The 72,089-nt window shown below is 38.6% G+C and overlaps 1 protein-coding gene across 1 annotated transcript; it reads right to left on the reverse strand.

Moving 5' to 3' along the window:
- Window positions 1-43,106: 43,106 nt before the first annotated feature.
- LOC149257134 (delta(24)-sterol reductase-like) lies at window positions 43,107-47,224 on the reverse strand. The gene is made up of 5 exons (XM_089413635.1): window positions 46,143-47,224; window positions 45,563-45,871; window positions 44,192-44,323; window positions 43,720-44,039; window positions 43,107-43,629 (listed from the first exon to the last, which is right to left on the reverse strand). Exons 1-5 carry the CDS (start codon window positions 46,944-46,946, stop codon window positions 43,524-43,526), a joined length of 1,671 nt encoding a protein of 556 aa, XP_089269761.1. The 5' UTR covers window positions 46,947-47,224; the 3' UTR covers window positions 43,107-43,523.
- Window positions 47,225-72,089: the final 24,865 nt, after the last annotated feature.

The raw sequence follows: 72,089 nt of genomic DNA on the forward strand, positions 1-72,089 counted from the left end.
CTCTTCGAGGGGGCAACCTCCAATAGAGCAGAGCTCGATTACAAAATAAGACACGATGCTCCTCACAGGGAGTCTCTATCCTTTATATATGACTCATACATGTAATACCATGGAGAAATACCATGGTTCTTATTAATACCATCTATATAATACCATGGCCCATTTGCAACTAATTGTGGTCCCATCATTAAATGCGGGTTAACCAATTAAAATTATTAATATGGGCTTTATTGACTCTTTACTTAACTATAACTATGACTCGATCCTATTATATAAATAAGAGGGTTAGGGTGGGACCCTAACATGCCCTCCCCCTTAAGAATAGCCTTGTCCTCAAGGCTGAAGCTGCGGAAACTGCTGAAGAATAGTGGATGGTTCCTAGGTTGCATCTTCTGGAGAGGTGTCTTTCCACTTGATGAGGACTTCCTTGATCATGCGGCCACGTAGGTGTCGTTCTCGTGTGTCGAGGACCTGTTCAGGTTGGAGCCAGATTGACCCTTTGTCATCCAATTCAGGTAGACTGGTTTGAATTCTGCAATTATTCCCAATCACTTTCTTGAGGCATGAGACATGGAAAACTGGATGGACTTTTGCAGTGGGTGGCAAAGCTAGCTTGTAGGCCACTTCTCTAATGCGCTGAAGTACTTGATATGGGTCGTAGAATTTTGGAGATAGTTTCTGACAACCCTTGTCTTTGAGTGATGTTTGCTTATATGGTTGCAGCCTCAAAAATACCTGATCCCCTTCTTGAAATTGGCGTTTCGAGCAATGTTGATCCACCTATTGGTTCATGCGGTTTTGAGCTTGATGAAGATTCTCTCTAAGATGGGCAAGCATGGTTGTGCAGTTTTGTAGGAGTTGATCCACTGCTTGTACCTTTGAGCACCCCTTGATATAAGAAGTAGGGGAAGGAGGGAGTTGACCATAAACTGCTTCATAGGGAGTCACTTTGGTGGTGGCATGATAGTTGGTGTTATACCACCATTCAGCTAGAGGTAACCACTGTACCCAAAGATGTTGCTTTTCTGAAGTGAAACACCTAAGGTAGGTTTCCAGACATTTGTTGACTGCTTTAGTTTGACCATCCATTTTTGGATGATAGGAAGTACTGAGTTTTAGTTGGGTACCTTGTAGCCAGAAGAGTTCCTGCCAAAAATTACTGGTGAAGATCGGGTCACGATCAGACACAATAGAAGTGGGCATGCCATGCAATTTGAAGATCTGATCCATGAAAGATTGAGCGACCAAAGTCGGTGTAAAAGGGTGGGGTAGGGCGCAAAAATGAGCATACTTAGAAAGTCGGTCCACGACCACCATGATGACTGACTTGTTCCCTAACTTTGGAAGACCTGTAATGAAATCCATAGAAACCTCTGTCCATATTGATGCCAGGATGGGCAATGGTTGTAATGTGCCTGGTGCTTTGACTGTCTCCCCTTTGTGGCGCTGACAGACATCGCATTCCGCTACAAAAGTAAGAATGTCCTTTTTCATGCCTATCCAAAAAAATGATCTTCTAGTGCGAGCATACGTCTTTTGAAAGCCTGAATGTCCTGCAGTGGGGGATGAGTGCAACTCCGCCAAAATGCGACTTTTGAGGGTGGATGTTGGTGATATTATGACTCTGTCCTTGTAGCAAATAATCTCATCCTACCACGAGTATCCCTTTGTGGAATTTGGATCCGCCTGCAATTGAGTAATGAGTTGGGAGAGCCAAGGATGTGAAAACCATTCCCTGCAAGCCTCTTCAATCCATTCTAGAATGGGAAGGGAAATTGCGAGCATGGTACTTCCCTCCTCAAATTGGCGAGATAATGCATCTGCTAAAATATTTTCACGCCCTTTCTTGTAAATGATCTCATAATCATATCCCAGCATTTTGGCGAGCCATTTATTTTGTTGTGGTGAGGATAGGCGTTGCTCCAAAAAATATTTAAGACTATGATGGTTTGTGCAGATTTGGAAACATTGCCCCAATAAGTAAGGTTTCCAAGTATCTACTGCATGTAAGATGGCCATCATTTCCTTCTCATAGGTAGATTGTCCCAGATTCTTCCCACTTAATTGTTGGCTTGTGAAGGCCAAGGGTCGACCTTCCTACATTAAGACCGCCCCAATACTCATACCTGAAGCATCACATTTAATGACAAAAGATTTGGTGAAGTCGGGTAGTGCTAAGACTAGAGTGGAACACATGGCATTTTTGAGAGCTGTAAAGGCCTATTGTGCTTCATCATTCCATAGGAATGAATTTTTCTTAAGGAGTTGAGTGAGGGGTTTTGCAATGCGACCATAATTGCGGATAAATTTGGGATAGTAGCCCGTGAGACCCAAAAATCCTCTCATGCTCTTCAAGGTCTTATGTTGAGGCAAATCTTGCATGGTATGGATCTTTTTGGGGTCCACCCTGACACCTTTACGCCCCACAATGTGGCCCAAAGACTCAACTTCTTCCATGACAAAAGGACACTTGGACATCTTCACAAATAATTTATGTGTGCAGAGCAGTTGCAAGAGCAGATCTACATGTTGAATATGTACAGCCCGAGTGCAACTGTAGATGAGGATGTCATCAAAGAAAACAAGGACAAATTTTTTGAGATATGGTTTAAGGAGGTGGTTCATAAGGCTCTAAAAATTAGATGGGGCGTTACAAATACTGAATGGCATGACCAAGAACTCATAATGGCCTTCATGAGTTCTGAATGCAGTCTTTGGAATGTCGACTTCTTTCATGCGAATTTGGTGATAACCTGACCGAAGATCTAGCTTAGTGAAGAATTGAGCCCCATTTAGTTCATCCAGCAAATCATCAACAACCAGGATGGGAAATTTATCTTTGACGGTCAACTTATTGAGGGCCCTGAAGTCTGGACACATATGCCATTCCCCATCTTTCTTGAGCACCATGACCACCGGTGATGAATAAGGACTAATGCTGGGACGAATGATTCCTGCTTCCAAAAGTTCCTTGATTATTTTTTCTATTTCATTCTTTTGGGCGAATGGATATTGATATGGGTGCACATTTGGTGGTTGGGCCCCTGGGACCAAAGTGATGCTATGATCATGTTCCCCTCTCGAGGGTGGAAGCTCATGAGGCTTGTCAAAGACTGGCAGATGGTTATTTAAAATCTGTTGCATCTCAGGATGAATCGGAAGCGAATTGGGTTCGACGGCCTAGATGGCATTAAATTGAGCTATAACTCCATGATGGCCCTTTTTTAACAACTTTTCCATCCTATGTGAGTTGATGATAGAGGGATATCCCGCCTGGAGTTCGCAGAGGGTATCTGTGGAGTTGTTCTGCTTAAAGCTCATATATAACTCCTGAAAATCCATTGTTATTGGCCCAAGTGTGCGAAGCCATTCAGCACCGAGGACAATGTCACACCCTCCCATGTGTATGGCAAACATGTGGATCTTCAACTAATAACCGCCCATTTGAAGTTTGACATTTCCATAGCGGCCTTCACATTTCATTGTTCCCCCATCCGCAATTTTGACTTGGAAGTTAGAAACGACTCGTACAAAACAATGCACTGCTTCTGCGACTCTTTGATGGACAAAATTATGTGTGCTTCCACTATCAATCAAGACTACTACTGGGCGGTGCTTAATAAAACCTCTGTTTTTGAGAGTTTAAGATGAAGAAATCCCTGCCAAAGCATGCAACGAAATAACTGGTTCGTCAAGGACATTGTCCTTCTGGTTGTCTTCTTCATCCTCCTCAGGTTCCTCAAGTGGTGGGGCTTCCTCCGATGAGCTGTAATCAGTAGCATCAATTTGAAAAAATTTGGGCTCCTTGCATTTATGACCTAGGGAGTATTTTTCATCACAGTAGTAACATAATCCCTGCTTTCTTCTTTCTGCCATTTCTGCAGGTGACACCTTTTGAACCTTAAGTGTTTGAGTAGTGTTGTGAGCCTATGGGGGGTGACCCTTGGCGGTGAAGTTTGGGCAATTGGACTTGGCCGCTAACGCACGTTCAACTTCATGAGCTACCCTGCAAGCCTCCAACCATGTGGGAGGGTGGTGCAGTCTGATGTGAGCTTGTATGGCCTATTTAAGACCAATGATAAAACATTCCGTGTAGAACGCATCTTGGAGACCCGTAGTGCGGAAAGATAAGGCTTCAAAGGATGAAATATATTCATCCACTGTGCCAGTCTGTCGGAGCTTAGTGAGACGACCCAAAAAAGAAGAGTCATGATCAAAGTGCTCTATAAGGGCTTTTTTGAAGGTGTCCCCAGTCAAGAACCTTCCATTGCAACGTTGATGCCATTGCCACCATTGCCATCTTTCATTGTCCAAGTACATGCTCCCCACCATAAGCTGAGTCTCATTATCTAAGATGTAATTCAGATTGAAATACTGCTCCATGTGTGCTACCCATGCTGCCAGCTGAGAACCATCAAATTTATGCATATCCAACATGGGTGGTCGCAGACGGGATTGTTGGTGGGTGCCCCAGAGGTGAAGAGAGTGGCTAGACTCACCCTCACTGTGTTCATTGCCAATATACGCCTCCTCACGGGCTTCCGCCTTGCCCTTTGACAGTGCGTTAGTTAGTGTCGTCAGCTGATCTTGGAGTTCTTTCAAGGATTGTTCAAGTTTGTCGATCTTGTCATTGGCCATAGCTTGAGCTCTAGTTTCTACCATGCACCGATCCGATGTACTTGAAATTTGGGACCGCCAAAAAAAAATTTTCACTAACAATTGAATGGTACCACCTTGCTCAGCTCGTCGTTCTGATTCTTATGGGCTAGATCACCAATAAGCACCCAAGGGGGTTTCTTTCAAGGATTGTTCAAGTTTGTCATTCTTCTCATTGGCCATAGCTTGAGATCTAGTTTCTACCATGCACCGATCCGATGTACTTGAAATTTGGGACCGCCAAAAAAAATTTTGCACTAACAATTGAATGGTACCACCTTGCTTAGCTCGTCGTCCTAATTCTTATGGGCTAGATCACCAATAAGCGCCCCGGGGGGTCTCAGTCTTTTTTTCTTTTTTCTTTTTTCTGAAAACTCCTAACGGAGTTTTACTGCTTGCTTAGGAATATTGTAGTAGCTGAATCCCCAAATGTCAATGCTCCCAAAACTCCTACGAAAATCATGCCCTGGTATAGGAACCCACACAACTACTCAGATCTGGATGGCAACTTTGGTGGATCTGAGAGATCGGAATGGCTTATCGGATAAATCTGAGTGGCAGAACAGATTGTTGCCATGGATCTAATGGATCTGAGCTATGGGACTGATTTCTACTGCTGCTGCAAACCCCACTTGCGAGATCTAATCTGGTAGAGATTATGCATGCTCCAGAGATAGAAAAGGGAACTATGGTCTCGAGGAGTGTCAGGTGCTACAGATTGCAATATACATAAGGGTCTGACAGTAGTACTCGGCCCAATTTTTCAGGGCACTAACCAAGGAGGATCAACGGTACCCTTAGCCATACAACCCGACTACCCCATCGTACGGGCGAGTAATCTCTCTGAGTGTTGTTCTCAGTGTACTATAGCAGCCAGACAGCCGACGTTTTATCTATGGCGAGGTTTCAAGGGAGCTAGGGGGCTTCCAATATACCAGAGGGTACTTGGAAGACAGTCTGTGCGTGGTTCTGTCTAATGCACTACTACTCGAAGGGGTATCCACAGGGGTTACAAGGGAGTCCAACAAGCGTGGCCACCTCTTGTATTTCCTGCGTGAATGCCTCCCCAAATCCGTAGGTTTATGCGCTCAACAACAGATCCCGTGGTTTAAAGACTCTGGAACACGTCTCTAGCCAAAAAAAAAAAATTCTTAAAAATGGAGATCCCACCGGCCCTGGAAAGCGCTCTGATACAATTGTTATGCTCTTAACCTACAAGATGATACAAGAATACCAAATATGTGCTGAGATATGCCTAGAACATACAACATTGAGAAATAACAGCAGGTATTTTATTATTCAGAAAGTAATGTTCACTTGCCTCTTCGAGGGGGAAACCTCCAATAGAGCAGAGCTCAATTACAAAATAAGACATGATGCTCCTCGCAGGGAGTCTCTATCCTTTATATATGACTCATACATGTAATACCATGGAGCAATACCATGGTTCTTATTAATACCATCTATCTAATACCATGGCCCATTTGCAACTAACTGTGGTCCCGTCATTAAATGCGGGTTAACCACTTACAATTATTAATATGGGCTTTATTGACTCTTTACTTAACTATAGCTATGACTCGATCCTATTACATAAATAAGGGGGTTAGTGTGGGACCCTAAAAATTTCCTTTCCTGAGTAAGTAAAGTTGATGCAGGGATACGCCCGCACACACCCATAGTATGCATAAATACAACTGTCCCAGATATTTGACTCTCAAAGGAGTCAAAATCTTCAACCATCAATGGTTTAAGGCCCCATTAATAAATCGTCATTGTTGTCCACCTTGGATCCACGACAGTCACATTTGTACACCGGAATCCTGCGACGATGTCGCGTTCAAAACCTTTTGTTCAAATCCTTAAGCCCGTATATATATATAACTTCCCCTCTTAACATTGGTTACATATATATTTACACATAAAACCTTTATTCGGCGTTGTTTCCTTGTAAAACCATTTACAAAGGAAATAATCGTGAAACATACTTTTCTGCTTTTGTACGGCTTCTGCACATTTTCTGATGCTACTTCCATCATTGATCGGGTATCGCTCCTCCACGGCACACCACATACATGCCTCATCACCCTCTGACTATGATATGCGACTATCGGAATCATTCCCATAATACTTAAGTCTTAAAAAGGCTTAGGAAACACTTATGCGAATACAAAGGAAATATGGGAATACAAAGGAAATCTCGCTCTGAAACATAAAAGCGGATTTCAAATATTATATGCCTACACTCACAAATATCATCGGGTCTGGTTCATGGCTGGACTCTCCACTGCGCCACTCCACCGATCTTCGATTCACCGACACTTATGAACTCTGATCAGATATTGCTATATCGGAGTTTGGCAATATCACTATCATCCCTTCGCTATGCACCATCGCCAACCTTTTACCTCCTCCAAAATGCGATTGCAATTTAAATCGTGACCGTTGATCTGGTTCTGATCCAACGATCCACGATCAATCGGTAGTTTCTCTATGATTATGATGCCTCCAAAAGGATTTCACCGATGCGATATGATCTAGACTGTTGATCTCACAGATCTAATGGCTCTTAAGTGACTAACACTTCACTTCTCCACGCAGCCCTTTTTACTTGGTTTTTATGCATTTCTTCAAGTTTTTTTCTGTGGTTCAGGATTTCTAAAGGTCCTGGTCTTCTGCTCTTTCGTTGCTCGCTCTTCCTCCTGGGCTTATCTTCACATGCTCCTTGATTTATATCACTTCAAAGTAATTCTTGATCCTTCAAGTGGATACAATGATCCATTACGATTCCTCTAAATTGTTCTTCTCCTCTGCACGTCCTTCATAATTCTGTCTGCAATCCTGTTACAGAACCTACGAATTCATACATAATCCAACACTCAAACCACGCATTCCACTCAGAATTGAGATGATTATATTAATGATATAAACAATGATTACATAATGAGGTCTCTATGCCTCACACGGGTCTGTTCTTTAATATCGTGGCCTCTCCCCCCTTGACTCTGCCCGTAAGCTTACATTTATGCTAGGAGTTCTGTTGAACTAAGCCTGGTTTGACTCCTAAATCCTCTGAACTAACTCCTAGATATACTTTGTCCTCTACGTCCACTTATAATCCCTAATTAATTCCTAAAATTTCTCCTTAGTTCCTTGAATCATGGAACTATTAAAAGAGTCATGATTTGACTTCTAACTCTTTTTCATTACCAACCACTCATGTCCTCCTTATTCGAGAGCATTACAAGACTTCTCTCATTATCTAATTAATTCACTTAAAGCCTAAATGCATTGACTTATCACTTAGGAATCCAAATTCCTAAAAATACATGACCCCCTATGTCTACTTAATTACAATGATTTTCTCTTGGGTTGAATGCTCCTGCATCAAATTCACAAAGTAGAAAATATTCATGATCTCCTGATCATGTGTCTTCTAAGATTTGTCTTCCTGGATCCCATACTTTGTTATGTAACTGCCCAAATGTCTTGCTCCTTTGCTGTTGCTGCACTTCTGTTGTCTTTAGCTCCATCTTCTTCTCTTTGTCAATCAGGTTCATACTCTGATTGATCATCCTTCCTGTTGCTACCATTTTCCTCCATTTGGACTGCTTCATCATCAGTTGCCACATTTCTTCAATTTCTTTTTCCAGCACACTTTTGGGCTGGTCCATACTCTACTGCTTACTTTTTCCTCCTTCTCTTTGTTTCAGGTTTTTGTTGTTGTCCACTAATTCTTTAAACTGATGTTGGTTACTTTCTCTTTGTAGTTGTTGGTTTACTTTTTCTTCTTATTTTGCTCTTGTTCCAACTTTTACTCTACTTACTCCAACTTTTGCTTTGCTTGCTATGCTGACTTTTGCTATGACTCCTATGTTGACTTCTATACTGGCTTCCTCCCTATCATCCTTACCCTCTTTCATGATTGAATCATGAATGTCCAACACTCTCTCCAGCAATTTAACATCTTTGTTCCATGGATTGAATTCTTCCACAAAATCTTCTTCTTTCCTCTTTAAGTAGCTCAGCTATGCCAAATTTCCTCCAGCATCTACAACGAAACCTGCATTCACAAAACACTTGTTAAAATCTAAAACATAAGGCTTTTGTGCCTTATATTTCTTTGGCAACAATTCAGTTTGTTGCTTTGTTTCTTTCTCCTCTGTCAACACATCAGCATGTTGTTTTGAATTCTCAAAAGAACTCATGAGACTGTCCACTAGCCTTTCTTCCACATCATCTTCTCTAATGATGTCTTCCTGCTCTTGTCCACTGTAGTGAACTTCTTCCTCTGCAATCACACTGTCATACTCTGGATTTTCCAGCAAATATTCCAGCAATGCAATTTCTATGTGACACTTCGCAAGTACTTCATCATCACTTATGGTTTTTGCATTAATTTGAAAATCACAAGGTTCAACAGTCTCAACTGTGTTGTTACATAGTAATTTGTTACTGCCTTCATCCCAGTCCTTCTACTGTGTCATGTGTCCCAGTGAAACATTCTCATACTGAACAAATGCTCTCTTATGTTTCCAAGTGACCCACTTTTCCTAAGTGTTTTGCCTCATCGCGATAATGGATTTAATATACGTGATAAATAGTGGTTGTAAATAGTCTAGCCATGCTTCTAGCGTGGAAGTACATCCGTTTCCAGTGACGGTCTGATTTCATGCTCCGACGCGAGGCTACTTTCTATCTTTAGCGATGGTCTGACTAGCTACATTGCCTACTAGCGATGTCAGCTCTAAAGCTTAGTTATAAACTCGCGATGATCCAGATTGGGCGAATTCATTTCAACAGTCGGTCTTCCGGATATCTCTAGACCTGATTGTTGGCATAGTATTTGTCGCCCTTCCTCCTTTGGTATGGAAATTCCGTCATTTGTGCTACCTTCCTTGGGGATAAGTTCTCTCTTCCACCTTTCATGGAGACTCCTTCTCCTATTTAAACACTCACCATTGCTATGATCAGCTAGTTGGTAAATTCTTGGATTGAGCAGTGCTGTTAGTACTTTTGAGTCTGATAGATAGCTGGTATGGGTGTGACAAGTGTGGGATTTTTTATAGCTTGTGGAAGGTTGTGAAGTGCCCTTAACTTTGTGCTAAAACTTATGAGTGAGAAAGAAGCTTTGTATGTTGGGAGATCCATCTTAAAAGAGTGAATGCTTGAGAAATACACTGGTCGGACCCTCTGAGAAGGCTTGTGACGTCAAGACTTTGGTTGTAAGCTTGCTCTTATTTCATTATTAATACAATCAATGATGTTTTCCTATGTCTTGTATGTAATTTACTTTATATCTCATGACTTCTTGACTTTGTGAGTAAATAGATCATTGTTGTTTTCTGGTTACGTGCTTTGTTGTATTTCCTTTGCATTGTTTCAGTTTGATCACTCATTAAGGAGAAGGAAGCGAAAGCTGGAGCAGCGCAACGGAACTCCATCGACCACTGGTTAAGGTAGGCCTCCAACTATGACTATTTAAGGAAATCTATTGTTGATCTGTCCTTGCTAGGACTAGACCCACTCTAGGGCTAGAGGGATTGCCTCTGTCTGCAGAGGGAACACTTTCCCGCATCACAAGTTGGCGACTCCGCTGGGGCGTTTGTTCTATGTTCTTCTCTTGTTTGCTCTTGTTTTGATTTTGATTTGGTCTCTTTTGAATTTCTGGGATTAACTATCAGTCTTTTGGGTCACCTAGATCGATCTGGCAAATCCCTCTATTGTCTGTTGGATTGACTAGTTTTTGTTTGGGAGTCTTTTGTTCATTTGTCATTGTTTTTAACATCATTGCAGAAAATAGTTTAACAGTAGCGCTAATGTGCTCACTCTTTTATAAAGTACTGTGCATCGCTGAATACTGTCGCACAGTTGCGACAACTCGTGCAGTCGGTACGTCGCAGGAAAGACGTGTACTTCCGTGATGACGTCGCTCTGTTGCTACAGCTAGTTGTTGATCAGCACTAGTTGCTTGTGTTGTCCTCGCGACGATTCCTTTAGAATTGATTATTTCAATTCTGCCTCCTTTCACCAGTCCTGTTGATCCTTTACTTTTTTTCCTCCTGCTCAATAGCTTGTTTTTCACTGTTTATAGTTAAGGCACTCTTTCTTTGGCTTTATTGAATGAATCTTTCATTTTTGCCCATGTGACCTATTTCGTTCTTTCAAGTTCTTGAATCAATTGGCTTGGTTGCTGGTTTGCCCAAGGTTCATTGGCAACTTTCTTGTTAGTTTGATTGAACTTTCCCCATTACTTGTTTCTGGTTGATTTTTAGCGACAATTATTGAACCAATCTTTGGTATTGATTCGATTTCTTTTCACTACCGAACATAGATCACAATTGTTTGGATCAACCAGTTTTTCCACGCTTGCTCGTTTGTTTCTTTTAGATTTAAAGACATCAAAATCAAAAGATTGCATTCATTTAGTATACAAAAGTGAAAGTGAATTTGCATTTCAAGTTTGCATATTGGAAAGCGAATGATAAAATCTCTCATTAGTAGTACTTGTGCACTTTAGGAATTGATGTCTGTATGCATTGAGTGACTGCATTTGTTTATCTTGGTTTTCTTGGTTTGGGAATGATCTCTCTACCCTCCTGTAGGTAGGTGTTCATTGAAGTAAAAGGATATTTTGCTCATTCTAGTTGCATCCTAGGATTTGTTGTATACATACGGTAAGGCCTGAAAACTAAAACATAATTCAAGATCAACTCTAAAATGAACTGAATAAACCTAACAACGCATTGGAACATAACGCACACTATTTAGAGGTCTAGGCTAGAGATGTGCTCTGAAATCATTAAACCTAGTTACTATTATTTTCACTCAAGGTTGGGTGATTCCTCCTTCTGTGACTCAATAGTGGTCTAGTACGGAATTGTGCTCCCATGTACCGTCAAGTATATGTTGGGAGACCCCACTAGGTTATCATCCTATATCCTTAGGAAGTCATGTCTGCCGCCTTGCAAAACGTAACGCATCGAACACATCATTCGGGAAGATTGACTACCGTACAGAAAGTCCTTGGTTTTCATATGACTGCCAAGGTGTATATGCAGTTTTACGGGTTGTTTGGTAAACCTTTTGCCTAGTTCTCCAGAGTAGTCACTTTCGTTCCTTTTCAGACTCCCTAAAAGAAAAGGTCCATCTGAGCACTTGTCACTTCAGGCTCATTAAATATTCGAAGGTGACTAGAGTCATCTTTTTGTCCTTTTCTCGACTCTTTAAAGATGAAAAGGTCAAGTTTTGTTCCTGTGTCTTAAAATTTATTTGGCCACGTTCACATTTACCCTGCTAGATCTTGTTTGTGTTTTAGCTTGTGTAGGGTTCTTTCTCATTAGTTTTCCTAGGATTTTGAATTGAATCATCCTGGCAGAATCACCGATCCCATCTCCCGTTCCAAGTGACCAAGGGTCTCCATCCTCTGTAGCTTCCGAAGTACCGGTTGTTAGTGATACTCTTCCTGTCATCCCGAGTATCCAACCGCTTAACTCTCGCTCTCCAGAGGACGAGTCTTACAATATTCATTGGAACCCCGTTTGGGAGCCTTCCGAAGAGGATATTCCCGTTACTCCTCCTAGTGTCTCAATCCCAATGTATTCTTCTGACATGGATGAGACAAACCCCATCCCAGGCGAAGAAACCCTCATGACCAGTGGTGAAATCCTTATGTCAACAAAAACTTCACCCTTCCGTGTCACCCCTCTTGGTGTCACGTTGCCTTTACACTATAAGGCTTTGGCGAATATTATGGGTTCTAGATCTCCCCTCACGAGTTCCATGTGGTCTCGTAACGTCACTCTGACTTCGGAGCCTTTTACCCCTCAAATTCACAATGTGTCTGTCACCTCAGTCTTCTGGTTCCATTCCAACAGGGGGGGCATATGATCAGTATTTACAAGCTCTTCAAAATCCGGATCCCCAAAATCCGTTTCATTATTATGATTCTCGAGGAGCTCATATTTATTACCTCGGACCTTTGCCATCTCAACCTGTGGTTGAGGTCTCGGTTCTGTTGTTCGTTGCTTGGGGTACCACCGCTTATCATGGTGGCCAAGCACCGCCCGCAAATTTTCAAGGACCACCCTATCAAGGTCAGTCGTCTTACAAATAACCTTATCCAGGGCAACCTGGAGGCCCACAAGGACAACCCTTCCAAGGACAGCCTTCAGCCTTTGGTGGTCCCTCCTTTACCTATTTCGGGCAACCTTATGGTAATCTGGGACAACCTTACATACAATAAGGCCAACCTGGTGTCTAGCAAGGCTACCCTTCTGGGCAAGTCGGTCAGCCTTACGTTCAGCAAGGCCAACCCACTGTCCAACTTAGTCAACCATCTAGACAAATTGGTTAGCCTCAAAACTAGTCGGGCCAACCAAATGTCCAGTCTGCTCAGCCATCTGGCTAATCAGGACAACCCAGTACCCAGCCAACTCAACCTTCTAGGAAAATGGGTCAACCTCAATCTCAACTAGGTCAACCTTCTAGCCAGATGGCTCAGCCTCAGTTCTCTCAAGGACATTCATCTGGGCCTGCTCAACCGGGCACTCAAATGATTGTTGCTTCTCAAGCTCCACCCAGTTTTCAGTCCTAGTCTGGGCTCCATACCCAATCCAGTCCTCAAATTCAGGTTGGATCCCAATCTCAACCTGCTTATCAAATGCAGCCTGGTTCCTAGGCTCATTTTGGAGCCCAACCACCTTATGGTTTTCAGCAATCCCAAGGGAAAACCCAATTTGACCCATACCAAAATTATCAACAACTACAAGTGAGTCCTTACCAGAATTACTAGCAACCATATGTTGCTCCTGCAGGCCAAGTTGGTAATCAGTGGAATGTTGGGGAGTAGATCCAGGGTCAACTGTCTAGTTACAGCTATAACCCCTATGGACAAAATTCCTACGGACAAAACCCTTCTAGACCGAATCCGTCTGGACAAAATCAGTGGGGGCAACAAGCAGCTGGGTGGAACTCTGGTGCTACCTCCTACCCGCGACCTCAGATGTCCTTTAACCCTCAATTACCCTTTTTAGCAATGTTGGAGTTACCAGATGTGTCCAAACTGATAAATGATCCTATTCTTCATAATCTGTATTGGTCGCCGGTTCCAACTAAGATTCCCGGTGATTGTCCCAAGTTTGACGGTAAAGCTGGAGAAGATCCTCAAGCCCACGTCATGACTTATCATCTATGGTTTTCGTCAAACTCGTGGCTTGACGATTCATTCCAACTCCACCTTTTTCAATGGACCCTCACTGGCTCTGCTGCTAAATGGTATATTGAGTTAGCTCGCAGATATTATCAAGACTTTAACTCGTTGGCTATGGCATTTTTAACTCATTTTCAGTTGCCGATTCGATATGAGATGGGCACACATCTCCTAACATCCTTAAAACAAACAACGATCACTCATATCTCTGATCACATCCATGAATGAAGACGGCGTCGCCATTTGATTAAGTTTTGGATTCCCGATTAGCTTCTGACCGACTGGTTCACAACCTCATTTGTCGGTCTGATAGCCCAGGACATTGCTATGGGGGCATGTGTAACTGAAGAGCAGGCTATTGCGCGTGCTCAGTACCTGGACTTGGTTTACTCCCAGTCCGGTACACTATATGATTATTTGCCTGATGCCCCGAGGCCCAGAACTTCCAATGCCCCGCCAACACCATCTGTTGACGGCGTTGTTGGTTCTGTTAATTTGTCCTCTAAGAAATCTTCCACGAAACCTGGGAAGAAAAATTTGAATGCTTCGAATGAAAATACTTCTCAGACTATATCTAATTCTAATGACACTTCCGAGGTTAACGTCGTTCAGTGCACCATGGTGAATAAAGCCTCGAAAGGGAAAAAGAAGGGAAAAGGAAAGAATAAGGTTGATCAACCCAAGCAGGATTCCCCTAAACCTCCACCCGAGGAAGGTGCCAAACGCAAACCTAAGTATCCTTGCCATATCTATGACGAGGATCACTATACCAAAGACTACCCTAGGCAGTTTGAAGTTAGTCGTTTGTTGAAAGGTGCCCCCGGGACTCCTGCCGTACTCAAAGAGACTTTTCCCTCGCAGCAAACTCAAATGGTGGTCGATCCATCTCAATCCTCTTCTCCCTTTGGTTCTCAAGTATTTATGGCTAGGACGATTCTTGTCAACATTAGTACTCGGGCAAAAGAGTATCTATCGCCTGCCAAGAAGGAGCCTAAGGTCCCCTCTAATGCTCCTTTGTCCAGTTCTGGTCCCCTTCATATTGAGCGACCTAGCATTGAAGCGGTCATCTGACCTCCTCCTAAAGGTGTGCTCCGAAAATCTTCATACAACTCTAATTCTCATGCTACTCAGCACTATAGCATCATTGAGGACTTAGCCCAGGCTCCGTCAGCTATGTCCGTATTAGAAGTCCTTCAGAGCTGCCCCTCTTAGAGGAATTCCTTGCTAGCGGTTATCGGTGGCATTGACCCGGCTGACTTGAACCTGATCACTTTTGACCTAAACAGTCATATACCGAAACTACCTCACCAAATTTCCTTCCTTATCCAGGTCATCATCAATTCTAAAATGATTCATCGTACCGTCATTGATGAAGGCGCTTCTACTTGCATAATGTATGTCTGTTGCTTGTTGGAAGGCTATTGGTTCTTCGACTCTGAGCCAGTCCCCTACGACCTTGGAAGCCTTTGATGGGAGAGAGTCTCGTCCTTATGGTATAATCCAACGCTTGCCTATTACTTTGGAAGGGAAGACGGTCGAAGTGGAGGTTGAAGTTGTTGATGCCAATTTAACTTACAACCTCCTTTTAGGATGAAGCTAGACATATGCCATGCGAGCCATGGCTTCATCTCTATTTCGTGTCATTTGTTTTCCTCATCAGGGGAAGATCGTCACAGTAGACCAGTTGTCCTTCTTCACCTCCTCCTCCTCTGATGGCAATGTGCCTTTTGTGGAGCATACCTCTGTTTCGTGTGAGAGTGTGGTTGCTGGGATCTTTAAAGATCCTGCCCTTATGGGTGTTTTTTTGCTCCCACCTCCCAACATCGCTCCCGTTAATATGATTTTTGTTCGCTCTAATCCTTGGGTTCTTCCCCCCGCTGATCAGATAGAATCCTGGGGCAATGAGATGCCATTGAGTCCTGCCGAGCTCAACCATGTCGAAATTGTTTCTGCATCAGCTTCATCTTCTCAATCTGCTCCTTCGAGCAGAGCTCTCGACTCGTACGTTCAATCCCCTTGGCTTGAAGATGGCACTTCTTCAGATCCTTTAAAGGAAATTTTTCCTTCTGATGAAGCGATTATTGAGACCATGTCTTTTGAGGAACCCCCTTGGTCTGATCATCACCATCATTCCTCGTTTCTCCCTACCCATCAAGAAATTCTTACTTGTCTCGAGTAGTTTATTCCTTGTCTCCCATCCCAACCCCTTCAGACACCCATCCAAGTGCATCAAGTGTCTTATAAAGGGAATATGGGAAACATTATGCAAACTCAACCAATCGACATCTCTGTTCAACCAGGGATTGTCAAGCATATCTATGTTGGAGTAACTTGTACTCCGGAGGAGATTCAGCTTTATACTGCTCTTTTTCGCGAATTCTGTGATGTATTTGCTTGGTCTTATGAAGAGATGACCGACATTGATCCTAGCATCATGGTGCATGAGATACCTACATATCCTGGTGCCAAACTTGTTCGATAGCGTCTACACCCCATGCACCCCAAAAAGGCTGCAACTATTAAAGCGGAAGTTGAAAAGCTTCTTAAAGCTGGTTTTATTTACCCCATCCCACTCATAGATTAGGTCTCTAATATTGTCCCTGTGACTAAAAAATAGGGCACTATTAGGGTATGTGTTGATTATCGTGATATTAATCATGCCTGACCCAAAGATAACTACCCTACACCCTTCATTGACCAGCTCATTTATGAGTGTGCCGGGAGTGAAATATACTCATTCATGGATCGTTTTTCTGGTTATAACCAGATTAATATTGCACCTACAGATCAACACAAGACCGCCTTTATCTGTCTATGGGGTACTTTCACTTATAAAAAGCTCCCCTTTGGTTTAAAAAATGTCGGTGCCACCTTCTAGTGCGCCATGTCTTATGCATTTCATGACATTCAACACATTGTGCAGCCCTACCTGGATGATCTTCGGGCTCATTCAGTAAAGTGCTAGGACCATCCAACCCACCTTCGTGAAATTTTTCTCCGTTGTCGACACTATCGTATCTGCTGAATCCGCATAAATGTGTCTTTTGCGTTGATTCAGGCAGAATTCTCGAATTTATCATCTCCCGAGAGGGTATCTGTCTCGATCCCCTTAAAGTCGAAGCCATCCTGAATCTCCCTCCCCTTGCTCCTTTGCAGTAATTGCAGAGTTTGCAAGGTAAAGCAAATTTTTTACGACGATTCATTCTGAATTATGCCGAAGTGGCTAAAGGCTATACGCGGTTATTAAAGCGGGATACACCTTTCCTTTGGGATGCCACTGCACAAGAGTCATTCGAGCACCTCAAGGCCCTCCTTGTTTCTGCTCCATTGTTACGTCCCCCTGATTATCACTGTGACTACACTCTGTATTTAGCCACTGCCGATACCACTATTGGCATGGTTCTAGTTCAAGATGATGATGATGACACTGAGCATGTTGTTTACTATCTCAGCCGCAATTTACTAGATACGGAAACTCGATACGCTTATGTCGAGAAGTTGGCATTGGCCACCGTTTGTGTCGTCCAACGTTTCTGCCATTATATATTATTGTGCACCATGACGGTGGTTTCTCATTGCAACCCAATGACGTACATCTTGTCACGTCAGTTACTGGGGGGAAAATAATCAAAGTGGATTGTCATCCTCCAAGAGTTCGACTTGGAGTTCACCACTTCCAAGTCTAAGAAGTCCCTTGTCTTTGTTGAGTTGCTTTGCTCTCTGCCATCTGTTAGCACGCCCTCTCAATTAGAGGACCATATTCCGAATGAAACTTTGTTCTTGATTAGTACCCTCGATCCTTAGTATGGGGATATTATTGTCTATCTTCAAACGTTCTCTTTTTGTCTTGATTTGTCCAAGGATGCTTGGCAACAGATTTTCCATCATTCTCAACCCTATCATATTATTGGGGACACCCTGTACCATCTCAGCGCCGACTCTGTTCTCCACCGATGCTTAACATTCGAGGAAGCCGAACGAGTTCTAAATGACTGCCATTCTGACACTTGTGGTGGTCACATGTCCAGGTATGCTACTGCTCAGAAGATCCTCCGTGCTGGTTATTTTTGGCCCTCCATCTTCAAGGATTGCATTATTTTCATCCGCACTTGTCATGAGTGTTGTTAGCACCTTTAGCACCTAAATCTGCCCTAGGCTGAAGGAAGGCAAAATTCAGGGTAACCACAAACCACACTCAGTCTGGTAGCTAGCCCTACCAGAACAGGACAGGGCTCTCTCCGAGTCACGCTCAGTGAATGGATAAATGAAACAGTCTGAGATGACTTACAGTGAAATATTTATCTTAGGCTAGTAAGTGAATATGGATACAAGAAGCAATTTTTATGAATGACTGAGCTTCTGGGATGTTATGGGACCAATGGACAGCAATGAACAGAGAATTTAATACAAAGGCACAGATTACTCCGTGAGGCAAGACAGGCGGAAAGTGTAGCAATTTAGTTCGAAATAACACGAAATGGAGATATTTCTTAGGAGAGTGAAAAGGGCATAAGTACATGAATCCTTTTCAACAGAAGAAGAACACTGAACATGAAATTTTCCCACAGGCAGAGCAATAAAATTGAATTCTACCTTATCTAACTCAGAAAATTTCAATGGAAATGAATATGAATTGAAACTATGAACATCAAAAAATACATATGAAACATAAGAGACACATTTACTACACTCACAACCACATGAATCTCATGAAATAGAGCCGCTACCTTTCATTAATTCTCTATCAAAAATATACAGTCAAGAAACAGAGTTTCTTTCCCACAGTCTCCCAGAAGTTACAAGCCAACCAACCCTTTGCAAATAGCTTGCATACAATATATAGAATGTGCCATGAAGAGATAGAACACCCAAGGGTTGGTGAGTTACTCGAATCATTACAAAATGGAGGTGAAGAGCCAACCATCAGCTATAGGTGCAGCGTTACAAACATGACAAATGGCTTGGGTGACCGTTTTCCTTCCTTCACCACTTGGATAGAAGCCAATCTGGAGAGAAAATAATTTAAATTCTGCCTTAGGTGCCAAAAAACCGAAATGTATATGAGCGGGCCACTTGGAGAAGTCGCGAACCGAAATTTCGCGAAATGAAAGCAAATTTGGCAATTTTTCATGTGTGCGCCGCGCCATTTTATTTGTGCCCGCGCTACTTTGGAGCCTGATTTGAGGCACTTGTAGGGGTCCAAAATGTGCCCAAGTTTTCTTGTTGGAAAGCCTGTCCTGTCTACTTTCTAACCCAACTAGAATTTCTGAATTTGGTGCTCATTTGCCCTTCCAAATCTTCATTCTCCCAAGACTGCTTCCTATGTGTCAAAAAAGGGGCAGAGAGGCCATTTTTTGGGTGTTTTTGACCTCCTGGAGACTCAGATCTTACCCAAATTTCTTGTCCAAGCACCAGTAGTCATGATTTTCCATGATGAATCCAAAAATTCAAACCATTCTTCATTTGGAGCTCCAACTTTTTAGCGTCGCGCCACACAAGGAGAAAAAACCTGTGTTTTGCCCAAAAATTTGTCATGTGACGAAAACTTCTCCAAATCCCTTGAAATTTGGGCTAGAGGTTCTCTATGGTGTGCTATGCTATGCCAAAGAAATGTCAGCCAAGATTCGAAGCCGATCTTTCTCTTTTGCCTCTTTTTCCTTTTCCTTTGCTTTGCTCAATTTTGCCTTTAAGCTCCTTATCCGGGCCTTTGCACTCATGTTTCGTACTCTGTAATGGAAATCCATGTGTCTCAGTAATGCAAAGTCCTTGTCGGCCTTGTCCAGCAGCCTCTCCAAGTGCATGTTCACTCTCTTGAGATTGGCCTCCCGATCCTCATTGATTTCTTGCTCCAATGATGTGAGCTCAACTCTTCTCCTTTGCACAGCTTGGTGATGCTCACGAATGTTTTGTAGCTCCATAATCGCCTGCTGATCCTCTAGCTGTTTGTTTATCTGCTCCAGGTACTTCATGTTCCACTTGGCCCTATCCAAGTCAAGGGATAAGGCCTCAATCTCTTATTGTTGCTCCTGTATGATCTCTCTAAGCTCTGCATTTGTTGGTTCTGTATCTATCTCATCATCATGGAGGAGAACGAATTTGGTTCTCGTTCACCTGATGGCCCTTCCTCTTGCGCTGGCTCCTTACCTCTGCCCTGCTCCTGTGATGCTGATGTTGGAAACGAGGCCCCTTCCACCCCGGGTGGAGATAACACTCGCTTTGCCGCTGCAAATAAATGTCTACTGCCTCTCTAATAGGTGATGAATACTGGCATAGTAGCAGTTTCATGGCGCTCATACTGATGTGAAGGACTACCTATCTCATGCTCTTCCTCTGATACTACCTGTGGAGTGCTGAAGAAGTCACGGAAGTCCTCCCAAGAAATTCCCTGCAATCCCAACTGATGATCCACCAAAATCCGTATAAGAGCAAAGTGATAAACATTGTTGAGTTGCTGCTGAGGGGTCTTATGCTGCATGAAATTTTTCATCCTCTCTATGTTCCCGCAAATGAAAAATGGGAGGTTCACCATCCACACCTTGGTCAAGTGCATGAGCAACTTGATGTGATAGGCATATAGGCAAGAAAACCTCCCCTCACAACTGAAGTACTTCATGATCAATTTCATGAGGGGAGCATACTCATCTTTCAAAAATCTGAATAGGAAGACTCTTGTGAGATGCCTCAAACAACTGGCCTTAATGTAAGGCTCATAATGATGCCTATCCACCTTCTTTTTCTTATGCCACTCTTCTTCAACATTTGGTATGCCTGTTGCCACTAAGATAGTTTCGGGTGTCAATGTGAAGGTGACCCCGGCCAAGATATAATGACCTCCATGTAGGTGAAGCACAAACAGACGGGCCAACTCATGATGAAATCTAACATTTGCCACCCTTTGACAAAATTCAAAACATGCTAGGTGCTGGAAACATGACATAGCAAGAGGGCATGCCTGCAATTTAATGAGGGTGTTTGGCTCATCCCTAACATGTTTTCCACTCCTGTGATGTCTCCTGGGGGCTTGTTCTCCTGAAGATGTATCACTGTGAGTTTCCACCTCATACTCTGATGAAACCTCAAATGCCATGACTGCTGTTTATAAACTGTATTTAGGCTGCCCCTTTGATGATGGTGAAGCTGGGTGTTGTTTGTGATATCTGCCACCAAGGGGAACAATGAAACAAAGGGAGTACTAGGAGGGGAGTAATGTAATGGGAATAGGGGTTATAGGGAGAATTTTGTTTAGGGATATGTAGGGGTTTTGGGTATTTTGACAGGTTAGGGTTTGGGGTTTTAATTGAGCAATAGGAGGAATGGAAAGGGAATATGAGTTTGGTAGTGTTAGGGTAGTGATAATAGGAAAAATGGCATAGGGGAATAAGGAAAAGGGGTAAGGTAGGGAAAATAAAGCCTTGGCAACAACAACACAATGGCATAACCCTAGCAAAATGGTTTTTTGGTGTCTTCTTGTGGTTAACTTTATGAAATTTTTTGCATTGAATCATAGGCAATAAACCACCATATCTCTATCAAATTGGATTCACAAGTGATTTTATGGAGCCTACCTTGCGTGCTTCACAAAAAAATTTGAGGGAGTTTGGCAAATTCTGGGTGCTTTGTCTCTGTGCACCGCGCACAAAACCCGGTGCGCCACGCTCTGGGTGTGCACTGCGCTAGTTATAACTTTGCACTGTGGGCAGGCTCTGTGTGTGCCACGCCCTGTATGTGCGCTGCGCCCCTGCCTGTGTGCGTCGCGCCCCTGAAACTTCCTCCAAACTGCTCCAAGTTACACGCTTGCACACCCACGACTTTGCAATGCTTTCCTTCTGCCTTTGATTGCACAATGACTTGGATTTAGGTTGGAGTTTGTATATAAAGATTTGGAAGTGATGGGTTACATTTTTGCTTTTTCAAAAAACCCATTTTCTAATGTTTATGTTTGACACTTTTTCACTGACTTTAAAACAACCCTGATTTTCACTTTTCCTCTGAATTTTGGCTCAGGTGATGAAATTTTCGGCACTCTTTGCAGGGATTGCTTGACATGACATTTGGCCACGAAAACCATGACTGCACTTAAAGAAATCAACTGAAGACCTTTTTGAAAATTTTGTCACCAATAACACTGTTTGACTTTTCTTCAAAACAGAGTTTTGAAGAACAGTCGAAGTTTATCAATATTACGATGAAACTCTGTGAATCATTACTTTACAAGGGCATCACTCTGGCCTGCATGGCTTTACTGGACATATTTAAATACCAAATTGATTTAATCCCTACCTAATGACTGAAAATGACTTTTGTCCATTAAAGGACCAGACCTTGATTGTCATGGACTTTGGTGATCATTGACAAAATACCTAAGCCAGCAGGAGCCAGACATGAGGGGAAATGACTAGCATGACCTTCTCCGTCAGATCATGGCATGCCCCTAGTGGAATGCAGCTGAGTGAATGGAGCGGGACACCTAGAAATGAAATGCAAAAAGAGTTTTGATCTCTGACGAAGGACTGACCAGACCGACTCTAAAAAGTGCCAGATCTACCAACGGAAGATGTGCGCACCTCTTGCTCCATTGCACCCTGTCGTTACCATCGGACCTTTCACCAAATGGGGCATTGATTATATGACCTGTAATCCTCGCTTGGCTGGGGGGCATGGGTATATCATCTTTTCCGTTGATTATTTCACAAAATGGGCCGAGGCGATGCCTACACTATCCGAGGACGGTCACATAGCGGCGCAATTTTTATTTAATCATGTCATCTCATGGTTTGGAGTCCCTCAGGCTATTGTTACTGATCACAGAAAAAAATTCCGTAATTATGTGATGACTGAGTTAACTACCCAACCAGGCTTGCGACATGATAGCTCGACACTGTACTATCCTCAAGACAATGGCCAAGTAGAAGCCATCAAAAAAGTTCTAGTTACGATGCTTCAACGCACCATCGGCATGCACAAGTCCAACTGGCACTTGATGTTGTTCTTCGCCGTATGGGCCTACCGAACTTCAGTGAAGGATGCCACTGGGTTCACCCCGTTCCAACTGGTTTACGATCTGGAGGCTACCCTTCCCAATGAGTGTGAGATCCCTTCTTTGAAATTAGCCGTCGAATTACTCCCCAACACTACTCCGATAGAAGAACATCTTCTCTATCTAGAGCGACTAGACAAGACCCATCGACTAGCCTCTCTAGCCATTAAAGCACAGAAGAAGAGAGTGAAAGCTCACTTCGATCATACTATCCATCCTCGTTCTTTCATTGAAGGAGATTTAGTCCCGCTTTATGATCAAGCAAATGATAAGATGAGGGTAGGCAAATTCGAGCCTATGTGGCACAGGCCTTATATTGTAAAGAGAGTTTTGCAAAAAGGGGCCTATGAGCTGATTGATTATGAAGGGAACCCTCTAGATAAGCCCCGAAATGGGCTTTATCTAAAAAAATATTATGCATGAACCTTGTGCATTCTGATTTGTACATACTTGTGTTTTCAGCAGGTGTGTTGTATGTGTGTTTTCTTGTTTGGCTTGTTGTGTAGGCATAATTGCCACTCATTGTGTCTTTTGCTTCTTGTGCAGATGTCTGGTACACCTTACGTTGGTTTTTTTGATGGTGCCTGTCGCAGTACCCGCAACCTTTCTTCTGCAGCATGGGTGATCTACGATCCTCACGGTGAGTTAGTAGACCTCCAAGGTGTTTGTCTAGATTGTACCACAAACAACGTCGCTGAATATAGTGCTTTTATTGAATTACTAACCGAGGCAATTAACCTCCGCATTCCTTCATTGGTTGTGAATCTAGATTCTCGGCTTGTTGTCCACCAGCTTAATGGGCATTATTCCATCACAAATCATCATATTTTAAGGTTGTATTTACGTGTTAAATTGTTAGAAAGGAAATTTGATTTTATTACATATCAACACATTCTAAGAAGGTTAAACACGTTAACTGATGCATTAGCAAACCATGTATTAGACAGACATTTGCGTAACATGTAATCAAAACAGTATATAGAAGCATTAAAAACACAATAATGAACCATAGGAATATGTATCTATATATATATATATATATATATATATATATATATATATATATATATATATATATATATATCTATATATATATATATATATATATATATATATATATATATATCATGTGGTGCACCGAGGTGCTCAAAAAATAAGTGTATATGTCCAAATAGAGTCTGTGTTCTCCGTACATCCAAGACACATGTCTCTCAAAAAAATCAGCAGGAAATAAAACCTAGGCATCTACTGCGGTGGGTTATGCTCCCTATAGCACACCACCACTCGTGTGACTCGCCTCAACAGGCAGTGCACCCTGGGTATCACCCCTACTGTATGTATCTGGAACTCTATGGGGACCTCCTCGATCCCCATGTAATCAGGGATCCTCGCCGTCAAGCCCTCAAGATTTTGGGCCACTGTCTCCACCGAATCACCAGCTGGGGGAGCCAAGGCCAATGCTCTGACACCCTATGGATCCCTCTGTGCCTCTGGAGCTAGTCCCACAGGTCTCACTGGTCCCACATCTGCAAATACCATAGAGTACATCATTAGGACATATGCATGGAAAAATCTAAAAAACATCATAAAAGACAAAATACAAAATAATGTGATCAAGTGTTTTACCACCATCATCCCACTGCTCGCCAGCAGGCAGCTGCATGTCAGGGTCTCCACAAAAGTCCATGCTAGCATATGGCCAGTCCTTGACGAAGATCGTCTGGCAATCCAGCCACTCACAGAATAGTGTCCCCCATGACACTAGTCGTCTGCCACCCCCTCGTGGCATAACATGCGCCCACCATGTGATCCTGGTCTCCCGCAGTCTGGGCCTGTCCAAGTCCATATCCTGCAACTGTAGTATTGGCACCCGCTCCAGCATGAGCGGGACCAAGATAGACCCATAGCCAAACTACTTCGCCTCCCCGCGGCGACAGTTGGTAAGCTGTCTTTTCATGTTGGCCGTCACTGCTTCTGCCCAGTTGAACATGGTCAGATTGAGGCAGTCAAGAGCCAACCGGAGTTGGGTCTTCGTTGCCTCGTGTTGGGCTTGGGAGCCCGCTGCCCTCATCACCATAAATAAAACTGCATGAAGAACCAAGTCTTCCACCATCGAAATTTCCACCTTCTCGCTTTTTGATTTGCGTGCCCGTGGGCACACTCGTGCCATCAGCATATCTAATGATTCACCCACGACCCGTTGGCCCTCTAGAATCGGCCTCTCACCACGATGGGATAATCCAATCAGGAAATATATGTCTGTAGCATCGAACTCAATGTCTCTGCCACGGATGATGAATTTTTCGTCTGTTGGGTTCTAGGCACGAATCAGCAGCTCTAACAAATCAGGTTGGGCCCAAAGGTGCGGAGTAAGGAAGAATTTTAGCAACCCGCACGCACGTAAAGCATTTTGGCACCCAACATCAGCAAAGGCTTCCTCATCGTTGACATCGTGAGTTCGTTCCTGCCAAACAAATGCCATGATGCCCTGCATGACAAGAAAAAATGAATTAGAACTCCTTTTGTAAATTTAAATTCATAATTTACACAAAAAATTAATTTTACGTCGCCATCGTGACTGTTTTTAAAACAGCCGCGATGGCGCTCAGTTCACAGTTCATTTTTCTCGCGATCATCGCGAGAATACATCAGATTCTTGCGACGATCCGAAGGTGCTACGTGTAAATCACGCTCGGTCATCGCAGACCCGAGCAATTTTCCTGTGATGACCGAGAGGCGGACTCCGATTCAAAAATCCGTCTAAATTCACCTACCCAAAGCCAAATTACATGAAAAAACTACTAAAATGCAGCGCAGGATGAAATGTACTTACTTGGCGAAGGTTTCAGGATGAACCGTGGATGGATGAGGCTGAAATCAACTTGAGAACTTTGCTCAGGTCGGTGCTCCAAAATTCTCCAAGGTAAAATGAAAAATGCAAATGGTAAAAACAAATGAATTACCCCACCCCTTTTTTGTAATTTTTGAAAATTAAAAAATTATACTTTAAAATGTGGGTTTTTCTCATTTTTATCACATGGTTAATTAGAGTTTTGGATTTTTACCTATGTTTCAGCATATATTAATCATTTTATGTCAAATGAGTTTTACGTTTGACGTGTTTTGTGCAGAACTACAGGTAGTGGGGTTATGTCATACTTCGTGTGCACTTGATCCATAAAGTCTTCTTTAACGCTCTTTTCCGACTTAAAAGACAAAAAGAGAGTCGAGGTACCCCTTTTGGCTCGTTAAACGAAATAAGAGACGGTCTACTTTAAGCTCTTTTCTGACCGTGTAAACACGAAAAGATTGCCGGGACTTTGTCGTTTCGGGTTCGTTATTGGTTACGAAATGAGGTGGTTTCGATCGCTTTTTTATTTTTTTGGGTCGAGGTCACTAATCACGAAAAGTACTCCTTGATCGTAATGGTCAAGCGGTTCTTTCGAGTATCATATTATACTTTTTCAAGCTCGAGAGACACAAATCTACGAAAAAGGACCCCCCTAGAGTTTTCTTTTCCGTGTCTTTTTCAAACTCTCTAAATATGAAAATGACTCCAAGTTTTACCTATGTCAGACTCATTAAACCCTGACGACATTGGACTCGTCATCATGACGAGACTCGAGCTTCTCCTCCCTAGGGCTTGTTAAACTATTACTAGGTTGGAATCGACTGAAGGTCGAACTTATATTACAAGCACATGTTATCCCCTTCAAGCTTGTTTTCAAAAATAATTGGGGTACTCGCCAGCAATGGTGGGGGAAAATTTGGAAATCATCATTATCTATGGCATCTAGTCACTCTTGAACATCGACACTTTTGCTTCTTGTCGGGTTGGGACATCCACACATCATCATTTGGCCTTCCGCGGGTTTGGGTTGCCATTTAGCCTCATTCCATCTGATCCATGTTGTCTCCATCCAGCCTCTGATCCCTTGGTACCTGAATGCTGCCACCCTCCAGAGTCATGTTTCTAACATGTTCAATAGTATAATCCTTCTGTAGTTTACATCCTTGCCTCCTCTTCTAATGCTCTATTTCACTGCCTACCACTTTTTCCTTATCTCGTGTCGTTGATGGGGGAAACATTATGGCCCTCCTGCAACAAATCATCTCTTGTCGACATCAACTCATTATCCAGGAGACTGATCTAGAGATCCCCTTTGGTACCTTAGAGCTTGCATGCCTCAATAGCAAGTTCTTTGCGCCTGACGGTCGACTTGCATCATTGGTCATCGATTGGGTGATTCCACGAGTGTTCGACTTCAGCTCATTTTTTCACACTTCGTGGATTGTACTAGACAGTACCTTGAGAGCCATTGGCATTATCGGTGGTTTCTCTCGCACTTGTTAACGGTTTTCATCATTGACCGGTACTCAAGCGACTTTCTATCATGCTCAACCTCAACACATTTATTCGCATGCTAGAATTTGTACTATGATCGATAGGTTCAAGACCCCAAACTCAGATTACACATGTTCGAGCTACGTGGATTGGTTCGTGATTGCATGACTCATTGATGGATGGCTACGACCATACCTGAGTCTTCATGGATGGTTGCAACCATACCTTTATCATTATCATGGTCTTACTAGCTGGATGGCTACGTCCATACCACATACCTAGCTCGTATTTCTTTTGGATGGTTGCGCCCATGCCTAGACTACATGTATTTCACTATCAGAGATATCAGTTGCACTTGCGCTTGCAGGTTCTTCCAGATGGTGTTCCGGCTCAATCAGTTTCGTAAAGCATTTCACCCCTCCCACTCTCTTGGGCTTCATACTTTAGGGGGCATCTGTTACACAGTAATTTGTCACTGCCTTCACCCCAGTCCTTCTACTGTGTCATGTGTCCCAGTGAAACATGCTCATACTGAACAAATGCTCTCTTATGTTGCCAAGTGACCCACTTTTCCTAAGTTTTCTGCCTCATCGCGATAATGGACTTAATATACGTGATGGACAGTGGTTGTAAATAGTCCAGACGTGCTTCCAGCACAGAAGTACATCTGTTTCCTGCGACGGTCTGATTTCATGCTCCGGCGCGAGCCTACTTGCTATCTTTAACGAGCCTACTTGGAATCCTGCGACGATGTTGCGTTCAAAACCTTATGTTCAAATCCTTAAGTCCATATATATATATATATATATATATATATATATATATATATACTTTCCCCTCTTAACATTGGTTACATATATATTTACACATAAAACCTTTATTCGGCGCTATTTCCTTGTAAAACCATTTACAAAGGAAATAATCGTGAAACATACTTTTCCGGTTTTGTACGGCTTCTGCACATTTTCCGAGGCTACCTCCATTGTTGATTGGGTATCGCCCCTCGACGGCACACCACATATATGCCTCATCAACCCTCCGACTCTGATATGCGACTATCGGAATTGTTCCCATAATACTTAAGTCTTAAAAAGGCTCGGGCAACACTTATGCGAATACAAAGGAAATATGGGAATACGAAGGAAATCTCACTCTGAAACATAAAATCGGATTTCAAATATTATATTTCTGCACTCACAAATATCATTGGGTCCGGTTCATTACTAGACTCTCCACCGTGCCACTCCTCCGATCTCCGATTCACCGACACTTCCGAACTCCGATTGGCTATTGCTATATCGCGGTTTGGCAATATCACAATATCACTATCAGCCCTTCGCTATGCACCATCGCCAACCTTTTACCTCCTCCGAAATGCAATTGCGATTTAAATCGTGACTGTTGATCTGGTTCCAATCCAATGGTCCACGATCAATCGATAGTCTCTCGTCGATTTCGATGCCTCCAAAAGGATTTTGCCGATGTGATATGATATGGACCGTTGATCTCATAGATCTAACGGCTCCTGAGCAACTAACACTTCACTTCTCCGTGCGACCGTTTTTACTTGGTTTTTACGCATTTCTTTAAGTTTTTCTCTGTGGTTCAGATTTTCTAAAGGTCCTGGTCTTCTGCTCTTTCACTGCTCGCTCTTCCTCCTGGGCTTAACTTCACATACTCCCTTGATTTCTATCACTTCAAATCAATTCTTGATCCTTCAAGTGGATACAATGATCCATTACGATTCCTCCTAATCGTTCTTCTCCTATGCGCATCCTTCAGAATTCTATCTGCAATCCTATTATAGAGCTTATGAATTCATGCATAATCCAACACTCAAACCACACATTCCACTCACAATTTAGATGATTATATTAATGATATAAACAATGATTACAGAATGAGGTCTCTGTGCCTCACACAGGCCTGTTCTTCAATATCGTGGCCTCTCCCCCTTTGACTTTGCCCGTAGGTTTACATTTATGCTAGGAGTTCTGTTGAACTAAGCCTGGTTTGACTCCTGAATCCTCTGAACTGACTCCTAGATATACTCTTTCCTCTACGTCCACTTCTAATCCCCAATTAATTCCTAAAAGCTCTCCTTAGTTCCTCGAATCATGGAACTGTTAAAAGAGCACTAATTTGACTTCTAACTCTTTGTCATTACCAACCACTCATATCCTCCTTATTCAAGAGCATTACAAGACTTCTCTCATTATCTAATTAAATCACTTCAAGCTTAAATACATTGATTTATCATTTAGGAATCCAACTTCCTAAAAGTACATGACCCCCTATGTCTACTTAATTACAATGATTTTCTCTTGGGTTGAATGTTCCTGCATCAAAAGGTGATTGCATTATCAATCTGTTCTTATCATTTTTTAATCTAAGTTTGGGACTAGGGTTTCTCATTTGAGTACAAGCATTATACGGGGTACAGGAATCACACTGAGTGCAGAGATTCAAGTATAACAGAGCATTATTTTCAATTACTTTGCTAAGAAGACGAAATCGTGGTTTGTATTTGATGTTGTGTGTTGCATTATATTTATTGAGAATTCTGAGAGAATTGGTGTAAGTGTGAATTATTTCATGAAGGGTGTGATGACATTTGATTGATTGGTGCTTTTCTAGGATATTAAACAACAGTGTTGATTTTATTTATTGGGATTTTCACATAGACATTTGCAGACATAATGCATGTATGGTTTGAAGGTTGAAGAGATGTGTATTTGAAGTGAAACTTTCCATTAATACATGTGATGTTTTGAATTGTAGAATTAGTTAATTCATCTTGCTTGGTTGGTGAGGTTGTGATTTTGAAAGTTTTTTCCAGATTTGAATGTTAACGGTAGTTTAGTTTTTTTAATAAGCTGCCCTATTTTCTATAGACAAAGATTGATTAAAGGAGTTAAACTTCAAGTAGAGATCTTGTTTTAAGTTTGTAGGGTGAAAGAAATGTTTATGATTTGATTTGATTCAGTGAAATTAGATAGGGTTTACAGAGTCTCTGTGGTACATATAATATTATGCCTCGATTCTGGATTGAAAAAAATAAATGTTAGAGTCAGATATAAACCAATATTGCAACCAACGGGGTCATATCAAATTGTTGGATGCAAATGAGATATGAGGACAAACTTAGTGCATCTCTATTGTTGATGGCTAAGAGAGGGCCAATGTTTTTCTTTTCTTTCCAAACCACGGTGAATGGCCAACAATCATTTTTTTAATCATTTTCATGTATTAGTATGGGTATATCAAGTGTCAATTAAGGGTACAGGGGATTGTTTGGATCTTTTTTGCACTTATTGTAAAGCAATTTCTAGTGAGTGGAACAATGATTTTTGGAATGTTGAGATTAAAGATCCTCCAACACTGTATTCATCTTCTGTGGAATAATATTAAACTAATGGTGATCATGTGCTACCTTGGGGTCTTGTCTAGAATCGATCTCTCCATTATGGCCATGTGGGATTGGTGCCTTTATGAGCTTCAAGTAAATTTCCACTTCTAACAATTCAAAGACATTCTTTTTGCAAACAATTTGACCATGGTTTCAAGGATTTTACGAGATTCTCACATTTGTTATGTCTCTTGTTTGCTCCCTAGCAAGACCTGGTTCAAAAAATTGAGGGAGATTTTGAAGTCATTTATATGATCTAAATATGGTAGTCCATTTAGATCTATGTATTATACTCAATAAAGAGGGGGAGTTAGCCCTTAGTTATATTGTGTCCCAAGGGAGAATTATTACAACTAAATAGGTTTTGTGTTGTCTTCAATGTTCCTATGGCTTTTGGTTTATGTGATATTATGCCATTCACTTATTTTACATTTATGGGTCCCATCTATAAGAGCACTGGGACTGAAAATTTGTTGCCACACTAATCAAGTGGAACTCCCAAGTAGTCATGCTAGACAAGATTAGCTTGGTATTCTCTTGGGAATTGGAATCATTAGGATCATTGCATTGTTAACCTACCATAATTCCAATCTTGTGGATTTAGCAAGAAGCATTCTTTTCCTAAAGGGATCTTTGGAACTTTCAAGCTAAGGTATAGAAGCATTAGGGATTGTTAGCTCACTAGGAATCCCTTGTGTCTTCTAATAAATTTTTTATCAAAGATTTTATGGGGTTGATAACTTCTAAAATGTTTTGCAAATTGATTATAGATACGCAAGGGTAGGACTAAGAATGGAAGTTTGGGAAGTAAACTAAACAACACAGTTCCAAAAAGTTTTCATCCTATTTACATCTAAAGATGCCATATATTGTTCCCTATTTTGAATGCTCATTCAATTTCTGATCCAAAGGATAAGTGGATTCATATATTACAAGTTTATGGTTTCTCTATCGCAACTACAAATGACAATTCTTTGCATGGTTCACTATTTATCAAGCATTACCTACTAAACCTTTATCACTACAAGTGGGATCGCATATGGAATTTTCTTAGTTTATGGTTGACTCATAATTAAATTTCATTCAATCTAAAGGACATTTGGATTTGTAGATTACATTGTTTAGTCTTCCCACATCAATGAAAAAATACAAGTGTTGTTAGTTATTTGTAATGCACTACTTAGTAAAGTTTATTTGGCTAAAAGTGGATTCACAAATAGGCTTTTCTTAGTCTATGATGACACAAGATAGAAACACATTATTTCGAATTGCAACTGTGTGATGTATTATTAGGCTCATTTATGTAGCAAGCCATGTTTTCTTTTTCTCGTTCAAAATGACTTTCATTAGATTTTCAAAATAGCATAGCATACAAAAATGATCTCAACAGTCCCTGCTCTCTCATTCTGATTGGACTTTTTGAGATTGGGGGCTGGAGAATACCAGGGAAAACAGTTTGCATACATTATTTCTGGAGGGCGTTGTGGCCTTAGCATACTAGAAGTAACACAAAAAGAGACCTGAATTGACAGAAACATATCAAGGAGGGGGATGGGGGCGAATTACGGGGGGATTTGAAAAGTAACCAACACATTCATGAATATGGAAGTCAATTTGTTCCACCTGCACTTCCAAGCTGCGAAGGTGGTCATTTGTGCAGCGACGACTGCACCGCAGGTTATCCAAATGTTTCAAAATTTCATTTTGGCTATATTGAATATCAGTGAGATAGGCCACTATCTCATTACGGTCTTTGTACCTATGGTCCCTAAGAATGTCAATGTCAAGTTGAATGTGTCACAACTGCTCTGCAATGGATTCCATGGACGCAGGGGCCACAAGGTTACTTGGCGAACTAGCTCGAGAGATAGCATCAACATCCTATGTTTCCCGGCTGGCCGAGTTGGTAGAGCACGAATTGTGACATGGCTCGAGACACCCAACCCGGGCATGTTGGTCCCTCCCTCGGCGAGGACGACCCCGTTGGCGGGGCATGTTGAAATGGACAGAGGTTGACGGCCAACTACAAGAAGAGTCCACAGAGATTCCTTTGTTTGGCGTGCAAAAAACACAGCAATGCCCAATACCATGAAGCCTCTGCCTTGAAAGAATATGAACCACCAAACTGACACCACAACCAAAGGAGTAAGATAGGAAAGATTTCACCCAAACTAGAGAGAGAACAGGAGCAGCCCCTGTATACAACCCCAAAGCTTGATGCAAACAGAGAACACGACCCCAATTACAGAAGAGGAAAATATTGTTGCCTTCGAACCAGAGAGGAGACCCAAGCCAATAACACAATTTACCAGAGACTAAAATAATACCCACGTACCTGTCAAGACCAGAAAGAGCGGGTGGAACCAAAAGCTGCCGCAAGTGCGAAGAGGGCTTGTAGTCAGTGAAGGTGTTATCACAAAATCAGTACTAAGGGCTGCAGCCAAGCAAGATTTCATGTAACTCTTTCAACCAGACTTTAGACCAAAGATTAGCCTCTTTGGTCAGAGAGGGCTCTCTCACAGACTTTTGATAAAAATCAATCACAACAACAGATGGCTAACTCTTCACACATTCATGAAAACAAAGCTGGTTGGACACATATCAAATTAGTCTTCATTGGGCTATGGAGTCTCACACCTTTAGTAAACAAAAGCACAGTCATTTCATGGAAGTCAAGGCTCTTTGCATTAAATGTTCAAACATACTTCACAAAAACCACAGCTTGCCAAACACACAGGAAGTCAGAGCATAAGATATGAATTCTGAGTGATTGTGCTATAACAAGGCTGTAAAAGAACATTAAGAAAATAAACCACTATCACATTTGAACAATATAATCCATTGAGAATCTTGAGAAGAAACAACCACTGTTTTACTATTACTGTAATAAGTCTTTACATTGGCCCAAATAAACTCTGTTTTTGTATAAAATCTCCAACCTTTTTTACATCAAAGTCATTTCTATATATAGGAAAACCAAAATACAACTACTTGAGACTCCTCAACAAGCATGAAGGGAGCTCGAAATCCTATCATTAATTGCCTTATCCATATCTAAACAAACTAATTAATTACAAAGGTATTGCACTGTGAAAACATAGAGTCCCATTCCCATTGAAACTCTAAGTCTATCTCCTCGTGTGCATTGATGCTTTCTTGAACTTTGACACCTGTACCACTTCAGTAATAGCCAAGACATGCTGGAGGAACATTCACTGAATGAGCAGCTTCGGATACTTGATATGTGGATGACTCATCAATTGATAAGGATCTGTGCCCTATTTTCACGGTCTCTGCCTCCCATTAGTCTTCACGCATTAAAAGACTATGCTCCAAGCCATTTAGTTCTTCTAATAACCACGCATAATTAAATATGCCATATGATCTGGACACTTTGTGACCTGAACAGGTGTACCACTCAAAATTTCGGTAACCCTACCAGAACCCTAATAATTCGGCTATAAAGTAACTTTAGGAAGACTTTAACAAAAGACAAAAATTTCACCTTTTCCTTAAATACTTACACCTGTCACCTTTTGAATATCTGAATAGCTTTGTATAATCTCCATGCTGGCCTCGAGTCATCCCCTTTAAGATTTGCTGACCTCAGCATCAATTTCATTTTTTCACATAAACAGTCATCTACAGCAGTTTCGTAGCGCGCTACGAAACTGTTGTAGGTAATCAAAACAAAGCATATGAATCTTAAAGCACTGATGACTTAACTCCGTGATTTCTTCAGCTATTTTGTACAGGTGTAAGGACTCCAAAAAGTTTCAAAATGATGACAGCCAAAATTTATCAAAACTTGAAAATCAAATTTCCCCTTGGATTAATCAGCTAGTTTGCCTAGCTTCCTCTTTAAACTGCTAACTTCTTCCTTTAAAGCCTTGTTTTCTGCTCTTAAGCTTGTGTTCATTTGTTTCATGATTTTTGCCTGCTTCAGAGCTGGCACCGTCCACAAATATGCATCAGACACTGAGTCAGTTTGGCTCATTAGACTTGTTCTGCCTTTTATTACAGCCTTTTTATAATTTGCATATCTCACTGCCCTTTCCTTAGAAACATTTTTAATCTGAGGTATTTCTTCTTGTGTTTTTCCTACTTGTTGCTTGATAGCGATGACATTTCCACCTTGACTGATGATAACCTATTACCCTTGTTTTTACTTTTGGCTGCTCGAACTGTTCTGGTCAAAACCTCAAGTACATCTGTACTAGGCACTTCTAAAGGTGCCTTCTCTTTCTGCGCTTTCTCCACTTCTTTCATTTGTCTTCTTGTGACTGGTCTACGTGGCTTGAAAGCATATTCTTTACTAGGCTCTTCAAATTTCAACCTTTTTGAAGCTCTTGGTTTTTTAGTACTTTCGGGTGAAGATTGAGTGAGGTCAATATGCATTGGCTGCACTGGGTGATCTTGCTCAAATTCTATTGGTTCAATCTGTATTGGCTGATCTTGCTCAAGTTCAATGGCTTCAAGTAAGTCATTTAAACTGCCTTTTGAAATAGGGCTTTCTTCCACAGTAATTGACTTACCCTTCTCCTTGTTTAGTTGACCTCTGGTTTTCACCCTTGAAATCTTTTCAACTTCACTTGATTTAGCTTCATCCTTCTTTTTCTGGATCTTCTGCTTTGATGACTGAGGTGTCTCCTTAGATGATGACTTAGGAATTTCCTTTACTGATGATTTAGATGTCTCCTTAGATGATGGCTTAGGAGTTTCCTTTGCTGATGATTTAGGTGTCTCTTTTGCTGCCACAGACTTCTCTGATTTCCTTAATTTGGTTTTAGGCTTCTTTTGGTCTGTCACCTCTTTTTTGAGCTCAGCCAGAGTGGGTTCCTCACTCCTTTCTTCCCTTTCCCTCACAGGCAATGGAGTGAGGCCTGTTTTGCTTGGGAAGCCGGCCATAAACACAAATGAATCCCAATCTCTGCCAATCTTTTGTAAACCATCCAACACCAGCAACTTTACTAAACCATGATGAAACAAGGATGTTTCACAACCATCTTTCTTTAACTGGATTTTATCACACATTTTACTAATGCTTCTGAACAAATAGAAAGGTATATCTATTGAAGCCTTACCTGTGAAATGCAACAAAAGTTTGAAGTGGTAGGAGTAAACTTTATTGTACCTTCCCTCACATGTTAGGTATTTCTGGATGCATGTGAGGAGCATAGCATAATGTTCTTTTATGTAACTCCTTGGCACCGCTTTGGTGAGGTCCTCATTTACATAAGGTTCCTTCAAAAATTCTTTACAGGGACGCATGTCGAATTTAAAGTTTTTGAACCATTCTTGACCTCCCCTAGGAATTTCAGTGACAGTGGAAATAGCTTCAGGAGACACAGGAAACTCTAACATTGACACCTTTGAATTCAGTCCAGTAAAATTCAATGCGAAAGCCTTCGTTACCTCTGCATGTCCTCCCTTCAATTTCTCGCAGAACCTCCAGCAACCAGCATTTCGAAAGGCTCTTGCTACACCTTCATCCCTGAGTGTAACATCAAGCCCCTCCGGCTCTGTCCTCAAGCACTTACCGGATCGATGTTCCCTCTTTTCCATCTTGCTTCGGATATCTTCACACAGGGAACTAACGGCAGCTACAGCGCGAAAACAATCTCGACTTTGGAGTGCAGGCTCGCTTGCAATGATCCCTTTAAATAAGAACTTGGGCTTCTCATACAGCAAACATGTTTACACATTATGACATAACCATACCTCGTAAAATCTCTTAAGCTGACATTCATATGCATGACTCTGGACCTTATGGCGGAATGATGATTTATCATGACCTGGAGAGGACATCAACTGACAAACATGAACGGACCTATGACTCACCCCTCCCGGATTTGACATTCCAAGAAAAAGCGCTACAAAAACCCTTAAACCCCGATTTCGTAGCGCGGACAGTTCAAATTTAACAAGACGCGCTACGAAATGGCTGATAAACAGTACGCTGCGAAAAGACGGAAACATCATTGCGCAGCTAAATTGACCAAACAGACATGCGCTGCGAAACTGCGCAAAGTACTAATGACATGACCTGCCTTAACTGACAATGATGGAGGGTATCTAACGATTTTTTTCTTACACGAACTTACATCAATACCTTTTGAAATTCAAATTTCAAAGTGACACACATATAAAAACCTATTCACAAAACTGAAAACCTTTATATGAAACTTGTGGACAACATTACATACATGAACTATGGTTCTAAGTGATAACAGAAGGCATGGAAACTATATCAAACCAACTGTTCGGGTGCCTGGATCCCAAGGGCAAACCAGGAGACAAATTCCAACCCACACCCGAAAACTGTGATCATTGTCTGCACTCCTCAACCAAGTTTGAAACCCTAGTGAGGCACCATGGACCCAAACCCGAACACCTTCACTCTCCTTCCGACCCAAATTCATTGCCCAGACTGCCAAATTGAAGTGAACCACTTGGCAAACTCCAAATTTAACCACAGATTGTGTGAGGGAAATCATCACACAAAGGGAATGAATCCAGAGACTATGCATGAGGCGGAGTTAATACCTGCGGGGAGGAGCAGACCCTGATGGCCTCGCACGAGACACCTATATGTCTGCTTGATCACCCCAATTGAGGGTAGCAAGCCATAGTGACTATTCATTAATATTTCAGTAGGTTCCATTAATAAGTTACTAGATGATTACATGATGATCATGGTTGAGATAATTTCTCAACCTTTTCCTCTTTAATAAAAAATAGTTATATTATATAATAATTTAGGAACTCTGAGAAACTGATGTTTGTGCTTAGTAATTACTATGTTATTATTTGTGTATCACATTTGTGCTCATTGCCTTAAGAGGTGCATATCTAAAGCCCACTATGAAGGAAATGTGTAATTCCTTTTGTTTTCAACCTCAAGTTGATATGTGTTCCTTTTTAAATAAATAAATAAAGTATTCTCTAAATAAAAAATAATGTCAGCTATGATATAAAAAACAAAACAAGAAAACAAAATATATATATATATATATATATATATATATATTTGGTTAGTTTTAATTAAGAGCATTATAAAATATCAATAATCTCACTCTCATTGTGCTCTCTTGATTTGATGTTGATATATTTAAATGTTCATGTGTTCCATTTTAAATAAATAAATAAATAAAGTATTATCTGAATAAAAAACAATGTCAGCTATGATATAAAAAAAAAAAAAAAAAAAAAACAAAAACAAAAACAAAAAAACAAAATGAATATATATGTATTTGGTTAGTTTTAATTAAAAACATTATAAAATATCAATAATCTCACTCTCATTGTGCTCTGTTGATATATTTAGATGTTCACATTAACTAAAAGAATTTCATAACTTTAAATACATATAAAGTAATTAAAAGTAAAATAATCTAATATTTATACTTTATGGTGTGAAGATATATAATTTTTATACATTTTGAAAAATATTTCAATATAGGACTTAAATAAACTATTTCAATATTTATGTTAATTAATATATTTCAAAATCAATTTTATAGAGATAAAAACTGGACGAAATATTTTAATGTTGATCATAATAAAATATTTCACTGTCCCTCCAAAAAAGTAAAAGATAAAAAAAAAAAACACTTATTTTATGGAAGGAGAAGTGTAACTCATTTAATTCTTAATATAAAATTGATATATGGCATTTAAAAAATATTAATAATAATAATGATGATGTAAGTTATAAATAAAATATATTTCAATATGTAAAATTGTGTAATATTTATTTATATTTAAAATATATTAATAACAAAAAGACATTTAAGATATTAAAGATTGGTTAGAATTACACATCTACACTGTGTAATCTACATAATCTAAGTGCTCAAACAAATTTCCAAAATATTGAATACATTCATACATTAAAAAATTACACATAATCTCTATATATAATCCATATAAATCCATCTTAATATTAAATATATATATATATATCCAACAAATAATTTAAATCATCTTTAAATTTAATAAATTTATAATTAAAGTATATCTATTCTAATAAACTATTTCATTTATAAACAATATATCCGACATCAACACTTAAAATATATTTATAAGTAGTGTATCCAATATCAACATTTAAACTTGTATATCCAAAATCAACATTTTAAAATACATTTATAAACATTTGAACTTATATACCCAACATCAACTTTTAAAATAAATTAAATGAATTTATAAACAGTATATCAACATTTGCACTTATTTCCAAGAAAGTGTTAGGGTTCAAGAGAAATAAATATAACAATCAAGAAATACACATTCAAACCATGATTATCATACACATTCAAACCATGTACACCATGATTATCATACACATTCAAACCATGTACACCATGATTATCATACACATTCAAACCATGTACACCATGATTATCTGGAAAACCCCAATTGGGAGAAAACTAACACATCCAAGCCTGCCAACAACATGAGTTTTCACTATGAGTTTTTCACTGTGAGTTTTCACTATGAGTTTTTCACTGCTGAACCTAACACAGCCAAGCCAGCCAACAACATGAGTTTTCACTATGTATTCACTATGAGTTTTTCACTGCTGAACCATAGCTGCGTACAATGGAGAATACACAAGCCTCAACTCCACCATAAGGTCAAGTTCTGCGTACAATGGAGAATACACAAGCCTCAACTCCACCATAAGGTCAAGTTTATCTAACAGAAAGGAAATTCCTGTTCTCAAAAATTTAACATTCAATCATAATTTAATATATTTAAAAGTTAAAATACAATTAACTTTTTATTATATGATTAGTTTATGGAGTTGTCTATAAAGCGACTTTTTGGAGATTCCGGTGACGGAATCTAGCAGAAGAAATTGAGGTTAAATCTTGATTTGTTGCAGTTAAAATGGTTTTTTAACTGCATATTTGGATTCAGAGTCTTTCATTGTGCAAAAACTAGCTATCAAACTTGTCATTCTAATAAATTCCTGCCGGATTTCCACCGGAAAAACTCGCCGGAAAAACTTTCAAAAAGTCGCCTTATAGACAACTGCTTAGTTTATTTGACTATAAATATATATACAATATTAAATATAGTTATTCAATGCTCTTCACCAATACGTATTAATCGACCACATAACACACCACACCACACCACACCAAGTTATCTTTAAAAAGAAAATTAAAAACTTTAAAAGGAAAACCAACATCAGCCTTTTTCCAAGAAGTTCCGACTCAAAAAGCATATTATTTGAGAAAAAATAATGTGTAATTTAATGAGTAGATGATTTTGTCAATTTCCTTTAATATAGAATATATTTTTAAAATGGTGTATATATTTTTAAAATGATGTAATTTAATTGATAAATGAAATAAATTTTTTTATTGGAATTGGGAAAATAATTTTAAGGTATAATATGATTTTTTGTTGTTTAAAATATATTTTTGAATATATAAATAGATTGAGCACCTTGAAAAATCTTTGTACAAAGACCTAGTCTAATTTTTCTTGGAGCACTCAAATTTTATAATTTAAATATCTTAAACTCATATTTTTTTTTAAAATTACCTAAAAAAATTGACAGATAAATAACTTAAACTCATATTTTTTTAAATCTCTACTGAATTTTGATTAAAATGATCTAGCCTATGAATTACACTAGGCCTTTTTAAATCATAAGTTCAAATGTTTAATTTACAAAGAGAGTGCCTCAAAGTCAGCCAGCTTAAAAAACATTAAATAACTTAAACTCGTATTTTTTAAAATCTCTACTGAATTTTGATTAAAATTATTTAGTCGAATTAGGCTACTCCTTTTTAAATCATAAGTTCAAATGTTTAATTTACAAAGAGAGTGCCTCAAAGCCAGCCAGCTAAAAAAACATTAATCTGGCTAAAAAACATTTCACCTATTAATTAGTACAACCACATTGAAAATATTAATCTTGTTGTTACAGCCGAAGGCTTCATAAATATAACAAAAAAATTTATTGCAACACAACAACTCAAAAACATAAAGAATGACTTACCAATGCACACATTTACTTGATTAACTATAACACAAAGAAAGACTTACCAATGCACACATTTACTTGATTAACTATGTATAAAAAAGTTATGGATCAACTTTAACTTTAAGAAAAAGTGAATTATTATAAATAATAATTAAAAAATTATGATGGAAGACTTTATTTGAATTGAAATAATCTCAAATCCCTAAAAAATTGATGAGAAAAATCTAATTTTTTAAATTTATCAAAAATAATATACCATTTCATTAAATAAAATTTGTTTATATATAAATTTATTAAAATCAATACCATCTAATACTTAAAAAAATATTAAATCTTACTCGTTAAAAAAAACAAATTAATAAAAAAATTATGTTTATAAATATCACTAGCCAAAAAAATACTTTCTGAAAATTCATATGCGCTGCAGTGTAGAAATGGCGTTACACATTATTAATATTTTTAAAATGTAAGTTATTTATAAAATCAAGGTTTCTACGTTATCAAAAATAATAATAAAATAATTCTTTTGGAGATTGTATTTTTTAATATGATCAATATTATTATTGATTATATTAAATATTATTAATATAGTTTTAAAAAAACAATTGTCTTAATAGTGGAGGGGTGGACGAATTGCGAATTGCTTGGAAGATCAAAAGTGGTCTGTGTTTGAATCATAATTGTGTTTCCGATGGTGGAAATGGATTCAACACAGTCAAAAACATCTAAACATCTAGAACAACTAAAATTTTGAAATTTAACAACTATAACTTGGATTTACAAAAGTGGAATTGCCTAGGGGAGGAATTGGGCAAATTGGGCATTGTTTAGACAGCCAAAAGTAAATATCCTTGCCAGATTTTCTCTAAATCTCTAAATATGACCCAAATTTCCATAACTTTTCAGACAATTCCTCTAGCCAGTCAAACTAGCGAGAAGATATTGTAATGTTAAATATTTTAATTTAGTCCAAATTAAACATATAAAATTAAGTTATTTTATTGGATGTTAAGTTTTTTTTTATCAGGTGGTTAGTTCTTTTATGGTGTTAGTTCTTTTATTAGATGTAAATAGACTGAATTTTATTGAATGTTTTCATAATATTAATGGAAACTGTTTTTTATTGGGTGTTAGTTCTTTTATTAGATGTAAAAAGACTGAATTTTATTGAATGTTTTCATAATATTAATGGAAACTGTTTTTTATTGGGTGTTAGTTCTTTTATTAGATGTAAAAAGACTGAATTTTATTGAATGTTTTCATAATATTAATGGAAACTGTTTTTTATTGAATATTTTCCTAGTATTAATCTTTTATGGTGTTAGTTCTTTTTAGTTATTTTATTGGATAAACACTGATCCACCTGCAATGAGATTTTTATGGAATATTTTCATAGTATTAAAGGAAACTGAGCTTAAACTGAACTTTATCCAGATTCTTATTAAATATTTTCACGAAGCATCCCACCCAAACATTTTCATTGAATATTTTCAATGGAAACTGAGCTTTATTCAGATTCTTATTGAATATTGAAATAATCATCCCACCTAAGCATTTTCGTTGACTTATTCAATATTTTCACAACATTAATAGAAACTGAGCTTTAAAGGACTGAGCTTTATCCTTTAAATCCTCAGATGTCCTCCCCATACATTTTCATTGACTATTTTCATTAAATATTTTCACATTATTAAATATTTTTGTATTTTCACATGGAAATTGAGCTTTAGCATCTAGATCTTCAAATATCAAGATGTCTTGGGACAGGTTCTCTTTTGTTAATTTCTAGAGTATGGAAGTTTTTCATTTTCTCCCTGTATCATGCCATAGGTACATTCATCTCATAGTTGTCATGTTCATAGGTACATTCTTATCATAATTGTCATGTTCAGTCTCTATTTTTATATCAGGAGGGTGAGAGTAAGCTTTCAAACAAAGGTCTTCCCATGAAGTTATGCTGCCAAGACATCATTCCGGCTTCAGGCAAACGAAGATTAGGGTAAGTTGGGCTTGGTTTGGCGGTAAATATTGGAGCAATGAAGATTAGGGTAAGTTGGGCTTGGTGATTAGGGTCAGTTGGGCTTGGTTTGGCAGTAAATATTGGATGCACTTATTGCAGAGAGATCAGGGTGAAGGACACAGGTTTGATAATCATTTATATCCTCTCACGGGCAATAGTCTCCCCTTAGTCGCACCAGTGCAATGAAGATGATATGGTCCATATATTTAACAGTAAAAAAAAAGTGAAAATGAGCATATTAAATTTTCTTGAAGGCTCAATATATTTCACAGGGAAACTAAATAAGAACCAAGTCAGACCATCTCAGGTGGAAAATATAATTCAAATTACAGATGATCTGCACATAGTGTAATCAAGAACGTGATTTCATTTTACAGGTCAATTGAATGCTAAGCATCAAGCAAAATGACAGAAACAGGGGAAAATAAATTAAAGTTCTTTTTTTCATGAAAGTTTCAAATTCAATCACTATAAGATGAATAAAAAACCAAGTGGTATCTTTTCCTCTCGCTTGATATCACAGACCACCACCTCCTAACCACTACAGCAGAACCTGCTGGTACGGACAACCCAACCCACTGACTAGTACTCCGGCTGATTAAAGTAACGTTTGACAAAGCTGTAATGGGAAACCGTGTGTGGTCATAAGACGGAAGAATTGAATCTTCATATGTATATGCATGCATGCAATGCAATAACAGCAACTAACTGTAACTAACTACTGCAACTTCTTCAATGAGGAGGGGGCATTGGAATAGGCTTGCCCCTTTCTTCGACTTTGAAATTTTGTAGTAAACAGACATGAAATTGACCATGCAATAAGAGCAACTAACTGTAACTAACTACTGCAACTTCTTCAATGAGGAGGGGCCATTGGAATAGGCTTGCCCCTTCTTCGACTTTGAAATTTTGTAGTAAACAGACATGAAATTGCCCTCTGCTCCATACCTGCATAAACATGAATAAGCATATTCATTCTGTGGGGCAGCAGAAAGCAAAGGAACCATGAACAGAAGAAAATGAGAGTAGGAAACCTACTTTTTACGAACAGCATCATAGAGAGTTCTGTCAAACATTTGCCAGAACTCTTCCTCGCTCTGTTCTACAACAGCATAGAGGCACTGATAAGATCCATTGTCCCGCAGCCATTTCTCCATGCTTTTGGTGGCTTCAACCCCATCCCAGACTTCATTTCTCAGCACCGGAAGCGGCACTGTCCATATTCCAACATCGGTCCACATCTGAGCTTCTTCTGTGTCTCCCGCCTGCATGTCTTTCTCATACTCTGGCTCACAGTCCAGCATGGTGCCCATCCTCTTCTTGGGCAGCCGGTGAGGGCAGAGCCACAGAGGATATGTCTGCTCGCACCAAAAAAAAAGTCCGAAAATGGTAATAATGCTGTTTCTAGTATATATCTCCAAAACCCAAATCAACTCAGCTCAACTATTTAAGGGGGCATAAAAGTAAGCAGTTTATAGTGTGATTCCTGCAACGAACCAATCATACCTACCTCAAAGTTGTCGTGGCAGAACTTTAAACAATCGACAACCTTCCGAGATGGTATCAGCATGTCCTGGCATGCATGGCGTTGCTCGTAATAGTTTCTCAGGGAACTCGTCATTGTCAATTTCAGCAGGCTTACCTGCAATATCACATACACAGAATAAACATGAAACATATTCATTTAAATCCTTTTTCAAAGTCTCTGCTAGTACAGACTATTGATTCGTTTGAACAGATAACAGTGGATGAAGCATTATCATGTGAATCATTTTCCAAAGTTTCTGCTAGTACACGTATGCTTAAACCAGATAGACAGAGTATTGATTCATTTGAACACATTGAATATGGATGTGATTACAGACCTCCATGTAAACCCCGTTTTGTGATGCATTTTAAAATTGCTAACTCCCAAGATGAAACAAGATGTCAGCATGTTACTCACAAACTGTGATCAGTGTGATGTACTTTGAAATTGCTAACTTTCAAGTTGAAACAAATTGTCCATATCTCAAACAGAAACGCCAGATGCATAAGTGGGAAGGGAAAAAGTTAATCTGGATGCGTATGTGGAAAGGGAAAAAGTTAATCCAGTGGTAAAAGAAATCATTTTATAAATGAAATGAATAATAGAAATTTCAAGCATAGTCAGAGTTCCACAATGATACAGGACAATGGTGGCATGATGGCTCTATAGGTTTTACCCAATTCTGAGTCAACCCAGATATTTGAGAGAAAAATAATAAGTTCGAAATCGATTTGAGCAAGCTCAAGGAAGTCTAAGGATTTTGCCCAATTCTGAATCGACCTAGATACTTGAAAAACAAAATCAAAGTTCCAGATCATTCAAGAAGACTGAGGGGAGTTTGTTACATAATTAGACCATATTAGTAGTTTGAGGGTGTAAACACAGTTGCAGCACTTAATCCCTCTTACCACTAAATTGATCCTTTGCAGCCCAAAAGTTAAACGGAATTATGCTCTCTATGGCTGACATTGTATTTTTGAACACCTAAATGGATTCAGCTGCTTCAAAACCCTAAACCCATATTATTGCACATGCATGCTGCAATCCTTCAAAACCCTAAACCCTTACTATTGAACCCGGAATTCTGCAATCGTTATTATTGCACCCGGAATTCTGCAATCTCAACGATTGAAATCTGCGATTTCACCCATTCTTCTTAATTTTAGCCGATTTTTAAGCAAAATGGTGAGGAAAATATGACCAGAAGAGGTCCGTATCGCAGCAGCTTTGAACAATGCGATTTTTCACTACCTATAACTTAGTTTTACCAGTTATTTCCCCACTTAATAGATCGCTGGTTAAGAAAAATTTATGCTAGAAAGAGCACAAGGAAAGGATAGGTTGACAAGTAACCTTGGGCGGCATCAACCATCCGAGGAAGAAACGGAACAGGGGATGATTCCCCATGGGGACAATGAGAGCGCCTTCCCAATACAAGGATCTGGTGTGCCGATGGTGATACTCCCGAGCAGGCACATACTCAACAAACTTGCCTCTCTTCAACGCAGTGGCAACATGAGTGTGGAACCAAGCCTTATACCACCATCCAATCTCATTAATCACATTCCCTTTGCGCGTTGCCTCTTCTCTTGAAGCATACCTGCCTGTTGTGATCACAGCGTTTGTGTCGTTGAAGATCATAGTTTCAACGAAATCAGGCACCTGCAAAACAATCAGATAATAAACACCATTTCATCTAACAGGACAAAATGCCAATTGTGCTTTGCCAGGTCTGTGAAAGTGGGTAACTAAGACAATCCCAAATCGCACCAAAGTTCAAATACTGGTAAGTGATATGCCCTACCAAGATTCCAGTCCTACCAAAATTCAAATCCTGGTAAGTGAAATGACCTACCAAGATTCCAGCCCTACCGAGTGACATTTAAGATTCAAATCCCACAAAAAGACATTTGGTCGTTGTGATCAAATTTACCTTTTCTTCGTAATCGTTTTGAGGGAGGCGGAAAGATTTCAGGTAGTGACTGGCGATGTCGTCCAGGGTACCGGTGACAGGACTGTAAGTGACCTTCATGTATTCCTTGACGGGAGTGAGTCGGAACTCGGCTCCGACAAGCAAGCCAATGGAGCCATGCGACCAGGGCACTGCATGGAAGAGGTCAGAGTACTCATTGTCAGCAGTGACCCTGACCAGAGACCCATCAGCCAAGACGAGCTCATAGGCAACGCAGGTATCGGAGAAGAGGCCAAACAGGTGGCTGCTGCCCTCGATGCCGTAGCCATTGATGACCCCGCCCACGGTGAGATCATCGAGCTCGGGGAGCACCTGGGGCGCCATGCCCAGAGGCAGCACGGCGGCACTAACCTCTGACATGCAAACCATGGGCTCGCATTTGATGAGCATCCTCTCCCTGTCCACCCACACAATGTCTGTGAGATGGGAGAGATCCACCTCGAACCTGTGAGAACGCTTGTGCTCGGAATGCCTCATGGAGACTTCCAGCCACGGCCTCCGTCCCGTGCAGATCATCCCGTCGGACTTCGGGCGCCGGGTCTTGATGCGATCCTGCACTTTCTTGATTGCCCGCCTGTGCGTCTCCTCCGACTGGGGGCCGTGGATCAGGCGCCGTATAGTAGCCCGCCATTGGATATACTGATAGAACAAGAAGGACAGAGGCAGAACGATGGGGACTATCAACACCCATCTGAACTGCACCAGAAAATCTGCAAACGAATTCGGGCGCTTCGCCCTCTGACGACCACTGCCGGGCGACCCCATTTCGTCCAAAAACCCAAATCAAACACGACGGGCTTGGGAAGAATTGAATTCAAGTGAATGAAACGAAGCGAGCGAGCTGCAGTGCGAGCGAGCGAGAGGAGTGAGTGCTACCCACGTGTCCTTCCGATAGTTATAACAACAGAAGTGGTTATATTGCCCACATAAAGTTCATTTCTTTTCACGTAAAGCACAAAAATCTAAGCGCCCGGGCCTAACCTTTTTCTCAGGCGTTTCTTTTGTCACTTTTTGGTACAGGTTGAAGAAATCGTTTGGATGAAAAGGCTTGGATTCTGTCAAATCGACCAGAATTTCATGGACTCCATGTGCCCTGCGAGAATCCAAGATTGGCATATCCCTTCACATGCCCCCCCATCTCCATCAAAGTAGTGTTTGTGTTATATGATAAATAAACAATGATTCAGATCAGCAAAAGTTGTTGTCCACATCTCTATCAACTAGATTCCACTTTGGACGTCGTGAAGCGAGGGAGATAAGTAATTGCCAATTACCACCACTAACTAATGCTTTCACATGGTCATATGTATTTTATTTTAATTGATTGTAATTCATAGTCTAATTGATATGTTCGACTATAATTTACAATGTCCAATTAATAGAATTTTTTAATTATGTATAGTTTATCATTGTTGTAAGGTGTTTAGCCCACAAGAAACATATTAAAAAAATCAATATTAAGATTATAACATCTCTATCATACTGGACTCAAATGTTTAGGAGTTAAGTTTACTTATAAACGTCTAGTATGTATAAAATATAATATTACAATATTTATTACCACCTTCACCCATTAAAAAGCCTTGAGAAATCGAGGGGCAACAAGTTTACTTCTTTAGATTAGTTTCTTCTTTTCACTTGATTATTATTAGTATTTTCTTCATCAAAAAGTTACCAAACCATAAAAAACAAAAACTTCGCCAAACTTGAGAGGAAAACCCATGAGAATTCTTCTTCTTATTGTTGGAAATAATACTGAGAGGGGGGGTGAATCAGTATTATCACATTAATAAAACTTTTTCATTTCCATAATCATATTCATATATGCTACTTCCACAACTTCTTATGATTAAGTTAATTGATCTTCAATGAGTGCATTAGAACATTATCAACCATATTATCAGATAACAGATGCCGTAATAGAGAATAGATCATCACACATAAGGCACACACATGAACACCATGATATAAGGTGGAAACCCAATGCGGGAGAAAAACCACCTGCTGCAAGTCATCTCAATCTTCTTCTTAATAAGAAAATCCTTTTAGAATATTTGTATTGGTGCAGTCTTATACCAGTACGGGAGCTACAACCCCCTTTGCTCTTGTACTAGCCGATCCATTTACTAGTACGTAGGCTGCTACCTGCTACAATGCTCCAAAGATCTCCCTTAGCTTTTGTACTAGCTTAGATACTAGTACATAGGCGCTGGCCTACAATATTCTCTCCTCCAGGTACCACGTTTCATCAATTTTCAGACTGGATACACTGAAGCACAACACATAATTTGAAAGGCCACTTTTCATCCAATTTTCATACTGGACCCAACAACAACATTGAAGCTCATAATCAAACAACCTTCTGAAACACCCAATCACCAGATCCATACATATACAATGATATTATGAGAGTTATCAACCAGATCTAGTACATAAAGATAAGTCATTAATCATGTTGTTATCTGAACTCAATACCAGTAACCAAACATCAATTATGCACCCAAAACCCTCCGCACCTACGCTTTCTGTGGCGCTGCGACCACCGCACCTGCGCCTTCTGTGGCGCCTCCGCACTGCGCCTTCTGTGGCGCCTCTGTGGCGTCTCCGCACTGCGCCTTCTGTGGCGCCTCTACACTGCGCCTTCTGTGGTGCCTCCGCACTGCGCCTTCTGTGGCGCCTCTGTGGCGTCTCCGCACTGCGCCTTCTGTGGCGCCTCTGCACTGCGCCTTCTGTGGCACCTCCGCACTGCGCCTTCTGTGGCGCCTCTGCACTGCGCCTTCTGTGGTGCCTCCGCACTGTGCCTTCTGTGGCGTCTCCGCACTGCGCCTTCTGTGGCGCCTCCACACTACGCCTTCTGTGGCGTCTCTGCACTGCGCCTTCTGTGGCGCCTCCGCACTTCCGCAACTGCAGCGCTCGAGAGATCACCCTTCACAGATTCGCTTTCAACTTCACTTTCATAGATCAAACTTTCAAAACAATAACCCAATATTTCAGATCTTAAGATATTCAATTGCAAGGATGAATTAGCCAAGTGATCTCCTTTGCTTTATATAGGCTTATGCCTTTCACAATACCACGGGCCAAAACCATAGGATCAAAAAATTGTTGGACTAATACCATGAACCAACCATGAAAGTACGTGAGATCAACACTTTTGACGAATTACCATGGTCCAAAACCATAGGTTCAAATACCAAGGACTAACTACCATGGACCAAAGATAAGTTCTCCAACATATACGCGCTTTTCGTCATAGGTTCAAATACCAAGGACTAACTACCATGGACCAAAGGTAAGTTCTCCAACATATACGCGCTTTTCCTCATAGGTTCAAATACCAAGGACTAACTACCATGGACCAAAGGTAAGTTCTCCAACATATACACACTTTTCCTCATTGGTTCAAATACCAAGGACTAACTACCATGGACCAAAGGTAAGTTCTCCAACATATACACGCTTTTCCTTGCATGAAAGTGCGTGAACTTTTTCTCTACATGAAATAAACTTTTCTCTGCATAAAAGTACGTGAACTTTTCTCTACATGAAATAAACTTTTCTCTGCATATGAGTGCGTGAACTTTTCTCTACACTAAAATTTATTATCTGAGATGAGTGGGTTGCCATCAAGTACAACATATGTATCATAATGCCAACAATCTCCCCCTTTGGACTTGATGGCAACAACAACCAATCACTCTCCCCCTTTGACATCAAGGGCAAAGAGTTATGCTCCCCCTAAGAACATGCTCCCCCTGACTATAAACCAGATCTGCAAAGAAGAACCATAATCCATGACCATGAAAGAGATAGATTGCAGTAATAATCAGACCAGCATCCAAGATCTCCTTCTGTACGTCCTCCATGATGCCAACAATGCATTATAAGCTCCCCCTGAGTACTTGTTGAAATCTCTGAATGATCTCCCCTTTTGTATATGTCATGGTGCACCAATCTGATCATGCTCTTTCTGAAAACAAGCTGAAATGTCTGCTCTGCTATATAGTGTTGTTCATGCTCAGGCTCCCCCTAAACCTGTGCCATCTGTTTGATCATGCATATCAATAAGAAGTATCAAGACATCATCAATATCAAGTTAGAACCAAAACACTTCTAACAATCATATCCACACATCATTATTATTAACTAGAGCAAAATTGATCCTTCTCTTGAATCTGTCCCTACTGCCTTTCTTCAAACAATCATATACGCGACTGTGCAGTAACTAACTCGCGTATATATGCAACTTTCCTTTATGGAGTTTGCATATGAGATTCAGGACACTGAAGTTTTGTACTTTCAGCTCCCTCTGATTCTGGTATGTCTGTACGTTGTGCAGTGCCGCCTTTTTCTGACTGTACTTCCCTTTTCCTCCATATCTTCAAGCGTGATGATGACATTTTCTCCTTTTGATATGGTGCCCACACTTTGTTCCTGCATTCCTTAGCTATATGTCCAAGCTTGTTACATGCATAACATCTTACATGTTTCATATTCCTCCTGTAACAATCAGCAGCTTTGTGACCAAACATATTGCAAGCAAAGCAATATCCATAAAAGTACCTTGAATGTGATGATCTTTCTGCATAATGGTCTTGAACCCTTCTTCTTCTACATCTAGCTGCAACATGTCCAAGATTATGACATACATAACATTCAACATTATTCATAGGAGGAGTAAAGGATTTTCTTTGAGGAATCTCTTTTCTTGGTTGATGATGAGATTGATCTTTCATTTCTTCGTTGATCACTTTAGATTTCTCTTTAGAGTTCCTTGCCTCACCTTGTGAACTAGATTCACCTTCAACAGATTCATGGAAACCAAGACCAGTCTTTATAGCAGGAGACCTTTGACTACTAAGAATATCATCCAAGACTTTAGAACTATCTTGAAATCGTAAAAGCTTATCCTTTTCTTCTAGTTTACCTTTCAAGATATTTACCTCAACCTGAAGCTATTCTTACTTTTCAAGAGATTGCTTTTTCAAATCTTCTTCAGCTTTCCTTCCTTCTTCCATTTGTTCCCTTAGTTTGAGAATCTCCTTTTCTTGTTCTTCATTCAGATCCTGCTGCATTTGACGAACTCGGAAGGCTCATTCTAGTTGAGATTTTAAGCTGGTGACTTCGTTTTCTTGTTTTGCAATAGCTTGGAGTAGATCTGTATTCTGCTTCTTTGATTCTTCAAGATCTCCTTTTAGTGAGAGGATTGTAGCTTCAAGATTTTCATAGTAGCTGGATCTATCTTTGAGTTTCTTGATGGTTGTGCTTCTTTCGTTGAATTCTTTTCTTAATGATGTCACTTCATGCTGCAATTTTCGACATTGGTCTTCCTTGTCCTTGAGTAGCTTTCTTACCTTGTTTCCTTCTTCTAGTTGGGCCTTTAGTTTGGTAGCTTCTTCTTTGAAATCACATTCCCTTTTGTTCAATAGATCTTGTTGATCTCTAATTTTGTCTGTCAGCCTTTTAAATTCTGCCTTTATTTGATATCTTTCTTGTTCACCCATAAGAGCAAATTCAGTAGTTTCGCTATCACTTTCATCTCTTCCAAAAGGAAAGATAGCTGGAACATCGGAGGATAATATATTCATACCTGATAATGATTCTGAATCTGATTCTGAATCTGAAGAGCTTCTTATACCTAATCCCCAATCGATTCTCCCACTGTCATAGTTCTTCTGAGATGACTTCTTTTTCTTAGGTGCTTTCTTCTTAAGCTTCTTTCCCATTGTTCCACGGATCTCCTTCAAGCGATCAAGCTTCTATCAAAGGACCTGCTCTGATACCAATTGTTGGAAATAATACTGAGAGGGGGGGTGAATTAATATTATCACATCAATAAAACTTTTTCATTTCCATAATCAGATTCATATATGCTACTTCCACAACTTCTTATGATTAAGTTAATTGATCTTCAATGAGTGCATTAGAACATTACCAACCATATTATCAGATAACAGATGCCGTAATAGAGAATAGATCATCACACATAAGGCACACACATGAACACCATGATATAAGGTGGAAACCCAATGCGGGAGAAAAACCACTGCTGCAAGTCATCTCAATCTTCTTCTTAATAAGAAAATCCTTTTACAATATTTGTACTGGTGCAGTTTTATACCAGTATGGGAGCTACAACCCCCTTTGCTCTTGTACTAGCTGATCCATTTACTAGTACGCAGGCTGCTACCTGCTACAATGCTCCAAAGATCTCCCTTAGCTTTTGTACTAGCTTAGATACTAGTACATAGGCGCTGGCCTACAATCTTCTCTCCTCCAGGTACCACGTTTCATCAATTTTCAGACTGGATACACTTAAGCACAACACATAATCTGAAAGGCCACTTTTCATACTGGACCCAACAACAACATTGAAGCTCATAATCAAACAACCTTCTGAATCACCCAATCACTAGATCCATACATATACGATGATATTATGAGAGTTATCAACCAGATCTAGTACATAAAGATAAGTCATTAATCATGCTGTTATCTGAACTCAATACCAGTAACCAAACATCAGTTATGCACCCAAAACCCTCCGCACCTGCGCTTTCTGTGGCGCTGCGACCAGCGCATCTGCGCCTTCTGTGGTGCCTCCACACTGCGCCTTCTGTGGCGCCTCTGTGGCGTCTCCGCACTACGCCTTCTGTGGCGCCTCCGCACTGCGCCTTCTGTGGTGCCTCCACACTGCGCCTTCTATGGCGCCTCTGTGGCGTCTCCGCATTGTGCCTTCTGTGGCGCCTCTGCACTGCGCCTTCTGTGGCGCCTCTGCACTGCGCCTTCTGTGGCGCCTCCGCACTGCGCCTTCTGTGGCGCCTCCGTACTGCGCCTTCTGTGGCGTCTCCTCACTGCGCCTTCTGTGGCGCCTTCGCACTGCGCCTTCTGTGGCGCCTCCGCACTGCGCCTTCTATGGCGCCTCTGTGGCGTCTCCGCCCTGCGCCTTCTGTGGCACCTCTATGGTGTCTCCGCACTGCGCCTTCTGTGGCGCCTCCGCACTGCGCCTTCTGTGGCGCCTCCGCACTACGCCTTCTGTGGTGCCTCTGTGGCGTCTCCGCACTGCGCCTTCTGTGGCGCCTCCGCACTTCCGCAGCTGCAGCGCTTGAGAGATCACCCTTCACAGATTCGCTTTGAACTTCACTTTCATAGATCAAACTTTCAAAACAATAACCCAATATTTCAGATCATAAGATATTCAATTACAAGGATGAATTAGCCAAGTGATCTCCTTTGCTTTATATAGGCTTAGGCCTTTCACAATACCACGGGCCAAAACCATAGGATCAAAAAACTGTTGGACTAATACCATGAACCAACCATGAAAGTACGTGAGATCAACACTTTTGACGAATTACCATGGTCCAAAACCATAGGTTCAAATACCAAGGACTAACTACCATGGACCAAAGGTAAGTTCTCCAACATATACGCACTATTCCTCATAGGTTCAAATACCAAGGACTAACTACCATGGACCAAAGGTAAGTTCTCCAACATATACGCGCTTTTCCTCATAGGTTCATATACCAAGGACTAACTACCATGGACCAAAGGTAAGTTCTCCAACATATACGCGCTTTTCCTCATAGGTTCAAATACCAAGGACTAACTACCATGGACCAAAGGTAAGTTCTCCAACATATACACGTTTTTCCTTACATGAAAGTGCGTGAACTTTTTCTCTACATGAAATAAACTTTTCTCTGCATAAAAGTGCATGAACTTTTCTCTACATGAAATAAATTTTTCTCTGCATATGAGTGGGTTAACTTTTCTCTACACTATAATTTATTATCTGAGATGAGTGGGTTGCCATCAAGTACAACATATGTATCATAATGCCAACAATAGAACCTTCAATTGAGGAATTTCAATACCTAATCATTTTTTACAACTAATTACGTATCTAAATATAACATCAAATTAAGATGGAGCTAGGCTAGTTTAATTTCCCATCAAATAAGTTATATTCCATATGAATACCATGGATTCTAAAAACCATGGGTCAATACCATGGTCCTTTTTTTTATAAGGTTATTTTTATTTTGTTATATTTATTTTATTTTCACCAAGTTAAAATATTTACATTAGATTACGTTATGTTACTTTATGTCTTAGATCTCTGTTCAATGAAGAAATTACATATATCTCTCATACTAAAAAGTGATATATATATATAATGTAACTTACGTGACAATATCTCTCTCATGTACTATGCAGTAAAGCACCTTTGAGGACAACAATTATTAAATACAAATACAAAAGAGACGTTAAGGAATAGAAAAAAATAAAAGTAAAATAAATAATAATAATAAATAAAATAAAATTATATATATATAATATATATATAATATAATATTACAATATTTATTACCACCCCTACCCATTAAAAAGTGTTGAGAAATCTAGGGACAACAAGTTTAGGTGATTTCTCTTTGTCCATAATTGTTTGTGATGTGTGTTTACTTCTTTAGATTAGCTTCTTCTTTTCACTTGATTATTATTAGTGTTTTCTTCATCAAACAACTACCAAACCATAAAGAACAATGACACAAAGGACACAAGATATAGGAAATCAGCTAGGGCCAAAACCTCTCCAAAATGGAAAACCATGAAAATTCTTCTTCTTATGGAATCTTCAATTGACAAATTTCAATACCTCATCATTTTTTACAACTAACTATGTATATAAATATAACATCAAACTAAGATGGATCTAGGCTAGTTTAATTTCCCCTAAAATAGGTTATATTCCACATGAATATCGTGGGTCAATACCATGGATTCTAAAAACCATGGATGAATACCATGGTCTTTTTTATAGGGTTATTTTTATTTTGTTATTTTTATTTTATTTTCACCAAGTTAAAATATTTACATTAGATTACATTATGCTACATATTTCTAGTATACTTATGTTACATATATTTCTAGCATATTTCTAGATTACGTTTATGTTATGTTAGGCATTAGATCTCCGCTTAAAACTAATTATGTATCTAAATATAACATCAAACTAAGATGGATATAGGCTAGTTTAATTTCCCCTAAAATAGCTTATATTCCACATGAATACCATGGGTCAATACCATGGATTCTAAAAATCATGGTCTTTTTTATAAGGTTATTTTTATTTTATTTTCACCAAGTTAAAATATTTACATTAAATTACATTATGTTAATATTTCTAGTATACTTCCGTTACAAATGTTTCTAGTATATTTCTAGATTAGGTTTATGTTACCTTAGGCATTAGATCTCCCCTCAATGAAGGCATTACATATAGGATTTGTCTTTAGTCCGACTTTTTGGACTTTTCGGTGTTGGAATCCTCTTGAAAAAATCGAGGTGAAATCTTGATTTGCGTTATTTAAAATAGTTTTTTTATTGTATATATGGATTGAGTGCCCTCAAAAATCCCTAGGTCACTTGGATTGTGCACGGGTTACTCATCAAACTTGTAACCCACCAAAAAAAGTTTCCAAAAAGTTGCACTAAAGAAACTCCTTACATATATCTCTCATACTAAAAAGTTATATATATATATATATATATATATGAAAAAAGTCGCAATTTCTATTAATAAAAATAAATTACATTTTGTAGATGCTAGAGCATATGCATATGGAGGTAGTGTTGCCTATCGAGTTCAGAAAAAAGTCAAAAAGTTATCAGTTGTTCTCCACGCAGGGAGTCTTGTAACAGCTCATACTGGTGAGCTCAAAAAATAGAAAACAAAAATTTATGAGAAAAGGACCACAACGGGAAACAAAAGAGCTAATATTTGGGAGGATCATGACGTCCTCCCCTTTTTCATCTCAACTTTTCGCCATTCTCCTTGGAACGGAATTATGGGAATAAGTTGAAGTGGATTTTCTTCGCTCGGTCGAGGATTTTCCTTGTCTGAATCAGAGGTGTCTGATGAGTGCTTCCTTTTGGTTCCACTGATTTCCATTGAATTTGAATTCTTCCCTAATTGTGATTCCACAGGCTCTTGTGGAGATGTCTTCTGGGTTTCTATTTGGTTGCTTTCATTTGGGACGGGTTCTTCATCCTCTTCCGGATCTAGATGGGAGAAGTTCCATCCCTTTTGATGGTTGCTTGTTTTCTTCTTTTTGCGGCTGTTCTTGTTGTATTCTAGACATGCATTTTGTAGGTGTCCAGTTTGCCGACATATTCTGCACTTGAAAGTTGTATTTTCATAGTCTAATGACTGCAACCAGCTGCGATCTTTGTGTTTTAGTTTTATGCTTTCCGGTAATCCTTTACTGAGGTCTACTTCCACACATATGCATGCGAAAGTAAAAATTCTTTCATCGATTCTTTGTGTATCCATTTTGATGAATCTGCCTATGGAGTTACCTATGCATGCAAGTATCTTTTGGTCCCAGAAATGGATAGGGAGATTATGAAGACGTACCCATACAGGCATCCTAGAAACAACGAAAGTGTTTGCATCAAACTCCGGGAACCATGGAGTGATAAAAAGACCCGAAGATCCCTAGAACCACGGTCCTTCCTGAATCACGAGCTCTCTGACTTCTGGTGACTGAAATTTAACTATAAAAAACCCTTTGGAGCAGAGATGGATCTCACAGTCCAGAGACCATTTTGTGAGTATCCAATGAAACAGATCCAAGGGTTTGGGCCAAAAACTGTTAAAACGGCAAATGATGGCTTGCTTTTCATAGCTGTCACATACCTTCTCTGCTTCTGTTGTATCGATTGTTAGTTTTGGTGTATGCTGCAGTTGCTCCACTATGTATGGACTTGGTTCTGTTCCAGCCTACTTTGGAGCTATCAGAGGAGCTTTTCCACTTTGTAAAATATGCTTGCAAGATGTTCCTTCGCTTCTGTATTGCTGGTGCTGATCTGGGTTGTGTTTGATTTGGACCCACTGCCTCCTTCTGTTGATTTTCTAGTTGCTGCACCTACACGTAGTCTCATATTGAGAATGATTATGGATCCTGACTTGATGTTGTAATCCTTCAAGGTTCTAAAGTCCTGTAGCGATCTGCCCCCTGTTACTAGGTGTTGCTTGCCAGCCGGGTAACCGATTTGATTGGCTATGTTGTTTTTCAGATCTATTAAACTATCTGTTTCAGAAGTCTAGATCAAGGTTGTATTCCCCATGGGTGTTCTGACGAAGATTTGAAAGCGATTGGGTATTGTTCCGGCGAAGCTAGGACTGGCGATCTGGGGTTGGGATCCAGTCTGGAAGTCTTCCCTTCCCGCTAAAGTGGCTTCGATTGCTTCTGCCCCAATGGCCTTACAAATATTTAGAATTATCTTTGCATTCGGAAACCTCTGCTTCCCGAATACACATTGTGCCATATTTGAGAGCTCAACCAGCCAGAGATGTTCCCGTCCATCTGTCAAAACCCTGGCTGGCTTCTACTAATTTGCTTTGTTGGTCCTTTGGATTCTGAGAATAGTCTTCTTAATGAAATCTGTGTCTTTCCCATTTGCCAAATCTGGGCAAAACAAAACTATATCAGGTTTGTGGAGAAAGACCTGGCCTTTGCACCAGGCTTCCTTCCACCAGGGTGCGGGGATTAATGAATTGTCGAGGTTTGTCGTCGCCCCTTGACTATCGCTGGGCACTTGCTCATGGTCGTCCAAAGCTCTCCCTCATACCCTATTCTAATACATCATATCTCTGTCTTGATCAAATAAGCGAGACTGTGGATCGACCATGACTTGAATAACCTAGTCGTGTCTGATCTATGGAGAGAAAGATCTGCGGCAGATAAGATAGGTCTTGCTTCAGGTCTATACCATAGCACTTCCCATAGCCCGAGACCTATTCACCTGAATGCGTGAGGGATTCAATCTAATCCTGGGGAGCTCCCCTTCTTGATTTGCAGGGTGTCGGCAACAGTAATCACAGCAAGAACCCTAGCCATGGCACCGATGAATCTCTGTCGCTTCTTCTCCCAATTAACCTAAAATAAAAAAGTATATATATATATATATATATATATATATATATAAAACGTTACATGACAACATCTCCATCGTGTGCTAAGCGGTAAAGCACCTTTGAGGACAACAATTATTAAATACAAAAGAGACGTTAATGAATAGAAAAAAAATAAAAGTAAAAAAATTAATAATTAATATATATATATATATATATATATATATATATATATATATATATATATATAAACGCTTTCGATACCGTTCCTAGAAACAACCTTTGGAATATATTAGAAGAGCTAAAGGTTCCTTTCAAGTTGAGCGCTGCCGCTGTAAGATTATACGAGAATGTAATTACCAAGCTAAAAATCAATGAGGAGTGGTCGAAAGATATTAAATGTAATATTGGAGTTAAGCAAGGTTACCCCCTCTCCCCTACCTTATTTGGCATTTACATCGACAAGCTTGAAGGTTATTTAGAGGAAGCAAGTTGTGTTGGCATGATCTTAGCTGGGATAGTCATCATCCTTCTTCTCTATGCTGACGATATTGTTCTTCTTGCAAGGTTCCCATCTGATCTTGATAAGCAACTTAGGCTTCTTAAGGATTTCTACTCTACCATGGGTATGATTGTTAACACTAACAAAACAAAAGTTATGATTATCAAATCCAAGAAGAACACTTACACTAATTTTATGTATGACAATAATAACTTGGAGGAAGTGTATTCTTACAAGTATCTAGGAATTTATATTCATCACAAGCTCAACTGGAACTATAACATTGAGAAAAGGATTAATGGGGGGTGGAAAGCTTATTTTGGTCTTGAAAATAATTGTAAAACGACAAACCTCGTAATATGGGATAAAAAGAAGTTCCTCTTTGAAACTTTAATCACTCTTGTTATCTTATATGGATGTGAGGTCTGGGGTTGCAGCATCTCTAGAGAATCTTGGAGAAAGATTGATCAAATCCAGAAGAGTTTTATAACGTATAACCTGAAAATTAAAGGCAATACACCCTATCCTATTCTCCTTATAGAAGTAGGTCTTTCCCTTATCGAGAACCTAGCTATGACTAGGCTTCTGTTGCACAAGCATAAACTCAATAACATAGGAGATCATAGACTTCCTAAGCTAGCTTTAAATTCCAGACAAAACCACCTAAGGCTCAAGCGGGGGTGGTATAAAGACACGAGGGCCTCGTTAAACCTTTGGGAGATCAACGAGAATGATGCTTTGCAAAACATTAATAACATTAAAAATATTGTTACTTCTAAGTTCAAAGAAAAAATGTGGTGTGAGAAAGATTTAGCAGCGAAAAGAAAATTAAGTTATTATAAGAAGGTGATCAACCCCACACTAGAAGATCAAAAGTATCTCTCGGATGTAACTAGCTCAAAGAAGAAAATTAATATAGCGAAGATTAGAATGAACTCTCATGAAATCCATAGTGAAACAGGTCGTTGGGCAATTCCTAAAACACCATGGATGGAAAGGATCTTCCACTCCATAGTGAAACAGGTCGTTGGGCAGTTCCTAAAACACCATGGATGGAAAGGATCTTCCATATCTGTGAGAATAGGAACATCGAGGATGAAAACCACTTCATCTTAGAGTGCCCCACGTACAACTACATTAGATCTCAGTTTCATAATCTTTGCCTCAATACTGACCTTCCTAGCCTTTTACGATGTCAAAATTATAGTGAGCTCGAGAGACTTCTCTCCAAGTTTTTTGAGCATAGGAATAAAATCTTAAATCAAACTAAATAATTTGTTTCTTTAGGTCTGATAGACCAAAGCTTGGTCTCAGTGAGCATAGGAATAAAATCTTAAATCAAACTAAATAATTTGTTTCTTTAGGTCCGATAGACCAAAGCTTGGTCTCAGTGGACGTTAACCATCATCATCATATAAATAAAAGTGGAAAAGCACATTTAAGGACAACAATTATTAAATACAAAAGAGACCTTAAGGAATAGAAAAAAAATAAAAGTAAAATAAATAAATAAAAATTATTTAATTAAATTATATATATTTGTGTGTGTGTGTGAAAATAAAGTAGAAATAAAAATAACAATAAAGAAAAGTTTACTTATTAACAGAAAGAAAAATTTTAATAAAAAAGTGAGGGGAATCTTGTATAAAATATAATATTACAATATTTATTACCAACCTCACCCATTAAAAAGTGTTGAGAAATCTAGGGGCAATAAATTTAGGTGATTTCTCTTTGTCTATAACTATTTGTGATGTGTCTTTACTTCTTTAGATTAGCTTCTCCTTTCACTTGATTATTATTATTGTTTTCTTCATCAAACTACTACCAAACCATAAAAAACAATGACACAAAGGACACAAGATATAGGAAATCAGTTAGGGCCAAAACCTCTCCAAACTTGAGAGGAAAACCCATGAGAATTTTTCTTCTTATAGAATCTTCCGTTGACGAATTTCAATACTTCATTTTTTACAACTAATTATGTATCTAAATATAACATTAAACTAAGATGGATTTGGGCTAGTTTAATTTCCCATAAAATAGGTCACATGAATACCATGGGTCAATACCATGGATTCTAAAAACCATGGGCCAATACCATAGTATTTTTTTATAAGGTTATTTTTATTTTATTTTCACAATTTAAACTATTTACATTAGATTACTTTATGTTACATATTTCTAGTATATTTATGTTACATATATTTCTAGATTAGGTTTATGTTAGGTTAGACATTAGGTCTCCACTCAATGAAAGAATTACATATATCTCTCATACTAAAATATATATATATATATATATATATATATATATAACATCTCCCTCATGTACTAAATTGTCAAGCACAATTATTAAATACATCTCCAAAATTATTAAATACAAAAGAGAAAAAATAAAAGTAAAATAAATAATAATAAATAAAATAAAATAATATATATAAGAGCCTAGCTATGACTAGGCTTTTGTTGTACAAGCACAAACTCATAACATAGGAGACCATAGACTTCCTACGCTAGCTTTAAATTCCAGCCAAAACCACCTAAGGTTCAAACGAGGTTGGTATAAAGACACGAGGGCATGGTTAAACCATTGGGAGATCGACGAGAATGTTGTTTTGCAAAGCATTAATAACATCAAAAATATTGTTACTTCTAAGTTTAAAGAAAAAATGTGTGGTGTGAGAAAGATTTAGCAGCTAAAAGAAAATTAAAATATTATAAGGAGGTCATCAACCCCACCCTAGAAGATCAAAAGTATCTCTCTGTTTTAACTAGCTCAAAGAAGAAAATTAATATAGCCAAGATTAGAACGAATTCTCATGAGCTCCATAGTGAAACGGGTCATTGGGCAGTTCCTAAAACACCATGGATGGAAAGGTTCTACCATCTCTATGAGAATACGAATATCAAGGATGAAAATCACTTCCTCTTAGAGTGCCCCGTACAACCACATTACATCTCAGTTTCAAAATCTTTGTTGCAATACTGACCTTCCTAGCCTTGCACGTTGTCAAAATTACAGTGAGCTTGGGAGGTTGGAGACTCATGAGGTTTCTCTCAAAACTTTTTGAGCATAAGAATAAAATCTTAAATCAAACTAAATAATTCGTTTCTTTAGGTCCGATAGACCAAAGTTTGGTCTCAGTGGATGTTAACCATCATAATCATCATCATCATCAATATATATATATATATATGTATGAGAAAATAAAGTAGAAATCAAAATAACAATAAAGAAAAATTTTACCTATAAACAACCAATATAATGAATTTTTTAAATAAAAAGTGATGTATCTAAATATAACATCAAACTAAGATGGATCTACCATGGGTCAATGCTATGGTCTTTTTTTTATAAGGTTATTTTTATTTTATTTTCACCAAATTAAAATATTTACATTAAATTAAGTTATGTTACATATTTCTATTATAGTTATCTAACATATATTTTTAGTATATTTCTAGATTATGTTTATGTTACGTTAGGCATTAAATCTCTCCTAGAATTACATATATCTCTTATACCAAATGACAACATGTCTCTCACGTATTAAGTGATAACCCACCTTGGGGACAACAATTATTAAATACAAAAGAAACCTTAAAAAATAGAAAAATAATAATAAATAAATAAAATTATATATATAATAGAAATCAAAATAACAATTAAAAAGGAATTATAAAAAAGAAATTAACCCAAAAAATTAAAAAATACTAATATATAAATTCATGATTGTATTTATATATTATTTAATAACCAATGTTATTTTATTCCATATAATTAAATCAATATATAAATTAATAATAGTATTTATATATTATTTAATAACAAATGTTATTTGATTTCCTATAAATGAATAATATAAGAAATAAATTAAAGAATAAAAATGAAAAGGGACCTCACTCAAAAAAACATGCACAGATAAGTCAAGAAATAAATTTAAAAGCTTTATAAAAGAATAAATATATATTATTTAATAGCCAATATTATTTTATTCCATATAATTAAATCAATATAAATTTATAATAGTATTTATATATTAGTAATATTTATATATTGTTTAATAACAATGTTATTTTATTTCCTATAAATGAATAATATAAAAAATAAATAAAAGAATACAACTCAAAAAGGATCTTACCAAAAAAACATGTACAGATGAGTAAAGAAATAATTTTAAAAACTTTATAAAAGAATAAATATTTTAAGAAGAATAAATGGATAAAATGTCAAGTAAAAATAAAAAAATCATAATGTTTTTACTGATTGGAATGATATCTAATTTCAAAATAATATGGAAAAAAATAAAATAAAAAATACTTTTTTTTGTTAATAAAAATGGAAAAAAACCAATGAATAAATTAAAATAAAGAAGACAAATGAAATATCATGTGATTTACGTCCAAAAATCTTTTAAACTCGATATGGATCATAGAAGCCTCAATTCAACAAGACAAACTTAATTAAATACAACAATACTAATTACCAATAAATATATACCAAACAATGAAAGCCCTTGTTATTTTTTTCGAGTTCCACCCTTTCCCCTCAGATTTCGATCCTCATCCCCTCTCCTTCCTTTTGTTTGAGTTATAATAATAGTGATATGAAAGATAATAATAGTATTTCTAATAAGTGTAATAATATAAATAAGAATGTTAATAATTGTAATACTAGTAATAGTATTAATTACAATCATTTTAACATTTTTAATAACAACAATAATGTGGATAGTATTATTTTAATTCCCATAATAATAATATTACTATTAATTATAGTAATAACAATAATGGTAAGAATTATAATTAGTTTTTTCGCATTTTTTTAAGAAGTGATTAATTTCCAAAAAAAATTATCCCCAAGGGTATCATCTTCTACACAAAAAAGGGTTAAATTTCTTCTTTGTCCTGAAAAGGATCTTGGTTGAGGAGATTATTTGCAACATTGAATTTGGTATGAAGGGGTTATCTGATCCCATTAAAGATGTCATTTGGTGGGATTGTGCAGTTGTTCTTAGGAAATTTAAACCTCTTAAGAGAAATATTAGCAAGTCAGAACTTGAAACCCTGAAAGCTTTGAATAATAACCTGACATTGTTGTCCTTAAAGCTGATAAAATAGGGATGGTTGTTATCTTAGATAAAGATGACTACCGAAGGAAAAATAATGGATCACTTTTGTAACAGTGGTAGCTATAGAAAGCTCAATAGAAACCCTCTAAAAAAAGTTTCGAAAGTTGTTGCCTTGACTATGAACTCTAATAGCTTTGTTAGCTCCTTAACCCATAAACTTATTGAGAGCAACCCTCTCACTCTAAGAATCTATGGGCTTCCTAATATTCACAAGGAAGGGGCTCCCCTTAGACCCATTGTTAATACAACATGTGGGCCTATTTATCTTCTAGCTAAATATCTAGCCCAGAAGCTTAAGCCCTTTGTTGGTCCTAATGACTCTTTTGTTAAGGACTCTTTCTTTCATGAGTGAGTTAAAAGATGTTATATTTGAGCCTAATGATATTATGGTTAGTTTTGATGTGGTTTCACTTTACACAAATATCCCTATTAATGAGGTTGTTGAGGTAATGAATCACATCACAGACACTGATACAATCAAGTTTGTTGAGATTTTCCTTACCTCTATTTTTTTTCAGCTTTGAGGGTGAATTTTATAAGATCTCCCTCATGTACTAAGTGGTAAAGCACCTATGAGGACAACAATTATTAAATACTAAAGAGACGTTAAGAAATAGAAAAAAATAAATAATAAAAAATAAATAAAATAGTATATATGTATAGATATATAAGAAAATAAAGTAGAAATGAGGGGAAATATTGTATAAAATATAATATTACAATATTTATTACCACCCCCACCCATTAAAAAGTGTTGAGAAATCTAGGGGCAACAAGTTTAGGTGATTTATCTTTGTCCATAACTATTTGTGTTGCAAATGATTATTATTATTATGTGTTTCACTTGATTATTATTAGTGTTTTTTTCATCAAAAAGCTACCAAACCATAAAAACAATGACACAAAGGACACAAGATATAGGAAATTAGCCAGGGCTTAAACGAAAACCCATGAAAATTCTTCTTCTCGTCAATCTTCAATTGACGAATTTCAATACCTCATCATTTTTTACAACTAATTATGTATCTAAATATAACATCAAACTAATATGGATCTAGGCTAGTTTAATTTCCCCTAAAATAGGTTATATTCCACATGAATACCATGGATCCTAAAAACCGTGGGTCAATACCATAGTCTTTTTTTATAAGGTTATTTTTATTTTATTATCACAAAGTTAAAATATTTACATACGTTATGTTACATATTTCTAGTATACTTATGTTACATATATTTCTAGAATTTGTTTATGTTACGTTAGCCATTAGATCTCCGCTCAACGAAGAATTACATATATCTCTCATACTAAAAAAGTATATATATATATATATATATATATATATATATCGAACTTTATGTGACATGTTAGGTTAGGCATTAGATATCCAGTCAATGAAGGAGTTACATACACACGTGACAACATCTCCCTCTTGTACTAAGCTGTAAAGCACCTCTGAGGAGAACAATTAAATACAAAAACGACATTAAGGAATAGAAAAAAATAAAAGTAAATATAAATAATAATAATAAATAAAATAAAAATATATATATATATATATATATATATATATATATATATATATATATATATATATATATATATATTAGAAATCAAAATAACAATAAAGAAAAGTTTACTTATAAACATTCAATATAAAGAAAAAAAATTAATAAAAAGTGAATTGGGTGAGGGGAAATACTGTATAAAATATACTATTACAATATTTATTACCACCCCTATGATAAAAATGGCAATGTTTATATTAATAAAAATAAAACCCACTGGTCAGCTCTATGAAAGAGAGTTTGAAGCAGGAGAGTCTTCTCTGCAGAACGCTCTCCATTGTTCATACACATTACACATTAAATAGAAAACATGGTTTTAGGGAAGTTAGAACAACATCCTAAGAAATAGAAACTAATTCCTATCCTGAGGTTACGTGAACCAACTCTACCTATTCTAGGATATTCTCCATTATCATCAACACTCATTCTTAATGGAGAATGGGTTCACATATATGCCTAACATCTCCCTAAACATTTGAGACTTAACTTTTCCAAGAGGCTTAGTGAAAATGTCTACAACATTATCACATGTATTATTCTAGATGAGTTTCTTTGGATTGCACTTTCTCCCTGACAAAGTGGAATTGAGTATCAATATATTTAGTGTTTTTGTGAAACACCAGATTATTGGCCAGCTTGATTGAACTCTGATTGCCGCATCTGATTGTTATTGCGACTGTCTATTCTTCCCCAAAATCCCGGAGAAGTCTCCACAACCAAACTGCCTCACACACTGTTGCACACATGTCTTGATACTCTGCTTCTGTTGAGGACACGAAGACTATGTTCTGCTTCTTCTTGCTCCATGTGATCGCCTCAGATCCAAGACTGAATGCATAACATATTATAGATCTGCGATCATCTACATTTCTTGCCCAATCTGAATTTTCAAATCCTGCCAATCTAACATCAGAAGAGTCAATGTAAATAATTCCATAATCTACCATACCTTGTAGCTACCTCAAAACACTCTTCGCTGCATTCCAGTGACTTTCAAGTGGCTTAGACATAAATTGGCTTAGCGCACTGATTGCATAAGCCAAATCAGGTCTAGTGGTGGTTAGGTAGATTAGACTCCTGACCAACTATCTGTAAAGTGTTGCATCCACCGCTTTTGAGCCATCCTCACACTGCAATTTGATGTTCTGTTGCAACGGTACCGGTGTAGGCTTACACTGATCCATTCTAAACTTTTCTAACAGGCCTTTGACATACTTTGATTGAGACAGAAATGTTTGACCTGAATCTCTCTAGATCTCGAGACCTAAACAATATCTGAGTTCACCAAGGTGCTTCATCTCAAACATCTGTGACATCTGTTGCTTGATTTCATCAATTAGATATGTGGCATCACCTGTAATTATCAAATCATCTACATATAATGAAATCAACACTACGCACCCTTGTTCATCTTTCTTGGTTTAAAGATTAGGGTCATTCTTACTTCTATTATAGCCAGCTTGTAGAAAAAATGAATCAATTTTCTCATACCACGACCTAGGAGCTTGTTTTAGTCCATAAAGTGCTTTCTTCAATCTACAAACTAAATGTTCTTTTCCTTTCTGGACAAACCCTTCCGGTTGCTCTAGATAAACCTCTTCTTTTAGTTCGCCATTCAAAAATGTAGACTTCACATCTAGTTGGTGCATCATCCAATGGTTCTTAGTAGCTAAAGCGATTAACATTCTGATGGTGTTCAATTTAGCTACAGGGGCAAAGGTTTCCTCATAGTCTATCCCTTCTTTTTGTGTGTACCCCTTTGCAACCAACCTATCTTTCAATTTTTCTATAGTTCCATCAGCATTAATTTTCAGTTTATATAACCATTTGCAACCTATGGTTTTTTTTTCCTCTAGGAAGTTCAACCAATTCCCAAGTATTATTTTTGATTATTGAATCATATTCCTGTTCTATGGTTGTTTTCCATTCACTACTTTAATTTTCTTCTTTATAACTAGACGGTTCAACCACATTCCACATACTAGTTATAAAAGCATTTTCCTCATATCTTGCAGGCATTTGAGCTTTCCTACCTGATCTCCTGAGTGGTGGGGTGGTGGTTTCAAACCTTATTTGATCATATTTTATTTCTTCCTGTTGCTGCTGTTGTTGTTGTTGCTACTATTGTTGTTGTTGTTGTTGTTGTTCATCCTCTGCCTTTGTTTGTTGTTGACCTTGATTGTTCTCTGCTTCTTATTCCACAAAGTACAAAATGTCCCATTCCTCATAGTGCTCATTAGGTTCTTCATGATCCTGCTCATGGAATTTAACATCTCTACTAACAAAAATATTGTGAGTAGAGGGATTAAATAATCTGTATGCTTTATATGATGAGCAATACCCTATAAAAGTATATCTGATGGCTTTTGAGTCTAATTTTCTCCTATCTTCCTTTGGAATGTGGGCAAATGCTTTTGATCCAAATATCCTTAAGTGTTTTACTGCAGGCTTATATCCATATAATGCTTCAAAAGGAGTTTTAGACTCAAGACTTTTTGTAGGACTCCTATTTTTCAAATAAACTGCAGTATTCACTGCTTTAGCCCAAAAACCATTCAAAAGATTCTTACCTTTCAGCATACTTCTAGCACATTCTACCAATGTTTTGTTCTTTCTTTCTGTTACTCCATTCTGCTGTGGAGTATGGGGTACTGTGAACTGCTGCAAAATTCCATGATATTTACAATATCTAATAAGCTCATCCTTCCTGTATTCTCTAATGCAGGAGCATCCAGCTAGGGGCGCCATGACCGGGTGTTGGTCTCAGCTGAGGAGGAGAGGTCATCAACAATTTGAATTTCATTTGTGCTTGTTAATTAAGAACAGTATTAGAAGCCTGTTTATGTTTTGTTTTTGCCTGTTAATGAGTAGTTAGGGATAGTACAGTTAGGGACAGTACAGTCAGGTAGAAGCAGTTACAGACACCTGGTTGTTTGGTCTCTTGTTTAGTTTAACTTTCTAGTTGTTTACTTAAAAAAAAAACAACAAAGTAACAGGAAAGAAAATATTATCATTGTAATTTTATAGAAGGAAAAAATCAAAATAGCGAGATAATTGAAAGCTACATAACTAACAAGCAACTGCCAATAGTTTGCTTAACTGTAATGCAAGGAATTATAAAACAATTGTACACAACATGGACGGGGTTCGTTCTTTTCTAGACAGAGAATAATAATACGAAACAAAGATATTTTCTTTTCATTATTTATTTTCCTGAATCCATCTGAATGACTATTGTATCTCCTATAATCTAATTCTTGTTACATGCAATATAAGAATAGACAAACAATCTGTCAAATTCCTTCCTAAATAGAATCAAGTTCCCGAATACAAAGTCAAGCAGAAGCACAACTATATCCGATACACAAAAATACAAAATGAAGACAAGCACATAGTTCCTGTGCATGCTAAGAGGCTACAGAGGCACGAAGATACGCTACAGTAAATCATTATTGACAAATATAGTTCTAGCATCGAATACAAGTAAGAGGTAACCCTGTGCACGATAATACAAAATTTATTTTTTTCATTAATCTTTCACAAATATCACAACAGTCCACATTGGGGTTTCAAATACGTAATTACAAGTTTAAGCCAGCGGTTTCAAAGGCGAGGAAACCCTCCTTTAGGAACAGAGTAATAGGAAGAGGATTAGGGTTTCAAACCCTGAAAACAAAATTATTTACAGCCCGCGGCAGAATCCACATTACACAGGCAATGAACCAGAAGACTAAAGTTGTTCACAATCGAACGCATTTCAACCGGACTCAGGTCAAACACAAGAGAAAGATAACCAGAAACCCTTTGACCAAACAGAGACAACAAGGAAAGATCCTACCGGTTCTATTTGAAGAAAGAGCTGAGGGATACTCCAACTGGAGACCAGTGACCTGCATAGAGAGCACGACAAGGTGTTAGCATTGAGGGTTTGAAAACCAAGAAACAAATGTGAAGACTGATAAAAAAAGAACGTGAATGTCGGATGAACTCATCCTCTCGACAGCAAAGCTGGACAAGGATAATTACATTTGACCTCGACCATCATTCAACAAGAACCCTGCTCACGAGGAGCCGAGACTGTTAGTGCAAAGAAAAACTGAGAATATAACTTTCAGCAGAGAGAGACATTTTACCTTGCCTAAGAAAGCAGTCGCTGGACAAAAGGGTCCTGTTGAGGCCGCGACCTGAGCACAAGTATATGCATGCCCAAACAACAAATTATGTAACCATACAAGTAGCAGAGGAACTGTAAATTAAATTAAAGGACCAAAGAGCAACCAAAATGAAGCAGTGAACATCAAGCTCGCCAAAGAACAAGAGAACCTCACACAGTTCAACCAAAGACTAGCAGACCAAGCCAGCAGGGCGTAGACCAAGGAAAAACAATATTGATGCACAACTGTAACTTACCAACAGAAAATCCAAGTCAAAGCAAGAAAACATAGTTGCAGAACAGTGACAAACCCTCACAGAGTCGCAGAACTCACAACCAACAATGCACAGTGAAAATGACCGGGAGAACCCAACACCCAAGGTGTTATCACAAAATCAGTACTAAGGGCTGCTACCTAGCAAGATCTCATGTAACTATTTCAACCAGGCTTTAGACTAAGGCTTAGCCTCCTTAGTCAGAGAGGGCTCTCTCACAGATTTTTGATAAGAATCAATTACAAGAACAGATGGCTAACTCTTCATACAGTTCATGAAAATAAAGCTGGTTGGAACAACAAAATAACACTTCTTCCATTGGGCTCATGGAGTCAAACACCTCTGTAGTAAACTATTAACTACTTAATCATGGAAGCCAAGGCATATAATGTTTAAACACTCAGAACATTTCTCAAAAGGAACCTCAACTCATAAATATACACAGGAAGTCTGAGCACTAGGTGAATTCAGAGTGATTGCATATTTAGTGAGCTGTAAAACATAAAAGGATAAAGACAAAGCCACATATATTCTGAGCACTTGAACACATGATGAATCTTGGGAAGAAAAAGTAATCTTTATATTACTGTCAAAAGTCTTTTACATAAGCTGATATAAAAACTCTGTTTTTTCATAAATCTCCAACCCCAATTACATCAGAGCTTTCACTATATATAGGAAAACATACTTAACTACTTCGAGTCTCCTCCTCAAGCATGAGGGGAGCTCGATGACCTATCATTAACTACCCTTATCTATTTTTAAACAAACTCATTAAATACATAAAGTATTGAGCTGTAATTACAAAGAGTCCTAAAACAATTAAAACTCTAATTCTACATCATGCTGGAAATGGCATTTATTACAACCAAGATGGTGCTCCTACGAGAAAAAGGAGAGAATAGGCTCATCCTCTGACAAATGGCTTCTTTTAGTTTGGCTGTGACAGGTGTCTGCAGTTGCTTGCTGGCCTTTAATATAACATGTTTTCCAACACCCTGAAATATAGGAAACTGTTCCTGCTTGTCGGTCCTTGGTTTGCCTCAACATATTCGAATCCAAAGGAGTATGCTTTTAACCTTTAATTAACCAAAATAGAGCGGACTGCCACATCTTGGATGTGCTGTAGGCTGTATTGATGGACAGGTGTCTCTCTTCTAACATTCCCGGTCAAACTGTTTATTCTGCATTGAAAACATCACCTACAGCAGTTTCGTAGCGCGCTACGAAACTGCTGTGTGATTTAAAAAAAAACACAGTATTCCTCTAAACTCTACGAAACTGCTGTGTGATTTAAAAAAAAAAACAGTATTCCTCTAAACTCCTCACAAAATTGAATAGCTGCTGTTGCCATTCTTCAGTTTCACCTCAAAATCTGAAAGAAGAAATGTATGCCAATCATTGGCCATGAAAACAAAACCCTCCCCATAAGGTCCACTAAAGTGTTCACTACTTGAGAGATTAAGAATCCTTGGAGTTTCAATAGCTGCCTGACATAAGAGGTTAAAACAAAGTTTATTGTCATCCTTCAATTTCTGCTGTAATAGCAAATAGCTCTACATTTCTTGCTGTAACCTTTGTTTGTGTACTGATCGGTTTACCATTATCGCAGGTAGTGACAATTTTACCAGAATCTAGTGGACCAACAGGAAGTTCATTAGTAGAAGCAGAACCTTCTAACATTGCACCCTGTGTATTTTCCAGACATCCATTCTGCTCATTTTGACACGTATCACTGTGTTCCTTTAAGTGCTGGTGTTCAAATGACCTTAATTCTGATGTGGAATCTGCAAGTCCCTCCACCATGCCATCCTCAATAGGAAATTCCTCTGCATCTTTAGTTGATTCACATGACATTACATCATTATCTGTTGCTAATGCCAAATTAAATTTGGAGTCAACAAAGTCTTTATCACTTATAATCCCGTTTCAGCAAAGAATGCATCACTAATCAATTGGTGAACTACTTTCGTAATGATTTTCTTGGATCTTCAACGTGTTCCCAATACTTGTCAGAATAGTCAGGCATCCAGTTTGAACGGTGTTCCTACATCATTTTAGATAAGCTCGCTTCTGTCATTACATATCACAGCAAACTTGATTAGCATCAAACCAATAAACAGCTTCATAAACCCCAACTGGAGCATAAAGTCACTGCAGTATTCCTCGCTGTCTTCAATAACCACTGAATTTTCAGTTTCCATATTTCTTTTGTATGCATATGCCAATCTCCAGTGGCGTCCATGTTCACCGATTACAAAAGCATCAAATGCTTTCAAGGGCAATAAATACATGAATCAAATTTTCTAGCCGAAAGAGGCCAGAGTACTTACGCACATGTAATTATAAGGCTA

The sequence above is a fragment of the Pinus tabuliformis genome, chromosome 6 (assembly GCF_031772625.1).
Source record: "Pinus tabuliformis cultivar Carrire ecotype Pingquan chromosome 6, CPIR1, whole genome shotgun sequence".
In the NCBI taxonomy this organism is placed as follows: Eukaryota; Viridiplantae; Streptophyta; class Pinopsida; order Pinales; family Pinaceae; genus Pinus; species Pinus tabuliformis.

Coding starts and splice junctions, on each gene's coding strand:
- LOC149257134 (XM_089413635.1), bottom strand. CDS start 46,946: ATGGGGTCGCCCGGCAGTGGTCGTCAGAGGGCGAAGCGCCCGAATTCG. Junction 45,872..46,142: donor AAAACGATTACGAAGAAAAG/GTAAATTTGATC, acceptor ATTGTTTTGCAG/GTGCCTGATTTCGTTGAAAC. Junction 44,040..44,191: donor TCTGCCACGACAACTTTGAG/GTAGGTATGATT, acceptor TGGTGCGAGCAG/ACATATCCTCTGTGGCTCTG.